Source organism: Microchirus variegatus (genome assembly GCF_963457635.1).
Source record: "Microchirus variegatus genome assembly, chromosome: 8".
Classification (NCBI taxonomy): Eukaryota; Metazoa; Chordata; class Actinopteri; order Pleuronectiformes; family Soleidae; genus Microchirus; species Microchirus variegatus.
The window spans coordinates 28,285,188-28,357,276 of NC_139809.1; the positions used below are offsets into that span (position 1 = coordinate 28,285,188).

At 40.2% G+C, this 72,089-nt stretch overlaps 2 protein-coding genes across 2 annotated transcripts in view; one reads left to right on the forward strand and one right to left on the reverse strand.

The window, feature by feature from the left end:
* ces2b (carboxylesterase 2b) overlaps positions 1–5,875 on the reverse strand; it is a gene marked incomplete at its 3' end in the record, with an annotated part of 7,087 nt that extends 1,212 nt beyond the window's left edge. The window contains exons 1-9 of the mRNA XM_083893483.1: positions 5,743–5,875; positions 3,481–3,673; positions 3,244–3,385; positions 2,294–2,427; positions 1,994–2,147; positions 1,802–1,906; positions 431–529; positions 170–313; positions 23–97 (exon numbers count right to left, since the gene is read on the reverse strand). Of these exons, the coding sequence (XP_083749609.1) occupies positions 23–97; positions 170–313; positions 431–529; positions 1,802–1,906; positions 1,994–2,147; positions 2,294–2,427; positions 3,244–3,385; positions 3,481–3,673; positions 5,743–5,827 (1,131 nt within the window). The 5' untranslated portion in view covers positions 5,828–5,875. The remainder of the gene's footprint in view (positions 1–22; positions 98–169; positions 314–430; positions 530–1,801; positions 1,907–1,993; positions 2,148–2,293; positions 2,428–3,243; positions 3,386–3,480; positions 3,674–5,742) is intronic.
* Positions 5,876–11,604: 5,729 nt separating this feature from the next.
* Positions 11,605–48,035, forward strand: banp (BTG3 associated nuclear protein). Its single transcript, XM_083894067.1, has 13 exons — positions 11,605–11,832; positions 11,975–12,053; positions 12,304–12,416; positions 12,525–12,724; positions 13,163–13,252; positions 13,420–13,592; positions 13,942–14,181; positions 16,320–16,478; positions 18,912–19,033; positions 20,661–20,732; positions 24,772–24,816; positions 40,135–40,275; positions 47,901–48,035. Exons 2-13 carry the CDS (start codon positions 11,984–11,986, stop codon positions 48,015–48,017), a joined length of 1,542 nt encoding a protein of 513 aa, XP_083750193.1. The 5' UTR covers positions 11,605–11,832; positions 11,975–11,983; the 3' UTR covers positions 48,018–48,035.
* The last annotated feature ends 24,054 nt before the right edge of the window (positions 48,036–72,089 follow it).

Sequence of the window (72,089 nt, forward strand, 5' to 3'; positions counted from 1 at the left end):
TGTCAGGCGGTTTCTGTCTTACATCATAAACCCTGGACATCACGTTGATGAAATGCTCTTGATCAATCCCCTCTGTCCAGTTTGCTGGAGCAAAATACTGAGAAATAAAATGCAGCGATGATTAGGCTCTTCAGTGCAAATGTTTTAATAAAAATCAAGTTTCACTAACCTGAGCGAGCATCCAGCCTCCTTCATCGTTATTAACACCAGTCATGAAGGGCACAGTGTGAAGTTCACGTCGAGCGAAATAGTCATCCACACTTTTGGTCAGGAAGTGTCGATCAATAGTTAGGGTAAATCTCATTGTTACATCCTAAGAGTAAAGACATGAAATACAGACATTTCACGGAAATCTTGCCGCGTCATCGTAATCTTCAGTTCTTAAGCACGTCTTGAGTCAGACTTCATCAGATGAATAAAAGTATTTCACCTCCAACAAAGGCAAAATAGAATCCAAATCAAGGTTCCTCATGCAGTTGGCCATCTTCTCTGTGCTCTCCAGGCTACAGCCAGAAGCATTCGCCGCAATCTGAGAAAAAAAAAAAAAATACAATTTACCAATTGGATTGTGAAAAGTAATTGTGATGTGAAAGTAATTTGTGTCAGCAACTTTCTGTTCTCTTTTCCCTGAAAAACCCTCCAGCAGACTATTTTCACCTTCATAACGGTTAGAGTTCAATCCTTCATTAAAGGGATACTTCACCGATTTGAATGTGGCTTTGTATTGCTAGAATAGCAGTAGTATTTTTTAGAAAATGTGCTTCCCTCCCTCAGTTTTTCACTGAGTTGTAAAAAAAAACCTGTTTTCCATTTTCAAAACGCATCATTTGACTCACAGTAGGGCACATTTGGATAAGGGAAAACAGATTTTTTTACAAGTCAGGGAAAAACTGAGGGAGGGAAGCACATTTTCTAAAAAAAATACTACTGCTATTCTAGCAATACAAAGCCACATTCAAATCGGTGAAGTATCCCTTTAAGAGTAAAATTAAATACAGACTGTAATGTATTCATGATACATTACATGATACAAGTCTAGGCTATGTTGACAAATAATATTTTCTATACAAAAATCATTTTCCATTTTAGATGCTGGTGAAAAACTAAAATTATGACTGTGGTAAAAAAAAAATACAATTGTGAAGTTCTACTGTACGTCCAGGTCGTGCTTTATGTCAACTGAGGATAAAGCTGTTAATGCGTCCCGAGAACAGATTTGTATTCACTTAAAGGTGAAGTAAGTAGTTTATAGTGCCATCTAGAGGAGAGGCTGAAATTTACAACAAAGAACTGCTCCTCTGCTCACCCCCTCCCTTCCCTGAGTGCTACGGTATCCTCAGCCGGTCAAATGTCGTCCTCGTCGTCTTTCTCCGTGTCAGCAGATGAGGTTCGTGAGGAGAGGGAGAGGGCGAGCTACCGCGGCCGTAGCAGACGAAGCGGAGAGAGAGGAGGCGGGACTTCCGCTACAAGTAAAGCGACGCTTGATTTGTTCTCTCGCGTTTGTCCTTACAGGCTCCCGTAGAAACATGGCGTCTCGCTGCTAACAGTGGCAATGCAACTGTGGCCCGCGACCGTGTTATTTTACATGACTTTTTGAAACACTACGAAAATGAAACAAAAACTATTATACAGCAACTAGACAATGCAGGAGCACATAATATGTATAAAAAAGTGGATTTTGGGTCATATAAACCCATAAATACTACACAGTGTCCCTTTAAGCGAAATAATGTGACCAGATGTTTTACAAAACCACCTCTGAATGTGTTCTTTTTGTTTAACCAGGTCATTGAGCACTAACCTGCATTAGTGGCAGAGGGTCTTTTGTAATAAGTACATCCATTGCAGCAGTGCCACTCTCAGCAATGGCACGGTGGAACAGACCATCACTCAATGGTGAGAGAAGCTGTTGATGAGAGCAACAGAACAAATGAGGTCCTCGGAGAAAAAAAAAAAAAGCAAAGCTGCAGTGACACTGCAGATGGATGCTTACCAGGAGCGACACGCTCACTCCACCAGCAGACTCCCCAAATATGGTCACCAAATCTGGGTCTCCACCAAAGTTTTGAACGTGCTCCTGAATCCACTTCAGAGCTTGGACTTGGTCCAGCATCCCATAGTTTCCAGGCATGTGCTCATCTCCAGTGCTGGTGATCAGGAACACACAGGGACAATCACACAGACATACCTTCACACCAGAATGTTCATTCATGTGTAGCACACATAAGCAGCAGAAAGTAAATTCCTGCATGTTTGTTGTGACTGTGGCTTATTGTTATTAACCGTTTTTTACCTGAGGAAGCCCATGACTCCCAACCTGTACTGTAATAAAACCACAACGACATCCTGGTAAGCAGCCAGGGCAGAGCCGTCATACATTGAGGCTGATCCCAGACCAAAACCTCCACCGTGGATCCAGACCATGACCTGAGAAGGGAAAGAAATAGTCTTGTTTTTTCTAAAAAAAAAGCAACTAACTGTGGTCAACTCATCTGAAATTCAATCAAACACAGATTAACCTGACTCAGGGCGCTTTCACACCCCTAGTTGGATTTTTTGATCCGCACCAGGCAATACAATTGTTATTATGTAACATATGACTCCAGTGTGGTCCGCTTTCACACCAGCAAACGAACCAAAATTGGCCCGATTGACGTTTCGGAGCAACACGTTCGCACATTGCTACTTGCTCTGATCTTCGTTTATTACATTCTCTGTATTGGCCATTTTTGGCAAAATGTCCAATTTGAGAATGAGTCGCGGCTGCGTCTGGAGAACAATCTGCTGATGCGCTGGAGTCGGCGAAGACGTATAAGCGCGTCATTTCAGGCAGAGGAGACGCGCTATTTTCATGAATGTGGTCGTGCTAACTATGAGACGAAGATTGCTCCAAAGACCTACAAGGTAGGCTATGTCCATGGCATTTACTGCAGAATATGGTTTGGACCCGAGTTCGCGTTCTCACCAGAGGGACCACACCAGAGTCTGACATTTGGTGCGGAGTCAAGCGGACCGAGACCACCTCTTTTTGGCGGTCTCGGTCCGCTTGATTTGGTGCGGACCCGAGTGCGATTGATGCTTTCACACCAACGAAAACGAAACGAACTAGAGTTTTTGGTTCGAATGGATGGTTTGGTGCGCACCAACTGCTGTTGGTGTGAAAGCGCCCTAAATCCTAAATAGTCGGTTGGTCTGCTACCAAAAGACGGTATGACTCCAAATCTGTAACAATGAGTTACTTACTGGAAGCTTAGCACCTGGAGCTCTGTTTGCAGGAGTGTAGATGTTGAGGTAAAGGCAGTCTTCTGAAACATCTGGTATATCTTCGACAAACTCACCAAGAATTTTAACCAGCTCCACAGCAAACGTTCTGTTCTGAATACACCTGAAAAACAAGTTTGTTTTTTTTAATAACTGAGTCAAGACACGATAACTACATGTGTGGTATGCGAAAGCTTCAGCATATGGATCTGCTCGTACATGAGGGGTTGCTTAGTGGCATCTCTCACGCCTTCCCAAGCCTCCACAGGCTGAGGGGCAGCCAGTCTCAGAGCAGGGCCCAGCGGTGGCTTGGCAAATGGGACACCCAGGTAGGCATGGACTCCAGCTTCTTTCCCCCTCACACTCACATACCGACCTCGCAGACTTCCGAGCTTCGTGTGGACTTCAGCTGCTGTCGTGATATCAGGAACAAGTGAGAACCGTAATGAAAGTTCTCTATAGACATAACAAAATACATTTTGTGGAACTGACTATTACTGGTGCAATATTTATATTTGAGTGTATGGGCCAATTCCAATTCCTATCTTAACCCTCAATCTTAACCCTCAATCTTAACTGGCCCTCAAAACCAAATGTTGAGGGTTATTTTGTCACTTAGAAATGGGACACCACTTCAATGCAGATACGTCTTCAGACTGTAGGGGGCAGAATAACGCGAGGGCTGTGTCCAGTCTGTCAACTCCAAAAAAGAAGATGAAGAAGAAGAACACATTTACGTCAGGATTATTTATTACGATCCGTTTGTCAGTCAAGTTATTAGGTTGTCAGTTAGTTATAAGATGATAATCATACAAATACCACAACCACGGACATATTCAGCTGACAGTTACCACACACCACGGCTTATTGAAAAGTAAACGCTAGCAAATGATCACTCGTCCGCACTAGCCAGCAAAAGATCGTAAAATAAAGATAAATATTACGTAACAATGACGTCAGTAATCTATAATATGGGCCTAAACTAAGATAATACAATGGTTTTCATCATTTTTATATCTCTATTAACAAAGAAAATACTTAATTTGTAGCGTACTCGTTTCGCTGCTTTCGGCGCCATCTTTGTCATGTCAAAACCCGCAATGCATTCTGGGTAGCCCTTGCTCCCAAGGGTGGTCTCGGAAAATCTCAATACTGAGGGCGATACAGCCCTTAAACTCGCCCCTCAACTTGATTTTTCTGAGAATCGGGACAGCACTTGCACTAGAGGGAGCGCGCATTTTTGAGATTGAGGGTTAAGGAAGGAATTGGAATTCACCCTAAAGAGTAGTGCATTCATCTAAATACATTCTGGTTCTTTCAGTCTTGGACCTTCAGGTTACATTTTTTCCTCTTCTTTATACAACTTTTCTGGCTAATGATAGATTATCCTTATCAGGCCGTTTCTAAATCTCTTTAAATCTTCCTCCATCGTGGTCTTACAATAGATCCAATAGGCCAAAAACATGCAGATGTTAACTGGACACTAATATGACCGTAGATGTGAGCGTGAGAGTACATTTTTGTCTCTGTATGTTGGAGGGTGTGCCCTGCCTTTCACCCCTTTTAGCTGGGAGTGGCTCCAGCCATCCACAGCCCTGTTATGTGACAGATAAAGCGGTTGACGGTGAGTCAGTGAGTGTTCCTAGATGACCTCTCTTGACACCCTGTGATTGTCTCTGTGTGGCCCTGTGACAGGGTCAATATATAATTAAAGGCTAATAAAATAAAGTGATAGAAAATGAACGAATGATTAAACTAAAAAAAAGAAAGAAAAAAATCTGTGGTTGGCACTGTTGCCCCACAGCAAGAAGGTCACCAGTTAGAAAAATAAACAAAGACAAACATAAATCACGGGAGAAAAAGACAGACATACAAACTGCAGGCAATTAAATTCAGTTTAACAATGTCATATACTCATATTTAACAATCATTTGCACTCGGTATTAAAGATTAATGTGGTAAAAGAACATGACTATAAATAACAATAAAAATGACAAAAAGTAAAGACAAAATATGGGGCGGAGACGTCTTGATGCCACGTTGTTGATGCAATAAAAAATGACAAATGCGAAACAATAAAAGATAATAAGGAACTGTCTTGAAACAATAAGTTAAAAATAAAAACAAAACTAATAGTACATGGGTAAAACAATAAAAAAAAAACAGTTCAAGCCCAAACCTCAAACTCAACTTTGACTTATTTGTTTGTGTTTGTTTACATTTCCTACATCACTGCATGCATACTGCAGAGTATTTACAGGTCTGTCAGCTCCTGTAATCTCTGCAGATTAAAGTGTCATTACAATGGGAAATGTTACCTGAAACTGGAAGAACAGGTGTATGGTGAAAGAAGAAGAAGCTCACTGTTATTTATTTTTAAAACTTAGCACAGTGCATGGAAAAAAACCGACTGTGGCAGGTAGTTTTTACAACTAAAAAAATCATATCTCACTAATGAATTTCAAGCAGTTTCTCACTTACCTTGTTGTTCTGCAGCAGCAGCAACAACACACAGGCAAAACACGGACACCAGAAAGAGAGCAGCTTGTTTTGCACCAGACTCCATCTTCCCTCTGATCTCTGCACAGGCAACAGGAAGCGCGCAGGCTGTGCGGATTCTCTTTGTAACTTGGACCCGGAGCGCAGGTTGAACTTATAATGACGCTTGAGCGGCTGTAGGTATTAGGTCAACACCGCGGACACGGATGACACTGCACTTCTCAGTGAATACCGCCGCGCTGAGCCGTAGATGGTCACGCAGCAACAACAACGGAAACAGAAACATGTCCCGCACCCAGAGGCGCAGCTATGGCAGGCAACTGCCTGAGGGCTGTTTTTAACATCCCAGTCCCCCTTAAACAACAATAGGCGATTTGCAATGACATCTCAGTAGGAAAACCCCCCTAAAGGGGCCCCACCTCACTTTAACCTGTGTGAAGTTAACGTTCTGCAAGTTGGAAAATTAAGATTATTTACAGTGTAATGCATATCTTTTTACTTGTTTTTTTTGTTTCAGTTATTTACTACGGAAGTATTGCATTCACTTGAAAAAAACAAACAAAAAACTATTTTTTCTCAGTAATTAATTTTCGGTTTGATTTTTGGAATATTTTTTTTTCTGTTTTTCTGACTAATATTTTTTCCCTGTTTTTCTGTCTAATTTTTTTCTGTTTTTCTGAGTAATTTTATTTTTCTGTTTTTCTGGGTAATTTTTTGCAAATGTTTATTTTATTTTATTTATATAAAAAATTACTCCGAAAAACAGGGGGGGAAAAATGTGCACGAAAAACAGAAAAATAGTTACTCTGAAAAACAGAAAAATAAAATTAAACAGAAAAACAGGGAAAAAATATTAGTCAGAAAAACTGAAAAAAAATTATTGAAAAAATCAAACCGAAAATTAATTACTGAGAAAAACAGGAGTTTTTTTGTTTTTCAAGTGAATGCAATATGCTTCCGTAATTTACAGTATTTTATTGTTCTATATATGTATATTGTTTTATAATGTGAGATTATTACAATGTAATATTATTTTTTACTAAGTTTATATAGTTTTTTAAAAGCTATTTACAGTATTTTATTGTTCTTTACATTTATATTTTCCCATACTTTTTAATTACAAGGTTTTTCCATGTTATTTCATTCATTTTGAAAAAAAAATAAAAATATGTTGAGCTCATACATTTTTCGTTGGTGTCAGATTATTTATAACATAATGGTGATGAGCACTGGTTGGAAGGAAGGGCCCCCTGGGAGTTTTTGCCTAGGGCCCGTACAGACTCTACTGTTTCCTTCTTCTCACCACAACAAGTTAGAGCTGACACTTGTGGCCGTTGGCTGATTTCCTTTTTTCCTCCATCTGTTAAAGTACAACTACATTACATTACAACACATTATACACACATTTGACTCCCCCTGGCGGTGCTTTTGTGTCTGCAGTGACATGCAGTGTGTAACTTCTGGTTATTTTGTTTCTTTAAAAAAAAAGGTCTTAAACTTATGGCCCATGTGCCACATGCGGCCCCACGATTGATTTCATGTGGCCCGCCACTACTACTGGCGCTTTTCCATTATACAGTGATAGCAGTATCTGCCTGACACTCGGTTTGGTATCAGACATGTTATAAATGTCTCCTCGTTCTTTTGTCTCCGTCCTCTTTCTGTCTTCCCAAATCCCCCCTTCCAATTGTCCTTTACCGTTCACAGTGTAGAGACTGTAATGGACTCTTCACTGCGAACGAAGACCAAAACTGTCCGGCGCTGTCAGACTCCACTTGTCTCAGCTGCGGGACAGGACATATCATCATAAACAAAAGTCCTGGAGGCACACTCTGTTCATGTTTGTGAGACGAGGAGAGGAAAGAGGAGAGGAAAGAGGAGAGGAGGAAAGGATGCTTGGAAAGCATCAGTCTTTGCAGGACAGAGACGTTAAAGTCAAGTTGTTCAAGTCAAAAAACCAGCAGCAAAACGCATGGACTGGATTTCACCGACAGACTGGACTGGATTTGGTTTACCTGGGTGAGTAGTTTTTTGTCCATTCCTTCTTTCATTTCTTTTGAGTTTTTGATGGTTCTATCTCTTCTTCTTCTTTCATCCCCTTTCTCTGTCCTTTATTTCTTTCCAGTCCCTTCTTTCTGTGCCTTCTCTCCTTACTTTTTTCAGTCCCTTCTTCCTTTAATTTTTAACTGCACGTCTGTCTGTCTGTCTGTCTGTCTGTCAAAAGAGATAAATGAAAATAATAACATAAAAGTTTAAATACAAACAGTGATCCAAAGAAGAAAGACATTGTCACAGAGCAGATTCATGAAAGACATATTTATTTATTCTGCCAAGAAAACCTCCAGAATGTTTTTTCATTTTTTCCATTTGAATTTGTAGTGAATTATTCAGCATATTCATAATGTTCAGCACGTCACATCTATGTTTTAGTTTAATTTCTACTGAAACTTTCTTCTCATCAGTTTCCGTCAAATTTGGGAAGGCCTTTCCTCACAATGAAGTGCTAGTGTTTTAGTGCAACCAGCAGGGGGCGACACAGCCACTTCACTCCACCAGGCTCAGTAACAGTGTGTGACATTCACCACCATGAATTTAGAAGTTTGTAGACCCCCCCCCCCTTAAATTAATAGAAAACAGGACTTTTTTTCAAATTATTTTTCATTTAAATATTGTATTGGGAGTCATTCCTTCTTTAAAAGACAAGGATTTGTGAACAGTGTTCATTCTTATTATTGTTATGTGCGGTAGACCCTGATGTGCAAATCACTAACACTCAATGGGAAAACACAACAACATTAAGTTAAGTAAACTCATTACTTAAACAATAGCAATAGCAGTGAACTGAAATAGCAAACTGCACTGGATATATAAGAATGACATTTGCAAAAGTATTATATAAAACAGTAAAGGCTTCACAGTGGCCAATACTAGACAACATATGCAGATGATCTGATATAATTATGCATCTAATCATATAGCATCACTACATTGTAGTTGGGAATAATGTGATGGCATGTGAAAGTGTTTATTTGATATTCAAATATAGTTTATTGATTGTTTGGTTTTATTAAAATATGTATTGTATTTTTCTGCTCATATAGTGGTCACTGGTAGATGATTTACTGGCCTTGTAATCCCCCTGTGTCCATGATTACAGGAAAGTAACAGCATGGTAATGGTAATTAAAGTGGTGAAGTGCCATTATGGTAATACATCATATTTCTATAATAATCAAAAACGAATAGCCTGGTAATAACAACAACAAAAAACGTATGCAAAGGACATAACTTTGTTATTGATATCAAAGTTATAATAATATAAGTTTATAAAATGGAAATTATTGATGTTAACTTTTACTAGTCATATAACTGCAGCTAATATTCCTCATCCCTTTTTTATTTCCTCCTATTTTTACTATTTAACTTGCCTTTTTAACCAAATAAATGAATAAATTCAGTTCAACTTCATCAGCAAAAACACTGCAATGTGAAAAAGACAAGTTTTGCTTTGGGTAAACAACAACAACAACAATGTTTGTAAGGTCCTTTGTTCTCATATAAACCTCCTCATCTTGGCTCTAGAATAAGCCTTCTTCATAAATCTGTTAGTTGAGGTGTTTACATTATCACAAAGTTATTGGGCAGAGCGGGATTCGTACCAGCGATCTCTGGATGTATCATGCGGAGCTGGCGCACTGGCCTCGTTCCCCCCTGAATGTGCGAGGAACACACGAAGGCTCATCTCTCGCGAGGAACGGCGTCGTTATCGGAATCTCTACAAACAACACGAGAATTCATCATTCACACGGTAATATAACCCAATCTTACACGGTACATGCGTTGTGCAGCAGTGCAGGAGGAAATGAGCGGATTACACGTCAAATTGTTTCGATACTTGTTACAACATCTTATGGTTTTTGCATTACATTTCAACGGCCTTTGGGCCCTGCTTAGCATTGCTAAGCACGACGCTAGCTCACACAGTTAGTCATTAGCCGTTCTCCAGCTTGAACGTAACTAAGCATGGAAACGAGACTTTGTAGCGCCAGCTAATTTTAGCTTGGCTGTGTTCGTACTCGTCAGCAATTCAGCAATACTCACGTTTTGGCTGACTGGGACATACTTATTTAAGCTGCACAACAACCAACAAAGAACAGCTTTTCTTTTCTTTTCTTTCTTACGTTTATATTTGTAAGAGTTAAGACCCCCGCCCAGTTAGCTAGCCGGCTATCTAGCTAGCTAGCTAGGGTAGCACGGCTACTAGCACTGTATAACCCAGCTAAGAAGGCATCACCAATAGAAGCATGGTTTGGCCACAACAGCTATATTCTGGTTGCATAATAATACTACAACGAACTGATGCAGATAACATGCACATTAACGTTTTTAAGGACACACTTTCTTTAAAATCTGGAAGTTTTGTTCGTTGGACCCACATTTTCAGATTACTATAAAATTATATTAAACATGGCTGACATGATGTATCTGGATACTTGTTCAGTCCAAACATCTTGCTTGAGCTTTCTGCTATATGTGTCAGCTGAGGAGACATTTATTTTAAGGCTGGGCAATAATGTTAAAATAATATATATATGGTTATATCATTGTTTTCACAAATAAAGTGACACATTGTAGGATTTTCCCTCGGGTCCCTGTTGAGTTGGCAAACAGTATTGTTTGTCACAAGTGTCATAAAATATATGTCACAGTAATGTAAGTTTGTTGACAAGCCAACCATAGCTGTTAACTGTGAAGCAGGACTTCTGTGTAAACAACTGTTTAGACCAGGTACAGTGGCCTATATTAAAGCATTTTACACAAAAAAACGACATCAGACCAATAGTGCTTTAGATTTGTTTAGTTTGCATCACTTGCACGTACCATAAAGTAGAGTGTTGTTCCAATTTCCACAGTGCCATAGATGCAGACCTGCTCAGACTTTGACAGCTGATGGAGACATTATTTGAAAATTGAAATCCTACATTGTGTCACTTTAATGTAAAAAGGTGAAATGTATTTTGAAATACTTATGCACTCTACAAACATACTTTAAAACACAACAATGAATTGCTATTAAAGGGACAGTGTGTTAAGTGTAACAACATTTATTGGTTTAAGTTATTCCTCACCTAACTCTTCTCTTCCAAGGGTGTTGGAGAACCTATGTAGCCTTCAGTTAGCATCATAACTAGTTTGTCCATTGTGGGCTACTGTAAAATGATGGTGGTCCAAAGTGGTGGCCTCTGTCGAACTGACCCAGTTCCTGCTATAAATATAAAAAGAGTTATTAAAACAACAATTAATAGTCAGGCAATTGTACACAAAAAGTGTAATTATTTTTATTTTCAATTTTAATTGTTGTCAAATCTGACCTTTGACCTTTTACATTTGTTGTTAATGTTGGCCAAACAAGTGTTTGTTGGATTAACTTACAGAAATATCAACAGCATTCTTTTAAAACCTTATACAGAAATACACATTTGCCAAACAGTTGCAGGATTAGCATGATACAACATTTTTTTAAATTGCAGAAAAATGACCTAATTTAGAAAACACAATTTCAACGATTGAAACTACCATGCAGCAAAAATATGTAAAAATGGTATGCAAAATCAAAAGAAAGTGGGCCCACCCAAGCAAGACATTTGCTTCGGGACAAACATCACACAAGCTTAAAAACATCTTGATATTTTCAGTGTTAAACCATGTATCTATGAAGACAGATGTGATGTTGTGGTTAACAGAAACACACTTGGCAGCAGTTGCACTGTATGAAGAAGGTGTGCAAAGGAGAGAGAAGAAGGAGGCAACAGTGCAACACAATGGATGCCAAGTGCCAGAAAACATCAGAGAGGAAGAACAACAAGAAGAATTGTCTTAAAAAGCAGTGTGTGTGTGTGTGTGGCAGTCATACCTCTACAATAACAGATGAAAATTACAAAAATATGAAAGGAAAGTGTGTGACACCTAAATGGATAAGTTGTTTTCTTCTTCTTTAGAAGTAACTTAATGTTGTGAGAAACACTTTGGTTAACATCGCCCGGGCACACAAACAAGTGAAATGCACTATAAGGTATTTTGTTTGTGATTACTTGATGTGCATTAAGTCAAAAATTCAGTACAACACATGCCCAACAGACAGTCAATTAGGACTTTTGATAGCTTAAAAATAACTTTTCTGTCCTGTTCTTTTTTGATTTTCTTTTTTTTTATAGCTGTGAATAATGTCAGAGCAAGAATTGGATGAAATTGTGCAAATAACCGTGGAGGACTTTGACCAGGATGGCCGTACAGGTGAGAGTCCTGTAAAACACTGCCAGCTTTTCACAGTGTATTGTGTTGTAAATTGCCAAATGTTGACTCTTCACTGAATAGTTCTTAGTCTAGCAAGTGCAGTATTGTTTAACCTTTCTTACAAACAATATATCCAACTTGGATTAAGTATCTGCAAATATTCGAGAATGTAACGGATTCAGTCTTGTCATTTCGTAGTTACGCTAAGCTGTCAATGTTGTGTATTTATGATACTTATGATTCTTACCAGCACAAGACTTGCTGGAGAACAAAGAAAACGATGAAGACAAGCCTCTGAAGAAAAAGAGGAAATTGAGCAACAGCCAAGAGAACAACAACAATCAAGACATACATTTTATTAAGGTAATTACTTTGTATAATAGACGGTGTATTTTTAACAAATACTGGAAGAATGAAAGACAATTGTGTATAAATTACGCAAGCTTTTATTCTCTGTTTCTTTCCCCCCAGAATCTGTTGGTTTCATTCACTGCATCAATCAGCCAGCGACTGGAGGGAATTGAGTCAAAGTTAGAGGCTCTGGATGCCACATGCAAAGCCCTTGGACGCAAACTGGACAGCATGGTGTCCTGTGCTAAGAGTCCTGTCCAGGTTCCTATGATTGCAGGTTCACCTCAGGGGGCCACTCAAACGTGGAACAAAGTGCGATGGTGAGCTCGATGCAGGGAAAATGTCCTTTAATCAATTTGCAAAACTGCTCTATGATTACAGGGATTAGCAGCACCACATGGGGCACGCAGGGAGCGTGTCAGCTGCATCTTGCACCGCGCACACATCTGTTGTTTACACAGGGAGCATGTCAGCCGTGTGACTGCTCTGTACCTGCTAATGTTTTAAATGGGGTTTGCCTTTGAACATCGATTGATAAATAATATACTTTTAAATACATCGTCTTCCTTCCTTTTCTTCAGTATGAATGAGAGTGCAATTACGTTGAAAGTGTCACAGGACGTGCTGTGTTTGTGAAATATGCAGCAGATGTCGACATTTAAACTGTGGTGATGAAACATTTTGCTGCGAACAATGTGTGGGTCAAGTTGAACATAGACAAGAGCGTTTAACCAATGTGTTTTCAATCCCTACTGCAGTTTTGTGCCACAAACGAATGTGATAGTAAGCAGTGAAAACCTGAAGGATTCTAGCCAAGAGGACACACCACTGGAGAATCTGCTTAGCAAGTGAGATATGCTTATGTTTACGTTTGTTGTGTTTATCTACTTTTGTTGTTATCACTGTTGGAAGAGAGTACAGGGATGTACAGAATCTTACATCCTCATACACACTGGCGACTGCCATGATGTCCAGGCTCAAATGATCTTCTGATTGTATTTGTGTTTCCTTGCAGCACTGTGAACAGACGGCGGCAGAACACAATCCTGGTAAAAGTCCCATGCCCTGAGGGGAGCCAGGATGACCAGGACAGCGGTTCAGAGGCCAGTGACACCATCTCCAATGGTGGTCATTCCAGCAACGCACAAAACGGCCAAAACGTCACACTCATTACACTTAATTCAGAAGGTTTGAATCCGAGCTTTTGTTCTAAAAATGTGTGTATGTGCTATGTTTCATGCACTCTTTTAGTCTTTTAGCCAAACCACATTTTCTGATTTTAAAATAATTCATTATAACATGTTTGTTATTTAATGTAGTTCACCTTTCCTGCCACATGGGTGTGCTATTGTATTACATGGTAAGAGAACAGTTTCTCTGACTGCCTATGTATTATTTGTCAGCCTGTGAATCAATATGTTTTAACAGAATTCATATTTTTGGAAAAAGAAGTACAGGTTAGTAAAATGTACTGGCGGCTGTTGCTGTAAGAATGCTGTGAAGCTGTGTTTTGTAAAGAAATGTTTCTGTTCTCCAGAGGATTTCCCAGACGGCGCCTGGTTGGGTGACGAGAACAACTCGGAGTTGAGAGTGCGTTGTCCAGTGTCTCCAGCCGACATGCTCCACATCAGCACAAACTGCCGTACACCAGAGAAAATGGCACTGACTCTGTTGGACTACCTTTTCCACCGGGAGGTCCAGGCCCTGTCAAATCTATCTGGACAAGGCAAACATGGCAAAAAACAGCTGGACCCACTCATGATCTATGGCATTCGCTGTGAGTCCTGACGTCATCGTCATTGACTTTTGACAAATGTATCGGGTTCAAGAGCCAGTTCTCGATTGGCTTTGTGTTTGGGTTTAGGCGAAGCATTTATGTCCTCTCCTCTGCAGTTTAAGTGAGAAAATTAAGATCAAGAGTTCCTCATCTGAGTCCAACAATGAGCTGAAACTGAGTGTAAACAAAGCTTTTCATTCATGGCTGATATTCAAGTTGTGGCTGAAAAGAACTAATCAGGAGGTCAATTTGCGTGCTATAACTGCATCACTCTTTGAAAAGATCTAATTGTGTATCAGTTCAGGCTATAACTCAAAGCTCTGGACTTTCCAGGCAACAATGAAGCCGTCACAGTTTTCAAACTTTCTCAAACACCAGGGTAATGTGGACAGCAGGCCTTTCTGAAACAAATTATATGCATTTTTAAATTTATAAACTGAGCCAACTACCAGAATTAACAGATCTTCTCAAGCCTCACTGCTGTTTTCAAATTTCTATTTTCAGTACTCTAAAACGCTGGGTTAATATGTGCAGCAGAGACTGTCAGAGCAGGATTTTAAACTCAAACAGAGCCAGCTGCTAGTATTAATAGATCCTCTCAAGCTCCAGAGGTAAATCCATATGACATATATTGTTATAAGTACAGCATGCATGTGATCTAGTAAAAGCAGTGTCTAGAAACTGATGTTAATCACATGATTATTACTTTCATTTTTTCTTAATTAAATGATGCTAATAAATACCACTCAGCTGGAGTTTAAAGCCTTGCCCCCTTGTGGCAATAAATGAACTCTCTGAGACCTTCCCACATTTCATCCCCATTCCATTAGAAAGCGGCACTGAATTGAACACAGAAATAGACTGCAGTCTGTATTCCAAAGGCGGGTTACAACAACATGCATTCATCACTGCACACACGCATTAATGTGCAACACATTTTATAACATACCAGACTCTAAATGACAAGCACATGTCGGGTAGAAAGATCCTAATGGAGTCGCACTCGTTTCAGTGAGCTCTTTGATTCCTGTTGAAGCAGACTTAAAGGATATGATGGCAGACAGATGGACATTTATGATGCCCTGTGATTATATACTATGTGAAATGGTTCGTATTGCATTGTAAAGACAAGCGCTGTCAGTTGATCCCTAAGATCAGCTCATGGCTTTTGCAGGGGGCTTTCAGCAGATATCCCTCGTGGTTGTATTTATTGTTATCTGTATTTCCTCTCTGCAGCGTGGGTGTGTGTAGTTAAATGCAGACTTGACCCTGACATTGAAGTATGCAGAGCCTGGAGCTTTGCCAAATGACTTTTGGGTGACTTGCCCCGCCTAAGAAAAAGGGAAAAGGAATTAAAGAGCACCTGCCCTACCTGCCTGTACAGGACCTATCACATGTGAAAGGTGCTGCCATACACTGCCACCCCACTGTCTGCTCATACACATCAGCTTTCCCCCTACCTTCTCATTTTCTAACCTCAGGCTGTTGTTGGCGTTGTTAATTTATGTAGAAATGAGCTGTCAAGCGGCTCACACCCTTCAAACAGTTCGTAACACTGAGGGAGACAGCCACTAAATTCAGCTGCATGCAGTCTCACACCACTTGTCAAAAGGTGTGAACTGGGGAGAAAAGGTACACAGATTTTTTCAGTTGTCTTGCATGTATACATGGATTACAGAGGGACACAGTGAGTCACTGGGGAAAAAAAAGTTATGGTTATAAGGTACTTGCTGTAACGTGTCTGATGCGAGGCTGCGCGTGCCAGAAATTATGTCATCACTGCTGGTACGGTAGGCCCGTGGACTCCTGAAATTGTCCCAGCTTTATGCTGGGCATCATGTTAAAACAAGCCAAGAAAATCAACACGGGGAAGAAGTATCAAAGACACAAAAATTTCCCACATCTATCTCACACGCCTTAATGTATCTTATTAGATGTGGAAGTTGTGAAGTGACACTTCAATGTGTAAGTCACATTTTGCCTGCCGACCATAAACGCCTCTGGCGTGTAAATAAGGCTTTAGCCTCGAGGTGGATATTTGCATTTGGACATATGAAACATCCATTCATAACCATGTTACAGTATTTGATTGATGATGGTGCATAAGCTGACCTTTTGATCTCTCCTCGGACCCACAGGTCACTTGTTCCACAAATTCTCCATTAGCGAATCAGACTGGTACCGAATTAAACAGAGCATTGACTCCAAGTGTCGCACAGCCTGGAGACGCAAGCAGCGCGGCCAGAGTCTGGCTGTCAAGAGCTTCTCCAAACGCACACCTCGAAGTTCAGTCACAGGTAAAGATTATTTCAGATTATTTTCGGGAAACTGTTTGAAAAAAGTTTGAATTTGGTCAAATTTGTCTGTGCTGGTGCTGATGTGTTTCAGTGGAGGAGGAGGAATGTACGACTTGGAAGGATTACTCAAAACCATGGAATATGCTATATAAGATGCGGTGGTGTTTGTGGCGAGATAAATTGTCGTGAACACAACAATTTAAGGAAAATGCATAATAGCATCTTCATGTTTACATCCCTGAACAGAGAAGGCTGGAGTTAATTATTTGCGCCTATGATTTATTACAAACAGACTAAGGATGACAGATTTATTTTCTTAAACTACTGTATACGAGTTAAGATTCAGTCTTCATATTTATTCCATCTACTGATAGAAAGAGATGCAAAAAGACCGTAGCAGACACATTATTTTTCCTCTATCTGTTGTTTACAGGCCACATAATAAATGGAAGTATTTACTCTTCACCAGCGATATGAAAATGTCCTTGTATTTTAAAATGCCACTTTCTTTTAGTTGAGAGTGAACTTCTAGGCTGTCTGCTCGAGGTCAAAACATAGCATTGCCATCTCATAGAGCTAGGTGTTCCTGATCATATTAATTTTACGTTAAGGCTGTATTTTGAATAGGAACGTGCCCTTAAGCCCTATCACTTGGTAGCACATGCAGGTTGGATGGCTTTAAAACTCAAATAGGCCAAAACTGTGGGAACTCTGACAGTGTGCATGGCTGCAGATGGTTGTAATCTGCACACAATGCTCGCTGTCCCTCCCTCCCTGTGAGCCATCACCTCTCACCTCTGACCAGGGAAAGTAAGACTGCAGGGGAAACCCAAATATCCTGTGAGCACATACTGGGGCTGGAGTGTCAGCCCCTTCCTATTCAGGTCACACACACCCCAGAGTGTACTACGCAAATACCAGTTGATATAGTGCATGCATAAACATGCAGAATGCATACTAAACATCCTTTCAATCCTTAATGAGATTAAATATTAATGGGCCCAGGCAAATCTTTGGCTTTTAAAGGCATTCATATCCAGTGAACTAGCTGGCAGTATTGTAGTTAATAGTAGTGCTCAAGGCACCTGTATCGTGCTTCCTCATATGGCAAAAAAGAGCCGAGTATTATTTTCATAATAATGAAAGATGGGAGACGGTCTCAGTTTTCAAAGCATTAAAATAACACAAAGCAGAAGTTTTCGCGTGTAAGCGATATGTGTTGTATGTCAATTCATATCAACATTTTGTTTTCCTTTTCATGCTCAAGAATTTGACATATTTTTTTTGTCAACACTGTTAATGGCTACTTGGTCTGTTGTAAGAAATGATGTCAAATCCTATCAGTGCTCACCTCTCACAAAGGCTCCTTTTAGTGCTGTATGTTTTGATGCTTGAGAAGTGAAGGCCTGATTTGAAGGCCTGTGGTGTAGATGACGGAGTGCTCTGCTGCTCTTTGACTGGTGATAATGTATCCAAGGGGCAGTTCCTTTGTGTTGTATTTTGTGCACATGGTTATATTATTTTCAATGAAGACACACGTTCATTGTGACACTCACCAGTTACAATTTTGCCTGTTTGCACATTTAAGTCACACTGAGGCCCAAGCAGTAGGTCAAAATGTGCCCACTCTGAAATAAGCTTTGAACCTCCATCATCCTGACAAAAATCCTGTGAGTGATGAGATGAAGGATAGGATGAACCCAGACACAGTGATTTTTTTTCTCTCGCACATATTCAACAACGTGTGATCTATTATTTTTGTTTTGAATTATTTTCTCAATGTGTTAATTAATTTAGTGAAACTGCAGCAACTTCAGTCATCTCAGTGACTCCCAGGTTTGGTTTGCTTAGTAACACAAGATTAAAACACAGCTCTGGAGTTTTCAAACACAAAAGGAGACACCATTGTTGTTAAGTGTATCCACTTTTGGGGTAGTGTGTGAACGATAGGGGTATCTGGAGCAGATTTTATGCATGATTGAAGGTTAATGTAGTAGTAAAGATGTGGCCCAAAGGTGTTCTTGCTATTGCAGGGTTATATCAGATGATGCAATGCACCAATGAATGAATTTCAACCTGCTTGTGTTTTCACGAGTGTATAGAGTTGGTGTTTTTCATCTACACCCTCAGTGTTTTTAAATGGTGTGATGAAGTGTCTTTGTTGAGTGTTTAGGCGTAGCATGAAGAATAAACACGCATCATTCAGCAGATGGCCTTGGAATCAGCCAGTTTTTTTTATATATATTTTTTTTTGATGATATGAGGTCAAGGCCTCTTGTGTGATCATGTGTGGGTGTGTGTGGGATTGTGTGTGTGTGTGAACCTTGGAGACCTCATCCTGATTTCTAGAGTATCAGTTGCACTGTATTCCTGACCTACCTCCACTATACACATGGGCGTACCAGTAACCATATTGCTTGTAATCCTAACCAGAGGACGGCATGACAGAAGAAGCCGCCCAAATTGAGACGGCCACCCCACAAACCTTGCACTACACGCTGGCTAATCAGCAGGTCCAGTTCCACCGAATTGGTGAAGATGGACAAGTTCAGGTGGTGAGTGTCTGACATTTTATCTCTGAATCTTTCTCTCACTCAAGAAGCAAACAGTTCATCCAGAGGCAAACACTGAGTATTCTCTTAAAGAGTTTTTTTTTTTCTATGGCTGAAATCAAAGCAGTCAATGGCCTTTACATTGTATGATCCCAGTATAATGCTGAATAGATGAAAACAGGTCATCAAAAAAAATAAAGGTTTAGTGCATTTAGAAGTATTTGTCAAGTTTTTGATAATAATTAAGTAATAATCAGCTGATTCTTAAGAAAAAAGAAAAGAAAATCAGCCCACCTACGTTCCCATTCAACTGAAAGGCAAAGTGATGCTCTGCACCTCCCTCTGCATATGTTACATGTGACAGACATTATTCAGCTGCTGTGTTCAAAGGTCAAAGTCAAGCCCACGAAGAGGAAGTGACTGGACATCTACAAATGGTTCAATTGTAAACCTCGGTTGTTTTTTTTAATGTGCTCCAGAAATACAATTTGAGTAGAGTTGAGTTAAAGGACAAGCATGAAACTTACCATGTAAACTCTGTGACCTGATACAGAACTTCACATATTAGAGCGTATCTGATATCAAAGTGTGTGTACTTGTATTTATATCTTTGTGAGGTCCAAAAAACGTACAAACCTATCTTTGTAGGGACATTTTGACCTTGTCAACACAATTTTAAAGGGCTTTTGCAGAGCTTGTTCTAGGGTTAGGGATAGAATTGGGTTAAGGTTAGGATAAAGGTTAGGCACTTAGTTGTGATGGTAAAGGTTAGGATAAGAGGCTAGAGATTATTTCTATAATATGTCCTCAATAAGATATTAAAGCAAGTTTGTGTGTGTGTGTGTGGAACAAATTGGTTTAATTAAACATGTCAAGTTTTGTTTGGGTCACTGGGGTTGCAGTCATTAATTTGATTTAATTTATGGCTCAGCCTATGCCACTTGTTGTGTTCTCCAACAATCAGTGACAGATACACACAAAAGTCTGGGACATTGTTTTTCATGAGGGATTTTATTTATGAGGGAGATTAAATTAGATTGTTTTGTCCAAGTGCTACAACTGGATGCGTCTCAGTTACAAAGTCACTGTTGCAGAGTAAAAACGGAGTAATCGTTATCAGACACAGTTTTGTTATACAAAGGGAACATCGGAGAAGTACTTTCTGTTCTGCGTCCACCTCATAACAAACAGTGTTGAGTTTTTGACATTGTATGGGATTGAAGGTAATGATGATGAGTAGAAAGGAGGGAACAGGCATGAAAAACAGAGAGTTTGGGAGAAGGTTGAAGGGTGGGAGAGAGACAGATGCTTTCCAGAGCTCACTGTGCACTAACTACACTCCTGACCTGAGTAATAAAGGGTGTGGCTGAGGATGAAATTTATGAGTATTGTTAATACAACAGGGGAAATAAAGCATACACATCGGTGGTGACTCACTCCTGCACCCCTAATTATATAACTGCATCATTTATCCACGTAATTGAATTTATACATTTCTCTGAGGTACACACTGAGGTATTTCCCTATTTATCTGTCTGTCATGTGGTCAAAAATAGCACAAATGATAAAGGGGAAAATGTGTCAGTTATTTATTTTGTTTTGTAACGGTTTCTTCTCCTGCTTCTTTCAGATTCCACAGGGTCAGTTGCACATTGCCCAGGTGCCACAAGGAGAGGAGGTGCAGATCACACAGGACAGTGAGGCAAGTCGTGTGTGTGTGTGTATACGTACAAATGTTTGTGTGTGAGAGTGAGAACGAAAAAAAAGGTGAAGCAAACGACTTCAAACTACAGTCTGAAAGTGGAGGGCGGTTTTGCTCTGGAGAGATGATTATTGTCTACATTTGTGTCAGTACTGCAAATTCATCCTTGATTTCCTTCCTTCCTTATCTATTTTCATTCAATTCATTCTACCCATGAATCACGCCATGTATTTTGTGTATGGTCTGACTGTCAGAAGTAACTTTAATATCGACGATAGTGGAAGTGTGCTATAGTGTTGTAATGTGAGCGAGCAGGAGGTAAATAGTGCAGCACAGGAATGTACAATGCACCAATGGAGGAAATCACTCGGTGAGTGATCTTTTATGTAATGAAAAGAGAAAATGGAAAATAGATTAAGTTCAATTGAATTAAAGTAATTATAACTTAATTTATTTGTGCGCTGGGTTCAGTAAGTTTTTCAGGTTATTAATAATCAACACTTGTATACACAACAAACTTTGATAACACTTGGATCAAGGTCATAGTAATGTGCACTTTTTACTTGTGCTGTTTATCACACAGTGTTTAATAAGACTCAACACTCCTCCTTGGTAATGGCCTGCGCTCCACTGAGCACCTCTTCTACTAATAGAAATAAGCACTGACATATATTTGAGGGCATGAGAACGTAATTATGTTATCTGTCACAGTCGCTAACCTTTCTTTGTTGGCACGACTGACGGCAACATTCTTTGCTAAATTATACTTGTTGGCTGTGTTGCCCTCTAGGTTTCAAATGTCTATTATAAACAGACATTAGTGGTGATTGTGGGTCTGATCTGACTGTCGGCTATGTCAATGAAATAACACCAGATTAAGCTTTAGGTGTCTGTTTCGCTTTGTCAGAGGGAGCTGGCCTGTTGAAAGCCAGGGACTTTCAGAGTTAGCACCTGTACAGTAGTAGTAGAAATGTCTCATGACACACACACACACACACATACACTCTCACATGAAATGTGACATTTATCAAAGCATGAATCAGAGGAGCATTGGAATGTTTTCACACCAGCTCACATGAGTTTGACTCTGAACTAGTCTACTTTGCCAAGAAAGTCGAGGCAGATCAAATAATTGATTTGCTGAATAATCAGGCTGATTTTTAAATGTAGTTGTTTGGCTGTTTGTTGCTTACTTAGTTACATTTACACATTTTTATTCTCAGAAATTTCTAAAACCTTATTTTTTCACCTAAAAGGTCATTTTAGTTTTGTCGAAGACCTATGTCATGTACTTAAAGCGGACCTAGACCAGAAGTTCCAATTAACGCTGTTTTTTGGTGTGTATCTGCGTCATTACCTTATTTATGAAGCCCTGAAGGTTCTAAACAAACAGTTGAGCCACTGCTGAGAACGCTGTGTTTATTGTAATCTCGGGGCTCAGCGAGATCTCTGAAAACCGCAGAAGAAGAATAACGTCCGTTGTGGAGGTGTTTCACGAGCGACAGTGTCTTCTGACTCTGGGTCTGACTCCGGGTAAAAGTCATAAAAGGGATTGCGGTGGGGAGTCGTGACGAAGCTATTTTTAAACACTGTTTGAACAATGTTTTGATAATGAGGAACAGTGCATCCACCGTTCCAGAAGGGGGAGCTGCGCTTCTGAGAGCGGGTGTGCCGAATAGTACTGGCCAATCACAAGACTCTGTCTTCTGGGGGTGAAAGTTCACTCTGAAATATCGCAGCTGAAGAACAGCGTCAGAAAAGAGTACCCATAACTAATAATATATGTTAGTTATGGAGGTCTCTTTATTATGTGCAACAGGACCACTCTATGTGACCTTTAATATTTAGTCGATGCATAATCTTTATTTAAAAACAATATAGATTGGAGAGAAAAACCACAACTTTATAACTTAATTAATTTTTCTTCATCAAAGAGAAGAAGAAAAAAGAAAATCAGCCCAACGAATCGGCCATCGGGGGGGGGGGGGGGGGTAAAAAACCTACACCAGTCTTCCTCTTAAAGAAAGTCAAATTGATCACACTGTTCTAATCTATAAAATGAGTCGGCTTAAAAATCATTCAACATTTATGTACCTGATTCGCCCTGTGTGTTTATGTTGGCCTTTGCCAGCAGCTGTCCCAGTGAGAGCAATACCTAACAATATTAAAGTCATTAGATAATTTTAGCAGCTGTTCCGTGTAGAGCATCTTAATGTTTATACGATCGTCCGCTTACGCATGAGGTTATGACTTATGTCTTTACGCAGAGGCCAGATGTGTCATGTCCCCCAGCAGACATCTTTGCCTGCACACTCCGTGTTGACGGTTGGCCTGCCAGCTGAAATCAAAATCTAACTCCTAACCAAACCAACTGCTGAAGAGGAATTTCCGCATCAGCGTCATTGATAATGATTTTTCGAGGGATGTGGGAGAGGGTTTATTTCAAGGCGCCAGTCTGTGTACACACTAACACGTAATCATCACATACTGTATTTGATTCATGCCACACATGCATGACCACTTGAGCACTTTTTTTTTCTTTTTTTGCGGAGGCAATTGACACCTTGACCAAGTGTTTTTCTCATTTCCTCCTCAGTTGTGCTAAAGGACGCGCAGAGGAAGAAATGCACATTTGAGCGAGTGAATTGGAGGCAGAAAGCCTTTAAAGCCTTTCCTGCTCTTTGTGGCTGGGCCCAGATTTTTCTCCTCTCTCCTTCCCGTTGCATGATATTGTTTGTTTTCTCGAAAACTCAAAGCTTAGCAACGAAATCCCACATCTCCAACTGCCACTCACAGAATATGTTTTCATTAGGAAGCGGGCCCTTTCATCACAGACATTGGTTTTAGCTTGCTAGAAAAGGAAATGAGCTGTTTGGGAGATTGCACAGCTCTCTGACCATATGGCAGTGCAGACAGTGCTGCATATATACATGAAATACAATTAGCAAGAGAGAGCGGTTGACTCAGGGGTTGTCTGAATATGGCCGTGCACGGCCATGTGGTCTTGTTAATACTGCTGTGGATGTTCAGAGGTTTTATGTTGGTCATTGTAGCTTGTGCAGCTCACTGATGAGCCTGTGGTGGGCTTGTGCCTTTTGTAAATGTGTTTCTGGTTTTGTTTAGAGGAGTTGCTCTTTAACCAGCAATGACAGAACAGATGTAAAAACAAGGACAATGGAGCCACTTCTCAGTCTTACGTCATCGTATGCACACACTCTTCTGCCAAAACCTGCGCACTGCAGAATCCAGTCAAAATAATTCAGACACTTCACAGATATTGCCACTGTCATGTAGCACATGATGCATGACCGTAAAGGGGGAAGTGGTTCACTTAAACAATTTTAATGGTTTGAATATTGAAGGGTCTAACTTAGTAATCTGTTGTCCAATAGTAATAGTTAAGTAATTAGTTGAGGTGATTATGAAAATACGGAGTAGGCGAGGTATCTTTTTTTTTTTTTTACACTTTTACCTTTGTCCAGATAAAATAGCTAAAGCACATTTTTCACTGATCAAAAAACCCAGTCACATCTGGTCTTTTCCTGCAGTCGGAATGGATTGAATCAGTATTCACTTCTGGATCGAAGTGTATCCAGTGTATGCAGTGAATCGAGATATTTAATCGGTGTCAGCTCCATTAATAAAAACATGACACCCAGGGGAACGGGCCATTTTTTTCTTGTTCATCTAGATGTTGGCACTCAAGATGCTGACGCTCCATTTTCCAGGTGCGGCATTGCGACATGTTCCTTTCAAGCAACAATTTTAAACGGTTCAGTCAAGCTGAATTTGACAGAGGACGTGAAGTGAAAGATACAAAACTGTAACATTGTCACTGGTCTCCATGGTATTTTGGCACATGGGTTTACAGCTTGTTCGTAATGTCAAACATGACTCGCATGACTGACCAAGTAAAAATCAGAGAGACGAACTCCTCTAACTGGCAATGGAAACGCAGTCAACCATGTTTAAAATCTGATATATATACAGTACTTGCTGCAGCATTATGATGCCATGTCTTCTCATTTCTCTATTTCAGGGAAACCTCCAGATCCACCAGGTACATGTTGGCCAGGATGGACAGGTAAGAACACATTTATACAAAATTCAAGAAGTGATAATATATTAAGGTCACAAACTACTTCTTTGTATCATTTCATACTTTTGTTCAAATCCATCAATAGCAAGGCCTGGATAGTGATTAGTGTCATTTTGTGTTAGAAAAATGGCTGTTCAGGAGTAAAGCTGGGTATCTGCTACTGATTTCCTGAATCGATTTGATGCAAATTGCACATTTTTATTTAATATGACTCTCCAGCACAGTCTTAGGTGATAAAACTCCTAGCCCAGAAGTACATCAGACGGTTTGAAATAATTACAAAGTTGTCCAGCAGAGGGCACTGTGAGCACAGCTTAACCTGTATCCATGCCCCCCTTTGCCAAACAGAAGAAAACAGTGATGTTATGTTGTTGAGTGAAACCAAACCATTTTGAAAAGCAGTATTTCACCATAGATGGAAAAGTAATTGGACAAAAATCTGAGCTGTAAGCAGTGGTCACATGAGACTATCATGGTCACATGAGATTTGTGCAGAGGATCAAGGAAAAGGCAGATATTAAAAGATTGATCTAAGGATTTTATGAATAATTTTTTTGATAACCCAGCAATAATCAGGAGATTCTGTAGTGGCTCTCAAAGCTTTCTGACTTGGACTGCAACTTAGCTTGGGCAAAGTTTCTTATATACAATGCATCCGTTGCATTTTTAATAAGAAGGGATGAATCTTATTTGTATCATCCCTGTCAAATAAATCAATAAGAAAGCTCCCAGAAAGTGCAATCCCCCCACCAAGGCCACTTAGTTTCCCACAGTGTCAGCAATTTTGATATTAAAAAGTCCTGAGTCCGTATTTGGATCACCACCAAAATGTTGTCATTTCTTCCCTAAAACCGACATCCCCAGAAAATTTCATTCAAATCTGAGATTTCTTACATTGATTAAGATGAAGAAGAAAGTTTTGACTTGACTAAGAATATATTTGGTTTCCGAGTAACAGTCTGCGGTGCTTTGTTCCGTTGCATTAAGTAGTGATGTGATTACAATAACATTGCTTTGTTGGGAATTACGGGACCTATAAAACTGCGAAATTCAAGGCAATCACCGTATGTGCTGAATATCTCAAAACGTGGGGTGAAGTAAGCGTTACAAGCCACCCACCAACTGGAACCATGTGCGTTCAGCTGCTTATTTCTTCATTTTATTGTGTTGATTAAGTTCCCTATCATCCAATTCACTGATAGATTCAAGACGTTATTGGTTATCTGTGTGCATGTTCACTGGTGATGTGTGAATGGACTGAGATTTTTTTTTGTTGTTGTTTGATGGCCATTTGTTTTGTGTGCTTTCAGTTAATCTAGGTACACGCACGCACACGCGCACACACACACGCCTATGCCCGTGTCCTTATGTGACCTACTTAATGATCCTGACTGCAGCATTCCTCTTCCTCTCTCTAGGATCTTGGAGCAAGTTTTCTCCAAAGTTTGGTTTAGATTTAACACAACAGACGTTTCCCTTTGCAGTTCGGTATATGGCTGTCATTATGTGTCCCTGCAGATTTTGATCAGCTTTATCCGGTTAAGTTCTTTGACGCGCTGTGAGTTATACCTCATTCAACATACTGTACGTTAAACATGCATACATTTGAAACTGCTGTGTGGAGTACAGCATGCATGTAGGTATTAGTCCTTTGAAATTGGACACCAAAGTGTCCCAGGATGTGAGCACTAAAAACTGCGCAAAGACCTCTATTCCCCTGGCGGTGTCTGGGAGCTTAGTCCAATAAAAAGCTTGTTTTATTATTCCTTATTTTTCCACTCATACTTTGATTGAGTCTGTAAAATGGTACGAGCTCAGAGCCAAAACAAGCACACAGTGACTTATTCTTTAAACCTTGTGTTGCAGGTCGAGCTGTTCACACACACACATGCAGTAGTACACTGTACGGTTCTTCTTCATTCTTATATTCTCATGGAGAAGAGGGCAGGCAAATTTTAGGTCAGCTCCCAAATCTGCTGAATCCCAGAAAGACCATAAACACTGAAGAGAAACAGGGCCCAAAGAAGTATGACATTAGCGATAGCATTACATTGCGATGAATCCGTTTGACCAGATATGGTTGTGCACAAATGACATATTGCGTCTTTATCTTGATTGCTGTTGTTGATCTTGGACCAGGCGTCTGTTGAGGACCTCGGACAAAGACAATACACTTCAGAATCTTTTGCTGGTGTGTGCTTATGTGCACGTCTTAATTTGTGTGTTTACAGAGAGGCCTAGATCAAATAGACAATGTATGATGTCACTGTTTTTGTAATGTGGTAAAACTGTGCTGAGGCTATGTTAGTGTAACCTAGACCAAGCAATTCATCACACAAGAAAGCTTTCTCTCCACTTCCTTTCTCTGGGGCAGTTTTCCCTCTCATCTCCGTCTCGCTCTTGCTGCTTTTTTATGTCGCCTGCACTGTGTTGCTGTGGCTACACCTGTCTTTTAAGGGCCACCTGCCGCATCCAAACACTACGGGTCACATAAACTGTCGGTTGTTTACACTCTCTGGTTGACTCTTGTCTGCGTTTAGATACATCACATAAATGGAAAGGAAAGAGTTGTGGTACTCTCATGGCTTTAAGCTTTAACTGCTCCACACAGATGTTTTTACACTCTCTGTCTCCAACAGGGTCTCTTTTAATTGATGCACATGTTTTCCTTGTTTGTCTGCAACTTAGTTTGTGTCTATCTGCGGTATTTGTCTCATTGAAAGCTGTTTCCAAAATCCACATGCTGAGGTGGCCTGGCTCGCACTCGACTGTCATATCTCAGCTATGTGTGAAACTGTCATGTCCGTCGCGTGTAGCCACAAGAAGCAACATACTGGACATATTGTTATTAGAGCCTTGTTCGGCCTCTATTCTGGAAGCAGTTTAGTAACTCCCTCTGCTGATTCCTTTCCTTCACTTGGCACTGACATGGGTAATAGATCTTTGACTCATTCTACTAACTTATTACTTGTGTGCATGCCTAATCAATCTTTTTGTTTGTTTGCTTTTAATAAGTAACACATATCGAAAGTCTCCCCTCCCTCCAAACAGTCCTTTTGTTGTCAGCAGACCTTGCTGACTGTCTTTAGAAGTAATAGGCATGCCAGTTTTCTTTAAAAAAAACACATTTATAACATGGAAAGTAAAAATTGGTATGGCATTCTACTTTGGCTAGTTGTTTTACTCTTCTTTCTGTTTATGAGGCTGCTACTCATGGCACATAATGTTCTCCACTGGCCAGTTTCGTACCGACTTTGTTGTCCGAGGTTTTTCATGAATCACATTTCTGACTTGGGAATAAAGTTCTTAATGTATTTTGGCTGCATTATGATGGCAAAAAAACACTTTTGGTGTTGATTTGTATTGTGGTGGCATTTCAGAATGAGGTCTGTGTTGTAGGGAGGGAAAAGAGAGGTTCTCTAGCTCTGTTAATGGGTTTAGGGGTCAAACCCCAGGTCCAGCTTTACAGAGATAATAAAGTGAGGAGACTGGCAGCTTTAATATGGTAAGAGGTCTGGAGCCTGACCCTTCTTTCTGCCCTATCTTCACCCAATACCCTCCTTGAGCCAGAGTATTTGCATGCAGTGAGCAGATCAGTGTTGGGCTAGAATAATACTGATTGCCAGTGTTGATTATGTGAACACGGTGAGATGGATTGCATGAATTTATTACTCTTTTTTTGACATTTGTCTTCCACTCCCAGGCTGTCTCAAAATATCTTTAAAGATCCCTAGGCCAATTGTGGAATTTTTTAGAGACATAATAAAATGGTTCTCTGCACTGCTGTTGGGCAGTCACACTCTCTCTCTCTCTCCCTCTCTCCACCAATGACTGGTTGGAAATGGGCCTACATTTTGTATTTACCATCATGAAAAATAAAAAAAAAAGCAAGCAGACTGTGAAACTGACTTGTTCTGTCTGTTGCCTCTGCTCAGATTCAGTATTAGCGGGCTAACCAACGCACAACAACCAGATTATGTCAGTTGTAGAGTGTGAAGATGAAACTATAGAAGCATGACTCCTTTTTTTTTTAGAATGAAGTAGTTTCTTGTGAAGTTGTATAATGAAACAGTCTGAATTCCCCTCACTCTGCCCTTCCACGGCTGTCGAAGAACATATGTTCACCCTTTTGTTAGTGAAAATGGCAGAAGGAGGAAGGAGAGGACCCACTCACTCTTGTAACAACATGTGGACATGAGCTGTGCAAAGTCTGATGCTGCTGAAATAAAGCAGAGTGAAATTACAGAGGTTTTAGTAAAGAGATGTCTGGGCCTTTCACTTTTGGCTCAGCTTGGCACCATCTGTGCCATTTGAGATTTCTTAGGGACCAAATTATTAAAAACCAATTTAATTTTATTTATATGTCAATATTGGTCAAAAAAAAGTTTGATAACTCGCCGTAAATCGATGCTATCTGTGCGGTGCGTAATAACAACTCTGTTACTCTGCAGCGTCTTCAGTTACGCAGCGCCATAGCTCTGGCTTACCTTGGTCAATTAGGGTGATTGACAGCTTGTTTTAAACGTCTAAACCGGTAGAATCAGACCCCGGTCTCCAAATGCACGTCAATCACTTCATTAGCGAGTCAAAAGGACATAAATGCATATGACGCATTTGGGCGGACATTCGCCCTTCTCTAATCAGAATGATCTAATGTCGCTCTGTAATAATCAATCAGACCGGGATTTGTTCCCCAAGCATGCTGGGAAGTGTAGTTCTATATTAGAAGTGGTTTTGTTCCGGTGGAAATAACTTGTTTTGATAAACAGCAAAGGTAAGACAACATTTTTGTGAAGTTGCATAATGAAACAGTCTGAATTCCCCTCACTCTGCCCTTCCAAGGCTGTCGAAGAACATATGTCCACCCTTTTGTTAGTGAAAATGGCAGAAGGAGGAAGGAGAGGACCTACTCACTCTTAGGTGAAAAAAACAAACATTTTTTAGTAGTGTTAAATGTTTACATGGATGAACACACACACACACACAATTCCATCGTTCATGTTACAATATGTCACTGTAACAATTTTATTTTGTGTAATTTTGTGAAGTTCTTAACGACCGAATTGAGGAAAAAAATTTTTTTTATAGTCATTAATAAAAAAAACTCGCAAGTTGTCACAGTGTTTAAACAGTGAGCTACGCAAATCAAATTTATTTGTTTGACTAGCGCATGTACACAGTGAATTTGTGTAGTTTTTGGCTGTATCCACTTTCGTGCTGGCTGATGCCAACTGTGCCCTGAAATTGGTGCAGCAGAGCCAACTCTGAATCCAAACAAATTTATCTGGCTGCCTATAAAAACCCTGTAGTGCAGACGGCAGAGAGGGAAAACCCATCAAACGGCTGGGGGGGGGGGGGAACATTACACTTTTTACTTCTCTCCCTGTCCGTCATATCCTCTTATCAAGTGCCCTTCTCTCTGGGCTGTGATCTTGCCATGCACTGATGGAGACCAAATGGAGTATTGGAAGAAGAAATGAGTGACTGGTGAGGAGGAGGAGGGGAGAAAGAAAAAAAAAACATGAGGAGAGGAATGCCAAAAGCGAGACTGTCTGGAAGAGATGTTTTGCCACATTCATGATTGGAAACTGACACAGGCTGAGCTGTGAATCAAACAAAAACACACACCGTTGAACAAATGCATGTTACCAGATGCCACATAAAAAATCATGTGAGGGGTTTATTGTTGTGAGAAAGTCAGACTTTTTAACTTCTAGAGGAAAGCCTCAGCAAATTTACTTATCCTGTCATTCACTAATAGTGCATGTGTCATCCCTTCCTCTCAGTATATTAATGTGCATCTGGTGGATCCTCCCCAGCGTCACTATTAATGTTCAGTGTGGGAAATGGGTCACAGAACAGAGTCAAGCTCAGCACACTGGTCCTTCTGCCAGGACCTGAAAATACAGAACCAGTCCAGAACTGGGGAAAAAACATTCATATTGGAGTCATGATTTACAGATTTAACTGATGAAGGACAGATTGAGGGAAAACAGGTGAAAAGTAACCTAATAAAGTAGACATGAAGAAGGATATTAATGAATGAGAGTTTTGCCCTCTGAACTTGTGCTATGCTGCAAGTGTTGACATTATTACAGTTGTGTGAGTGTTTGTTGCCCGAGACGTCACCGCCTTTGATGTCTGCTGTCAGGCATTTCTTACACACAAAGCAGATGTGTGAAAGATGTGTGTTGCTAACCTCACAGAATTGGGGCATGATGTGCGCTGGAATCAATCTGCTGGCCTGTGGCCGGAGTTATCCAGTCGTCCACTTCTTTCTCCTCTCTGCTCAAGGATGTTGTTTCTAGAGTGCTGGGGTTGGATGTTCAGGTACCTCTGATTCACAGCACTCATAAATGAGTGAGATGAGATGAAAAGATATACAATTAAATGTTTTGATGCGGAGTGTATATAAGCAGTCAAGGATGTGGTGGTCGAGTGATGGATCCTGTTTCAAAGGAGCAGTGGTCTGTTTTGTGTCCCTGTGGCATCATTGTCGGGAGATAAATGGCCACAGATCGGGGAAATCCTTCCTTCTGAATGAAGGTGTGGGTGTGAGTGTTTGTTACTCAGCATTTTGAAATGGTGAACACAGTGGCGTTCCCATTTTTTTTTTTGTCATGGGCAGAATCTGGGGTCAGTGTTGTCTGTGTGAGTAAAAGGAACCAGATGTTTAGATGCACTTGTGCATGACTCACCATCAGCACAGGTCTGCTGCAGATCAGTCCCAGGCCTGCAACTCTCCATCATCCATCATATTCAACTCCAGCAGGCTCTTAATAGGGACAATACAGCAATAATGACTTTAGCTTGATTGACTTTGGCCTGATTATAACCAAGCCAAGGCAGCACTCGTGTTACATGAACATCTTAGTCAAGGTCATTAACGCACATGAAAGTCATAATCATAGAGAGCATAGAGTAAGTTGATAAACAGATCTGGATTACTCATCAGTCTTTCGAATGACTCTTGGCTTGCATAGCATAGGCTGATTTCTGTCTCCACACACCACAAACATGAAGTGAACTGGATGCAAAGTAGTGTGTTTGGGGAAGAAGCAGCATAACTTTGCAGTGGGGGGGGAACAATTAAACTTGTTTTTCATGGAAATGTTGGCAAAGGGCTTCCATGACTTACACTGCAACTAAAAGATGTTGAGTGAAATTCACCACTGAACAAAATTTAAAATGACGATTTACTATGATATTTTCGGACCACCCATTCTGCTTGACCTCAGCGTGACCATTGCACAAATAACAATGACGGAAAGAGGACACGGCAGATGCTTGAGATCGATGTTGTGTGAGTTATCAATGATGTCAAGCGCACAGGCCCAGAGGAGGTGATTGCATGTGATAGATTTGACGCCTGAAAAGTGAGTGAAAATACAGGGTGACATGACATCAGAAATCAAAGTATGATAGTCTGACTGAAACCAGACTTTTAAAATACATACAGATAATGTGGTAAATGCGATTTACTAGTTCAACTGGACCCAAACCTAGGGACTCTGGACGCGTATGTTCCACAGTTTCTGCCCCAAGGCTTTGACCCGTAAATTAAAGAAACCCCAAAAACAATTGACCCGTGAATAATAGAAGAAGCCAAGACAACAGCAACAAAACACGGCACAATGCCGACAGTTGCAATTTCCTACCAACTACGAGACTGAGTGTATTCTCCGTCAGCCTAAGAAATTAAATATTATATTTCATACAATATTTGGCAGAGTAGAAGATGGATGGATGGATATAATATAATATTTAACAATGTAAAATAATAATAATAATGGAACGTAATAGGTCAACTGGAAAATGCCTAATGTTATCAAGCTGAAACGGGGCATAATCACCAGCTAACAGTAGAGGCAGACACACGTCATTCATTAAACTTAACGGATAACAATGGAGGACATCCAGCAACTCTTTGTTTCTCCTGCTTGGTTTGTGGCTGTTTGTCTCAACAGCATTTCAGGCTTTGTGCAAGAATAGACTGCGGGTGCCGTGATTGTCGCCCAATCAGCTGTAACTCACGGGAAGGGTGCCAAAAAATTGAATGGTTAGGGGCTGATTATGTTGGTACTTTTCCTAATGGAAAAGCAAAAATAATACTTACCGTACTGCACCAAACCGAACCGATCCTCTCGATGGAAACACAGCTTAACTGGTTTGATGGGTCTGAATACGATGTGGATCATTTTGCTATGACCTTCAGAGTCATCCAATCTCAATCCAACTGGACAGATTTATAGAGCGCTCTCCACTACCATCATTAAAACACCAAATGACAGAATGTGTTTTTGGATGAATGGTGGTCTGTCACTCCGGCGCAGATACAGAGCCTTGCAGAGAAGATGCCAATGCACATGACGTTTTTCTGGCAGCACAAGGTGGCCCGCACCTTCCTGAGACGCAGATGTTTTAGTTTTTAATTTACCCTTAATATGCGATTTCTAATGCGTTCTTATTTGTTTTGGGTATTTAAAGACAAGCCCCTCTAACTGAAAACAGAGTGTGTCAGGAATATGACACATTCCTGCTATGTGCTGTAATATGCTTTTGTAGATTCTGACTCGGTTCTAGATTACATGACTTGTTAAGAGTTTTGTTTTTTTTTTGTGCAGTGTGATGTGCTGGTTGAGTTTTACAACCTGTGTATATCATCTCTGGCTCCACTGAATTAAATAGGATAATTATAAACATGATTAAGTCATCATCCTAAATTTACAGACATTAAAAAAAAAATGCCTTCATCAATTAGGCCTTCCAATTTCACACTTGGATTATAGAACAGAGGGGGAAAAAACCTTGGTATAATTTTCTTCCTTTTGATTTTTTAAGGGCCTGACTTTTAATTACACTTTTGTCTACAGCTTCTTACTGATTTGTAGGTTCTGGATCGAATCAGAATTCTTATTCAGCTTGGAGTTGTCATAAAACAAAACAGAACAAAGGATAGGGGTTTGATTCAATGCAGGTGCCAAGCTCTTGTGAGTGTATCTAACAGTGACAAGGTGAACGGGTGCATGTATTTAAAGGTCCAGTCAGTATGTAACCTTTAGGAGGGTTTATTAGAAGAAAACTTCTTCTGAAAGTTATTAGTTTTAATATATAAGTGCATCAAAAGATAAATTGTGTTTGGTTTTTGTAGCTTTAAGGCCACATTATACTTCTCCGACTGCTTAATGCGTTATCCGACTGCGTCACCACGGAGACGCCTCGAGCCTTTATACTTCTCCGTCGTGGTGACGGACACGCGCTGCAATTTCCCGCCCGATCAGTAGGGGTCGCTGCGCAAGGTAGTTGTGCTTCTGGCTACCGTGAGCAATGGTGTCCGAGAGAGAAAGACTGTTGTTGTTGAAACAGTGGCCGTTTCTCACTTTTCTGTGTGACGGAACACAGTTTTAAGATCATTTGAGGCGAGAAATTGGCCATTTAGAGTCCAAACATGTGCCATATGTGTAAAGATATGACGTATTTATAGTTTGGCAGCGGCGTTATCGGCGGGGATCAGCCCCGCCTCTGTGGACGCTCGGTGCTCACTGTGAGCCGGCACAGTGCAGCTTCGCTCGGCCTGTCCTGAGGACCAATCGCAACTCTTGCCGTCTCCGTTGTCTGACAGGCTCTGTGTCGACGCAGAGGACTCTGCGTAACCTACGCAGAGCACTTTACGTAGAAGTATAAATTGGGCTTCAGAATCATCTCTTTGCATGTCCTTTCCACAAGGGCCTTGCTTTAAAGAGGCTACCATTTTGCTTTTGTGCATGCTTCACAGTTTGAAGTGCAAATCACTACTGTGCAAATGAAGAGGAATGGTTCCACCCATATAAAATCTATGCATAAGTTAATGAAGAGGAAGAAGGAAATGGCAGAGAAGATAGGAAGAGCTGTTAGAACAGTGGACCGTTGAGAGAGTGCGTTTGTGTCCTTTCTAGAATGCGAAGGCCACCGTAGTTCCGGGGAAAAGGAGGGGACAGTGAAATGGTCACTAATCCATACACACTTGACCATTAAAAGAATAACGTCTAGACAGACAACTGACATATCAGCAACGTATGGTAACACCATCTGTTAAAAGTCTGCACATTTAACTGAAAATACGTCGGAGAATTCCCAAATCATTGAGGAACAAAGAATGATACTCTTTGGCTTCTATTTCAACTTCTGACACATTTTGATTTGTATCGCAACTCCTCTGTTGTCTATTCAATCACATAGCGAGCCGAGGCCCAGCTGAAATCATAAAACTCTTCAGACTCTGAGGTAAAATAAAAGGCATATGTAACCAACACAGATAATGACTGCAGTGAGACATGTTTTCTAGGCCAGTGTTTTCACTTTCCTAGTCTACACCAAACAAGCAAGTCTGTGCACTGCTGTGCTGGGCACCTTTACAGCAATGTCACAGCCAGCCCTTTGCCCCACCCCTCCACCCCCACTGCGACCTCCTCCTCTCCCCCTCACACCCACACATCCTCACCCAGAGCTTGTGTTTCTGCTTGGACATCTGTCCGGGGTTGGCAGTTGCAGATGTTGTTGACGGCTGTGAAGCGTAGAGGAGCGACTCCAAAGTCCAAATGTGTCTTCCCCCCCCCCCCCATTTCCCTGTCTTGGTTCAGTTTTTTCCAGATTCAAAAGAAGGAGGAGGGGGTATTCCTCTTAGAGTGAAAGGAACCAGATTTGTATAGACCTGTACAGAAAAGGTTTTTTCGGAGAAGGGTCTTGTGTTTTTGGAGATTCCAGTTGACTTTGATTTTAGGGTGCAACATACTCAGACACAAGCACACACATGGACACAAAGTGGGTGACTCATAGCATCTTTCGATTCACAGCTGAGTGTAAGTGAGACCTCCGGAGAGCCTGGGAATTGATGCCAGCTTCCACCAAGTATGCACATTTGAAGTTTTTTTTTTTTTTTTTTTTTTAATTGATGCATTTTTTCTGAAATGGTTAAAAACAATAGAGATTCAGAAGCATTGTTGTGTTTCTGAACAACCCATATTTTCTCAAAGCTTCCACTGTTTCAAGCTTTCATGTAGCTCATTTCGTAGGAAGTAAAAGGAGAAAACTGTATTTTAAGAGATACATTACAGAAGTCCAGAGATGGTGGCTGGTTTTGAACATATATATACACACATTGACTCTTGTTTATCCAGTTGGTTATTGTCTTTCAGTCTTGAAATCATGAATGCTTTTTGCATCAAGTCGCTGCTGTTTTTTTGTGTTTCCTCTCCCATGACTGTATTTCTTTAGTGTCCTGGATCCATTACTGAAAACATTACAGCATCAGCAAAAGATTTATTACTTTTCCCCTTTTTTTCACAAGGCCATTGCAGCTTGCAAAGCCTGCAGAAAATTTAAGATGTTCTTGATTGTGCAGTGCTTCTCTGTCCATTACCGCGCTGCAGTATCATATCACACTTGTCTGTTTTTCTCCTGGGCCTTCCAACACGGGGGTGGCCGGCCAACCAGCGTTATTTAAGGTACCCATTTCCTGAAACCTTGAGGTCAGCAGTAACTAATGTTCTTAATATCTGCTGACTGGCCGTGTTTCTGACAGACTTAGTCAAATCAAATACATTGGCCTGTATTTTAAATAAGTCAGCCATGCTCCTAAGTGCAAACTGATGCAGTTATGCAATCAAGGCAAGACTGCAAAGTTTCCCCAATGTCAAGAGACTTGCTTGGCCCATGATAGCTCCCTGAAATAGTTGTCACCTTGTTAATGTATCAGTGTTTTCTTATAGTAAGCATAAAACAATGTTTCATCACATTCACATTTTTATGTGAATGATTTAGATGTTATTTTTATTTTTCTATCATTGCCAACCAACCTAATGTTGGAGTCCTACCAGCTGAATCGTCATTACTCAAAGATTCAGTTTAATAGTGTTCAAAGCAGTGTCCAATGCCGATTTCCAACCTTGACATAATTATAGACAGAGTTCACACTCTACACCACCTCTGTGAAGTAGGCTAACATTTCTTGAGCACAGATTTAATTTTCATTTATTCTGAACTGACACATACTTTAGAGCCACGTGTGACAGTGTTTTGCCAAAAATAGTGAAGACAAGTTGTTCTGACAAAGCAAGTCGTGGGACAGGATGTGAGCCCCGAGAAGTTCCTGTGTAATCGCTGCAGAGATCTCACACACTGGTCCAACTTTGTAAATGCTTTTGTGAGCCTCTGTGTGCTTCTGCTCACAGCTGAGAATGCAACGTTTTCTCAAAAGGAGGTTGAGAATCTAATTGTGTGAGACAATTGTTTACAAACTCAAGTCTAAACCACAGCATCCCTTCAACCCTTGTAATTGTACATTTAGATAGGTTAGTTGGACAGCACAGACTAAGCAGCATGCTGATGTTCACACGCATGCACACACACGCACCGTGGGCACGCGACTGCAGAGGGAAAAGCATTACGCAGAAAGGACTGTGGTGGAAGATGGAGATAAGAAAACATCTATGGATGCTTACCATGAAGAAACACTTTAGTTTTTCCGTCTTCTCTATAACATGTCTGACCTGGCACTGCAATGACCTGGATGTTAATAATTCTGATATGTTCATACTCAAAACAGACTGAGCAACCTTAGCTTAGCGTTTTTAAATGATATGCCATGTTTGTAGTAGAGCTGTGAAAAGCAAACTGTTGCTTGCAAACTTTGTGTTCCACTTTTTTTTTTACCGTCATCTACTTTTGAAAAATGCTGCCACACTGCTGATGTCTTTGACATGGATGTGACAGGAGGACTGACTGTAGCCTCAAATGAAAAGCTCAAAATTCACGTATCTAATTAATGGCAACGCTAATCTGTCTGAGCCCCACTGGGCTGGACTAAACCAAAATAGTGGAAAACAAGGGGGGTGTTCTCTGAAAACGCTGTTACCTGTGAAACACGGGTGCTCTAAACCATTCCTATTAGCACGTGGTACTTTCCTCCTAATGAAATTCACCATAAAAAAAAATAAAAATAATAATAAAAAAAATACGTCGACCAATCACAATTTTGGTCGAGCCAGAACGTGTCGACTTTGACTTTGCAGCCCTACTGTGGACTGATCGAGCCGAACAATGTTGAATTGTAGATCAGTTTAAAAGACAACAATCCTAAAAATGTTGGTTAATCTCCAGCAATTACCAGGGAAATATCTAAAATCTCAATATTTAACAGTTTGGTGTATTAAGGGACAGTAGTGCTGATTGCGACCGCCGACGAGCTTCACAAACTCAGGCAGAGTCTGTGCTCCAGTCCTGGAGGAAGTACTGGTCACATACTCTGATATATACAGTAGCACAGTATTTCTGATTTACCTCCAAGTACCACCAGAGGAAGTTTGCTTACCACTGGAGATACACGTACCACAGTCTGAGAACCATGGCTGTAGAGAAGTTAGGTGTTCTTATTTTTACCAGTCAAGCTACTCCTTGCACCTGCTTTCAAGTTTTATGCTTGACTAAACTAACTGGCCGCTACCTCAGACTTCAATTTCAGCTTTCAGGCACTGATGTGTCATCGATCTCTGGTTCTAATGCTCTGTCGGAAAGCAATTGCACACATTTCCCACAATTTTAAAATGTTTCTCGTAACTGTCTCATTACTGCTTTCACAAACCCTCCAGGCTAATCGTCTTATTGATGAGTAATGTTTGATTGGTCATCAGACACTGATTCATTTGACCCACCCCTCATAGTCTTCTGGATTATTAAGAGTCTAACTCACTCACCCTTGCTCCAGGTCTTTGAAGTGTCCTGGTTGTCTGATAGGGTGAGTCAGACAGACCTGTAATTAGTGTGCTAATAGCTTCCATCGGGCCAGTCGGGCCCAGTGCATTATGGTGAAGATGTGGCAACTTTTGTGGTGAAAATGATTAAGTCTGGTAGATGACGAGGCAAGCCAGTGGATACCATGGGAGTTAACTGAACCTTTTGGACCCATCACTTAACTCTGAACATCAAAGCAAAGGTTGGACTCAGGGTTTTTGAGGGACTCTGCGGGACTTTTGGATTGGTAGGGTTAGGGGGCAACAAACAACATCTGTAATTGAGGTTTTTGCGAGGTTTAGGTTTTTCTGTGGGCTTGCACATTCTCCCTTAAATTTTTTAATGTGTGTTCACCATGTCCCAGCCAGTCTCAACACCAAGTGCAGCTGGAGGAAGTCTGCACGCCGGAGATCTCGCACAACATTGCGGAGAAATTATACAGGGACAAACGTACAAATGAAACGCGCCAGCCAAAAACGCTGACGAGGCCTGTGTTCATTTCTAGACCATGAAAAAAATCATAAATGAGACCATGCTCTTGGCTCACGTGGGAATGCCCTTTATTTCAAACCAGTGATTCCCCCCCCCCCCCCCCTCTGAGAAACTTGACGTTTGAAAGCTTTGGGCCACACTAGAGGGTAGTGTGTGGTCTCTGACCCTTGTCTGATTAAAATGAATATTCACAGGCACAAAGCTGAAAGAACGTTCCACTTCATCCATCTTTCTCTGTGTTTTTGTTGACAGGATGATTGTATGCTAATTTGTACGTCTGTTGTCACATGGGAGTTACGCTGTCCAAATTAACAGCAGTGCTCTGCTAATCCCAGAGCGTGTGTGTTTGAGTGACCTTACAAAGTGCACATACAGGACATGGAATCCTCTTTGAGTTTGTGGTTATTGTCTATATATAGGAATAGGCTCAACAAACTATAGGAATACCCAGCAACACTCCAGCTGCACTGCACTGCTCTGTAATTATATAATTATATTGCCTGGCTGACTTTCAACACTGTGGGAGATTACGATACCCCTGCAATGTCTCACTAACCATTCTCTGCCAGTTCCTTTCTTTTTTTTCCCCCTACATAATGAAGTGAAACCAAATAATAACACATGCTATCTAACATATCAAGTTATGAAATCCAGGGAAAAACACTCTTGTAAAAAGATAATTGAATAGAATGGACCATAAAGTTTCTCCACAGCGCAATGCATAAACAGAGGGGATGAAGTGGCGGTAATCTATATATGTAATCTATAAAAGAACATAAAAAACATTACAGAGCACACGAATGAGGCTCTCTGCTGTTTTTGTTTAGTTCTTATGTTGAGTGGTTTGTGCTGTAGATCATCACAGAGTCAACAAGAGTGTTGTTTTTTTCTAAACTGGACAGAGCTGATGATGGTGGCGTCTTTCAGATCTATTTAATTTGAATAAAAATGAGAGCAGGATGATTTACTTATCATGATATTAAAACTGGATGGAAAATCCTAATAATGGTAAGTAACAATTGTCTTCCTCCTTGTGTGTTCTAGGTGCTACGTGGAGCTCAGCTGATAGCGGTGGCATCAGCTGATGGAGGGGCCACGGCAGTAGAGGGCTCCACTCTTCCCCCTGACATCCAAGTGCAGTATGTCCAACTAGCCCCGGTCACAGATCACACCGCTGCAGTACAGGTAAAACACGCAGGCACACACATCTTTACAATTTAGTTTTTTTTTACCCGTCTATATACAGTATGCGACGCTGTTCTCAGCTTCCGTAGTCTAATGCACATTGCCTCGTTCATGTGCAATGCCAATAATGTGTGCAGATTGCTCAGCCAAGTACCATGATTTTGTGTATTTTGCTTTGTGCTCTGATGTTGGGGCGTCTTGTCTGTCAAACGTCTTCTGGATGATTTTTTGCTTTTGGTTTAATTTCCATCAGTTACCAATATTCTGGTTTGATTCCTGACTAATTGCGTCTTTTGTTCATCTGGAATGTAATCTGTCACTAATGAGCCTCAGTTGCTGTTCCTGCTGAAGATACCAGTCAAAGCCACAAAATTACCTTTGCAGCTAATGTAAAACACCGTCACTTCAAACAAACAACCAGCAACCACATCATTTCAAGTCATTAGCAAACTGACAGGCAATCCAAAAAGGATTTTATTAAACTTGGCAAGACTTTTCAACAAGACTCTGCCTCTCAGCCAGTAGCTGAGAAGGGATGTTTCTTGTTGTTGTGTCCCATGGAGCTTGTTGTAATCACCTAAAATTAAGTACCCAACCTTGTTCTTTTTAAACGTATTTAATGAACCAGATTTTTTTTTTTTTAACACATTTGCTACTTGTTAGGCCCAATGACTCGACAAGTCCAATTTCATGCTCATATAAGCGCTGAAATGCTTCCACAGCGAGTCACCTCATTGACTGTCTGCCTATTTTTCAACACCATCGAGCTATCCAGTCAGAACAGTGGTTCATTGTGTTTGTGTCAAACCCCGTTAAAAACAGATTTTGAATCTAAAACATGCCACGCAAGTAAAAATCTTTCTGAAAAATGCATGTTCTTTAAAAGACATGGCCAACAATTGAAATTATACTGAATATTTCAGCTCCATCCACTTAAGTTATTACACATAATCCATGTTTTCTGTGGTGACTTCAGTCTTAGGTATTCATACTTACCTTTTTATCGTCTTGTACTAGTTTTTCTCTTTGAAGAATTCAGAAGCTGACTAGGAGCCAACGAGTCTGGTTGTTGGTGTTGACACCTGCTTTCCTTTGTACTATAATTGTTTGATTAGCTTGAGTTGGAATAAATCTTGAAATATTCAATTCATAATTACTATAATGTTGAAGTAGAAACAATGTAATTTCGGCAATTGAGGCAAACTACTTACGGTAACAATGAGCCTGCCTTTTCCCCCTGCTGTCATAATTGTTTCTTGAATAAAAAGCACTTAGCTTTCAGTCATTATGACAGGTGTTTGGACAAACAGTAATTTAACCTAGTTGAGTGAAATGGATGGAGTGCTAAAAGGAGAAGAGTAGTCATTAGTAGATATGCCTAAAATCTCTTGATGAATGAGTGCGTTGAGCCCGAGCCACATGTGGAAACAGGATGGTGCATATGGCACAACAGCCTTTGAAGTGGTCACTTTAACTCTGCGAGGAAAATAAAAGAACAGCACTTTTTCTTTGGTCTCGCTGCCTTTGTTTTTCCTCAAATATGTTGAATAACATTTTCTCTTTATGGCGTCTTTCCCTCAAATCACATGTTAAAAAATGGGAACCCGCTAGACCTGATGTGAGGCAAGTCTTTTGTTGTGTTGTTATGATGTAAACGGGGAGAACTTAAAACGGTGTATGACTGTAAAATGCCAGTCTTATGGAGATATGATCTTCTTCCAGACGTTGTTCATGTGATTGGTTATATTCGTCTCCCCGTAAGACATGCGGAGAACAAATGTTCTGACAAGACACACGTAAGGTTTTGGGATTTCCTTGAGAGTTTGTCTTCTCGGTAAGATTGTGTCTTGTTGTTCATTTGTTGTCTTTAGTCGTCTAGGTAATTGGATCCTGGCCCAGCTGAGCATGGGGGTTGTTAAAGCAAACTATTTTAATTATGCCTTTTGGGTGTAGATCATACACAAACTGATAAACCCTGTAACCTTATTTATTTGTGCATTCATGTGCATGAACAATTATTGCCACCCCGTGCACTGTATTCTTCGGTCACGTTACTTGGATTGCTCAAACTCAAACTCGGCAATCAAACTGTTTGTTTACTCAACTGATTTAAGTTGATTTTCATGCCTAAAATGAGCTCGCTTTTCCACACAGATCTTGACAAAAATCAACAAAGTTGACAGAGGTCGGATCAGTCATCAGCTTTTTTTTTTTGCTTGATGGAGTTTGGGTTCAGTAAGAGTGTTTGGATAAAGTCTGGGACAGGATGAAACCGTCTGTTCACAATGTGGTGTCTGTTCATCAAGCGCAATATAAAGAGATAGTCCAGGCTTTTTGAAATGTGGTTGTATGAGGTATTAACACCTGATGAGCACAGGTTTCTCTGTACCTGGACACTCACTGTGGGTGATAACATGGCTGTCAGGAAAAATAGATTTCAGGCACATAAAACATAATGCCTACTTAATTCTAGGTTATCCTAAGAATATGTTCAACGCTTTTTCCCACCTTCAGAGAACCTTTTCAAACAGGAAATTAACGTTTGTAAATAGCTTTCTCCCTGCACCAAAGTCCATAGAGAAAATCAGCGGTTTTTGCATTACAGCATACCAGAATTGTTGATTCACTGCTGCCTCCATCAGTATGTTAAAGTGTGTCTTCTTGTGATTTCTGTGTTTGAAATCCTAGTTGGGTTAACCAACCATATCCAACATTGCTGCAGTAGACGACTGTTGCAGTAGCCAATCCTGTGTCCTTGCGGACCAAAAACACAGATTATCTGCTATTATGGACTTTGAATCAAGACAGCGAGCAGTTTACAAACTTCAGTTTTCAGCCAGAAAAGCCTGTAAAATTATGAGATAAAGCTGCAAACATATTTTGAAGATATTGCAGACATAAGCAAGAGTAAATTTTAGTGGGAGAGCCGTGTGTTAAGTGGCTAAAATCCATTATTCCTCCCTTTTTCCTTGCTGGCAGCTATGTTATCAGTGAGAGCGAGCACCCTCGGCTGGCTCATGGAAATGGCAGCATGCTTGGCAAAATATATCATTCACACTTCAAAAAAACCTGAATTATTTCTTTAAACTGGCAAATCTCAGACCCAGAGTAACGTAAGGTGTTCATATGCCAAGAAAGTAGGCTGGTGTATGTATACACTCTCAAGATAACAATTAATATTCATTCATTTATTCATCATGTACTGCTTTAGTCCTCCACATGAAGGTCCCAGGGCTGCTGGTGCTAATCCCAGCTGACATGGGGAGAAAGGCGGGTACACCCTGAACAGGTTTCATGTAGACATTTAATTTCATGTTTTGAAGGCCTTACAACATTAGAAGGAGAAGGCAGTATATTTTTGGCATTATTGACAGGGTTCGTACGGTCATGAAAAACCTGGAAAAGTTTTGGAAATTGAAAATGCATTTTCTAGGTCCATTAAAAAAGTTAATGAAAAACAAAATTTCCTGTAAAGTTTTGGAAAAGTCATGGAAATATTGCACGGATAATATTTTGTATGCGTAAAACATAAATAAAATGATGTAATGTGCGATTTAAAATTTAAATTGACACGGAAGTGTCAAACGGAAACAGGCAGATCACTGGCGCCGTGCTTAGCGACCCTCCAGTCCTCACATGGGTTTTGAGCTCTATTCAATGACAAAATGCCAAGAAAGTGTAGTTTCAAGTGTGATTTAACTGCGTCAATGCAAATAAGGCGTACGGAGACGATCATTCGCCGGCTAACACACAAAAGCTAACAGAGAAGCTAAAAACACAAGGCAACACACTTCCGGGGGCGTTCTTACTCGGAGGTAAAAAAAAAAAAAAAAAGGAGACGCTATAGGGGACAACAATTCACATGCCACACAGTGGTTGCAAGTGTATACTGCAGGCGTGAACCAAAACGTGAACAACAAAAAAAGCCCTTACAGAATACAACCACTTCCTCCTCTCTTTTGACCATTACTTACTAAAAGTTACAACAGAGTGGCTTTTTAAGGAGAGCTTTAAACTTTGGCTACTGAAAGACGCAGACCACGGACGGGCAAAAGGCTGATAATGAAAGACGTGTCGCAACAAACTGCATGTGTTTTTTCATTTGTCGAAAGTCGTAACAAAGATTCACAGTCAAAACAAATGGACGTTCATGTAGGACTGTGGGATGGCACCGATTTTCGGTCTTGGAAAGTCAACGAAAGGTTATGGAAAAGTCATGGAAAACTATTGCTAAAAAAGTGTACGAACCTTGTATTGAGCACTAATTCCATAATAAGTGATCTGAAAGAAGATGAGACAAATAACTATATACAAAATGAATCAATATCAGTGAAGAGTTTCAGAGATGGAGAGATGGCCCTAGATCAAGGAGCAGGAGTGTATCTTCTGGTGACCATCTGGTGGGAGCGGCTCAGGACGGAGATTCGCAATCACATAACGTTTGTACTTAATGACCTTGGGACGAGACTCACCGATCAATTACTTTTCTAATGACCCTACTACCTATTGTAAATTTAACCGACAAAGTCAACGTCCACTTGACTTTATACAAACTACGTAAAAGATTGCACGACAGAATGCTGAGTGTGTTATGTATTAAAAGACGAGTACAGAAAGGAATAGCATTGACCAGCAGTATAGAAACACCATCATTGGGTCAACTGGCCAGTGTTGGAACAAACGTGGATTTTCTGACCTGGCACACAGTGAAATATGGTCACAGTTAGTTTTTGATGTTCCAGAGTGTAAACATTACTGTATATTCAAAGTTCAGAGGAAGGTCAGTGCTGTCGCCACCCCCCTCCAAAAGTGTTGAATCAAGGGAACTGCTCTCATCTGTTTCCAGACACATGGAAGTGTTCACTGAAGTTCTTGAAAAATTACTTAAAGCTTTTGTATTTATTTATCTGTTCATTCCCTCCCCCCCCCCCCTCTCATTTAAGTTTCCATTACACAAAGGAGATGATGTTGAGAGCAATGCACTGCAATATTTTTGCAAGCTGGTAAAAATATGTGATTGAATTTTGACTCCGCTCGGGGCTAATGTGTGTTACTGTAGGTTGCCAACAGCCATGTTTAAGCACACTTCTCTGAGAAATGCCTGAATGTTATGACAGTTGAACATGTTCGGTGAGTGTGTTGGCCTGTTGCTCCATTGTGTGTGTGATGCAGCTGTGCTCCAGGCCAGGCTGTTGTCAAGTGACAGCATGCTGGACTTGCAGCGAGGATTAAATGCTGCAGGTGTGTTTAAAGGAACTTTTGGCGTCCATATTGAGGAAGGAATGAGTCACTCTTCATGGTCATCATCCAGGACTGAGTCATGAACCTCTCTTGGTTTTAAGAGGTTTTTATGCGCACAATACCTCGCTCTGTCTGACACCGGCTATAGAGATAGTCGAAGAGCATTAACATACAAATAGCTCATGTCTCGTCATCCGACTATCACTCTGCTGCTTTTCTCATTCCTTTCACCACCTTCATCATTCTTTTTCCGATATATCTCCTCTCTGATCTCTCCTGTCATTCCTCTGATCCTCTTGTCTTTGGTCCATTCATGGGGCCTCATTCACAAACGGGTTGTTCATACAACACACGCATGGCTTTGCAAAAGCCTGTGCTTAAAACGTGTATACAGTACGAATGTTTGAGGAAAACCTGGGATTAATCAATGTGTTTTAGTGCTGCGCAAAAAGAAAAGATATCATACCCCAGTCTTGGTATTAATACCTCCCATTCCTGCAGGTGTTTGTCCTTTTTTTAAAATAAAGGGAAGAAAATCAGTGGTGTCTTCAGTGTGCAGGTGCTTTTACACACACCTGTCAGCCGGTGCTTGACTTTCAGTACAAGCAGCAAACCATAACGTGTGTAAAAACATTTTGTTTAGTGTAAAAGAAAATAACTTGACCTGAGGACTCCACTTGGAGCTGTCAGAGTGCTGCTGCTCCTCAGCATTTTGCTCCCACTCCACTCTCCACTCACCCTAGAATAGACTCTCCTCTCCAAACTCCATGGTAGAATTGGTATGACCTAATCCTAATCCTTTACCGCATTTGAAAATACATCAGTCTAATTTAAAGGTCCCATATAGTGCAAAATCAACTTTTTAATTATTTAAACCCTTATATTTGGGATTCTGGAGGTCCTATGAGTCGGGAAAATGTGAAAAAAGATGATGCAAGGCCACAGTATACTTCGTAATGTGTTATCTGACTGCGTAATCAGGAAGACCACTCGAGCCTTCATATTTCTCCTTTGTGTTGCCGGATACGCACTGCAATTTCCCACCCGATCAGTAGGGGTCACTACGCAAGGTTATGCTACTTGCTACGGTGAGCAATGGCGTCCGAGAGAGAAAGACTGTTGTTGTTGCAGCTGAATAACATTGAAACGGTGGCCGTTTCTCACTTTTCTGTGTCCCAGAACGCAGTTAATAAAGATAATTTGAGTCGGGAAATTCGCCATTTAGTCTAAACATGTGGTTTGTGTATCAAGATATGACGTATTTATAGTTTGGCAGCGACCTTGTCGGAGGTGATCAGCTCCGCTTCTGTGGACGCTCTGTGCGCACAGTGGCCGGCACAGAGCAGCGTTATCTCGGCCTGTCCTGAGGACCAATCGCAGCCCTTGCCGTTTCCGTTGTCCCTTGACAGAGTGACGGACACTTCAAAAAATATTTTGTGCAGCCGAAGACAATGGAGAGACTCAACTAAATTCCTAGAATTGTTGTCTCACGGAGCTCCAGCATCCGAAAACCGGAAGTCCACGAAAAGTCCTATTCTTGGCTCCACAGTGCAGCACAGAGTCCTACACAAACTTCCAGCCTCAGAGGATTTATCTGTCCAGTGGATACACCGGCTAGAGCCTGAAAATGATCACTTTTCCACATGCTAATGCTTTTTTAAGGTGGACCTAAAGAGATACTACTATATATACTATACTTGCATTTTTACACTTTTCTTTTGTAATCTTAAATTGCTCCTAATAAGCGTATGGCACTCTAAAACATAAGATAAACCCAGGGAGGTGGAGGTTTTCATGTCAAAGTGCTGTGAGACATGAAAGAAATTGATATTATTTATTTATTTCAAGTGTTTTTTTGTAAGACTCTATAGTTGGTGTAAAACTATTGTTAATAAATGTCTTACAATAACACATACTAGTAATAATTAAACATTTCCTGTGAACTTTTTTTTTCACTGTTTGGTCTGTTTGCTTTATGATTTTCTTTCTTTATTCCACTTTCTTTCCCTTGACTTAGGTCATCCTGTCTCCATTTCTGTGCTTATATACATTGTAATGTGTGCAGAGTCGTCTTCTTCTCCATTGTTAGTATAGCGTTACAGCGCCGTGTACAGGCCTGGCATATGTACTACAGTGTGTTGAGTCATTTTTGGGGGGATTCTATGTGGGTGGAGACATTAACTGAAGCAATGTTGTGATCACGGCAAAGAAAAAGGTTGTTTACATTTCCGTGTGGATATGGCCTTATTCTCTAACTATCACATTTCACCTGGGAATATATATTATAGATTATTGGTTATAGATTATTGGATTAGCACTTAAAACAAAGCATTTTGTGTGTTTTGAGTGAGATCTCATTGTCTTCTCTTTTTCATGTTTCCCAGGCTGCTGAGCTGGCTCCAGCCCTGCATTCGGACATAGAGGTGAAAGAGGCCATCCAGGGCACCATCCAGGGCGAGAACGGTGAGGTGGTCCAGATTGTCACCTCCGTGGCCACCTGAGAGACCACAGCTCAGACCCAGAACTCCCCCCCCCCTTCCAGCATGGTGAGGCTGACGCCAACATCAGAGGTCAACAACTTTCAACAGTCTGAGAAGTCACGTCAGAACTTTTTTTCCCCAAGCAAACACTGAAGGTCATTGCTAAATTGTCTGGAAGAAGCACTTTTTTTTTTTTTTGCAGTTTTGTTTTTTTGTTTGGTTTTCATCTGCAATTGCTCAGCTCATTGCCAAACAGATGTTGCAACATGGAGATATTCACAAAGAAAAGACTTGAAAAGACTACAATACTCCAAAAATCCACTTTGTTCTTTTTGGTGCTTTCATCACCAGAATGGACTTGGAACACAACAGTACACACCATGGGATTATGGTCTATCCAGGCAGGAGATCGTCAGCCCCGTTACTTAATCAGCACACGTTTGTTTACGTCAACTATAGAAAATCGTGGAGTTGGGTTATTTGGACTTAAGCTACTTGGCTAACACTGAAAGCCTCTGAATCTCTAGTCAAACAACCAGTGCTGTGCTTCTTTTCTCATCATTTTTGTTGCCGCAGGTGTCTGCAGTGGAACACGTATTAACTACTGAGGACAGCTACTATTGTTTGTGATTAATCTGGTTCCCTGTCGCTCTCCATAAATTAGCACACGATCTGTCTCCTGGCCGTGAACCTCTCCTCCTTTAACTTTGTTCAGCTTGTTTTCATGTTACTTCGACCACACAGCTTTGTTCCATTTACCTAATTGTAATATGCTATAATTTTGGGGGAGCTTTCATTTCAGAGGTAGAAAACCATGACACAGAACAGAGAAATGGTGCCAGTGGTGGAACCTTGAAGTTGTTTATCCCCCCCCCCCTCCCCTCCCTTTTGTCTCTGTGAAAGATACATTCAAGTGAATAAAATATGTGTGTGGTTGCCATAAAAGTGTGTTTTTCTTTCTGTATTTCTCTTCATGTCCATCAGCCATGCTCATCAAAGTGGCTTCAAAGATTTCTTAGAAAGGATTTTTTTGCTTTCATCTGCTACAAATAGACAGTTGAGGAAAGCATGGAATAATTGTTTGGTTTTGAGGTCTTGTTTCATGTTGAGCAAATTGACTATTTCTCAAGTAAATATGTATCATGTCAAATTCGACGACCATAAGATTAGGCTACTGTGCTGACGGCAATCTCGACAAGCTAGAGGACAACAATAGGCTGTGGTCTTGGGATTTGTTGTCATAAAATCATAATTAATATATCGGCTGCATTTGAACAGTTTCTGAACTGTAATTAGCTTTTCAGAGAATGTTTAGTTATGTTACGCTGGAGCGATGATCCTCCGATGATGAATATTTCTGCACTTATGGAGAAAAGAGATAAGCGAGACACTCCATGTCGGTTTTTGGGGAAGTTTCCCATGCTCGCTGTGATGTAATGGTGTATTTTAGAAGTTCTGGACAGAACCAGGCGACACAATGAACTTGATAAAACAACATCCACGGACTTGGCTGCTTCTTCGTGTTTCCTTTCGGTCTGATATTGCTGTCTGTGACCCCCACTTAAACTGCCTCTTCATCTTGTCCGTTCCCCCTCTCTGACTCTCTCTCAGCTTTTGTTTTCCTCTCTCTGGAAGCTGTGCTAAAGTCCATTTACTCCCCTTTAAAATTGTATGCTAAGCCAGGCTACAATTTCATGGGATAGACCAGTGGGTTCATCCCTTTGAAATAATCCTGATGTAGTTCAGCAACCAGTGACTGCTCTATTAAATCATGGTCTTGGAAGGAAACAGACCCAGCTCATAACTGTCTTGCTTTTCACTTTTACAACCCTGGGCTCCATCCAGGGGCTGGACTGGTAACCATAACGACAGGCTGCCTCTATAGATAACCTGCTGAAAACAGAAATGCGTGATAGATGGAGAACTCCGATTGTTTGGAAGTACACCGTGTGTTTGAGCAAGGGGGGGAGTAGAGTGATGGCCAGAGACCAGGCAGTGAATCTTTGGCTCCCTGTGTTCTCCCTCAGTGACGTTCAGCTCCACTGGCATCTGATTTGACATGCAAACACCAACCTCTGTTATGTACCTGGCTTTGACGCCAGCGGCAGATACTCCCCCCCCCTGCAGCTCCAAACATTTCACAAGATTGGAGGAGTCATCTTGGGGGTGTTTAAAAGATGAATTAATACATATTTGTTGAAGCTAAATCATCCAAACCGTCTTTCTCCGTGAACGTAAATCAGCTTTTCTTGATCATTGGAGAACAAAACTCCCGACAACCAGTGGACACATGAAAAGCACAAACACCACACGTCACACTTTACAGATAAAAAATACACCCCCAACTGAATATGAATGTTGTGTCCATGTTCAGCTGCATGGGAACACGTCTTAAAAAGTCTTAAATCCAATAACTTGAATTTAAGGCCTTAAAATGTCTTAAATTCTCCCTAAAATTTCATAAAAGGTCTTAAATATAATTTTGAAAAGGTCTTAAAAATCTATTAACGTTACCTATATTTAAAACCGTGCATAAACTTCAGTCTCGCGTTGAAATGTTTCTATTTTTGAGGATGCGATAACAACAATAACTACAACGCGGAACTAAAGTAGGCCATCCCTGTGCTGCCCGGCGACAATTTATTGAGCACCGCTAGCTAGCGTGCTGTGCGCGGTCTGTTAAAGGGTCACTGTGTAGTATTTATGGGTTTATATGACCCAAAATCCAATGGTCGCGGGCCGCTACTGCATTGCCACGACGCCATGTTTCTACGGGAGCCTGTAAGGACAAACGCGAGAGAACAAATCAAGCGTCTCTTTACTTGTAGCGGAAGTCCCGCCTCCACTCTCTCCACTTTGTCTGCTACGGCCGCAGTAGCTCGCCCTCTCCCTCGCCTCACGAACCTCATCTGCCGACACGGAGAAAGACGACGAGGACGACATTTGACCGGCTGAGGATACCGTAGCGCTCAGGGAAGGGAGGGGGTGAGCAGAGGAGCAGTTCTTTGTTGTAAGTTTCAGCCTCTCCTCTAGATGGCACTATAAACTACTTACTTCACCTTTAAAGCTTAGCATAGCAGCGGATAAAACTTAATGAAAGCCCACAGCTAAGCCGAACGATTTATGTCTTTTGTACTTCTTAAATTTGGTCTTAAATTTTATTCATTATGGTCTTAAAAACGTGCCAAAAAGTCTTAAAAAGTCTTAAATTTGACTTGTTGAAACCTGCAGAGACCCTGAACAGCAAGTCGGTAGTCGGCAATTTGATGTATGATGCAGCTTAACATCTTTGTCACAGTATATTTATTATTATTATATGTTATATCATTTATTAGTAGACTGTATCAAAAGGTCACCCGCGTTTTTGTTACGAGAATATATAAATCTATCTAAAGGAGCACAAGACGATGGAATTTTTCATTCTGAAACAGTACAATAAAATGAGACTATGCTGTTCCGAGAAGATTGACTGTCTTTATGTAGAAATCGGGGAGTGAAGACGGAGCTTTGTGATTTGTGCGATTTTGTTCCTCTTACACCTGTTTTTATTTGTGATTTGGAAATGTACTTCAGAGTATAAGAACACAGTTTCCATGTGTATGAAGAAATCAGGCGTTTATAGAGCTGTACATGTGTGCTTTCATCCCCAGTTACATTTTCAACAAACTGTTTTTTTTTATTTTTTTTTTATTTTAATTCCCTGATAAAGTGTCAGTCATCGTCATCTTCAGAGCCTTTTAACTAGAGTCGAGCAAGCACAACAAATCCTTCACTGATGCTGGGTTTAATCAACTTATTAGATATAAAATGCAATAATAAGCATATTTATTTATTGATTCTTTCATTCTTCTGGACGTCAGTAATGAGGCTTCACTTTTCCCTTCTTGAGTCAAGTATTCTGTGTTAAACAAAGCTGCAGAAGTACCATTACACTAATATAGGGCCTGCAATGACGTATTCATATACACACACAGGACTTTAATAATATGAGTCGATAGATTTGTTGTTGACATGTTGTTTTGTTTTTAATGCAAACGTTTTGACCTGACAGTGTGAACTTTTGTATAATATTAATGTTCAATTTATTGTAACTTTGAATTTTAGATTTATATTAAAGTCCCACTGTCATTGTATATGTATTTACATTTAATGGACACTATTTTATAGTGTATACAATATTTAAAATGTGAAAATAACAACAATATATGTATTTATTAAAAGTATTTTATATGTTCATTCATCAACACTGTAGGTGGCGGTAATGAGGCTTAAGTGCTTCGCGCCACCCGCCATTCAAACAGTAGAACAAGGAAGTACGCTGCTGTTCCAATTGAAGAATCGTGCTCGTGTACTCCCGTGCTTGGCAAGTATGTACTTCAGTCGTACTTCTCAAGTATGTACTTTCCAAGTAAGCAAGTACATACTGGCATACTTGGGTATTGAGAAACGGCCCTTGCTTTGTGCACTGTGGCACAGTCATGTTGGAAGCACAGCATAGTCCAAAATGTCTTGGTATGTTGAAGCGTTAAGATTGTCCTAGATGAGATTGATACACCTGAATTCAAAACTTGACATGTGCAACGATATACTTTTGTCCATATTGTGTACATGATACACAAGTCCACTAACCTCTTCTTGCTAAGTTTACCAACACTGATGTTGTACCTTCTCCAAATACAGGAATGGAATCTCCCATTTTGTTATCATAATATGATTGTGAAATATCAAATGGGAGACAGACTTGGAATCTTAAGTTTTAGTATCTGAAAAATCAATCCAAAATGTTTTTATTGGAAGAAAACTGAACATCCTAATGCTTCCCTTAAAATATTTTCGGCTACTCAAAAACATCCCATAGTCATAGTCGGTTTTTCGCTGCTTTTATATATATATATCTATATATATATATATATAGATATATATATATATCTATGTATATAGACATGAATATATATATATATGTATAAAAGCAGCGATGTCAGAGGTATATGAACAGAAATATATATATATATATATATATATATATATATATATATATATTTTACATATATTTGTACAAATTGGTAGAAAATAATATTCAATATCGAATACGACTCAAAGATAGAATGTACGGAAAGTACATGCCTCTTGTCCCATTGCGCATGCTAACTGCAGATCGGGCAGTGACAGACCCCACAGACCCCCCATGAAGCGTTGGACCGGCATTGAGGTCAGCCATTTTTAATTTGATTACATACACCTGGCATTTCCTGTTTTGACCCGTCAAAATAAATGGATGCTGCGCAGCAAATGCTAGCTATGACGCGGTGCATGATGGGTGTTAGCCCACCTGGAAACTATAGTCACGCTGTGAGGTATAAAGATGGATGGACACTAGTGAAGTGTGAGTGGACGGAGGGAGGTTCTCCTTGGTGTGTGTGTGTGTTTAAGAGAGAGGAGGGGGACACACTCCATAAGACAAACTTCACGTGCTTCCTGGTCAACGAGCGTCCTAAAAACAAAGTGTCGTCGGGTCGGACACTTGACTTCCGTGCTCCTCATTTCAGCGCCCCAGGTAAGTCGCAGTTTGACTGTTTGCCATTTGTTTTTGCTCGTTAGAAAGTGCGTCACGTCGCTGTCGTGGAAGAAGAAAGTCTTTGACAAGTGATGACGTGAGTGCGTGACTACGTCTGTTAGACTCACTTTCACTTAATACTGTAACACGCTTTCTTTGACTAGTTTACTGTAAGAATGTCGACATTAACTGTCGGTTTTGCGTGTCACAGCTGACGCCATGGCAACGGTCTCTGAACGTTCAGTATGAAGCAGGAGCGTCACCAAGCACCTGCAATCAATTAAACACGCACATGGGGAATATTTGAAGATGTAAAAAACATGGTTTTAGTTAATGCATTGCATTTAAAAGTGCATAGGGCAGGATTTATGTGTTTATTTATTGATTTATTCATGTCATTATTGATTTATAGTATCCTTTCAGCATACACTCACTTAATTAAATGGCTGCTAGAGTGGCACCTGGTGTGATGTGATGTGCTCTGTGCATAGATTGTTTTATAAAAAGGAGAAAAGACAGTTTTCTGATTTGTCAATAAGGAAGAATCAATACATCAAATAAATAAACTACTCTAAAGACTCCATTGGTTGCAGAAGTTATGTTGAATAGAAGTCTACGTCTTACTTGGTTTTAGAGCTGCAACTAACGATTATTTTCGTAATCGATTAATCTGTCGATTATTTTCCCGATGCATCGCTTGGTCCAGAAAATGTTAAAAAACGTTGATCAGTGTTTGTCAAAGCTGGAAATGACGATGTACTCGAATGGCTTGTTCTTGTCCACAAACAAAAAATGATTCAATTTTAATGATTTCTTTGTTATGTGGAGCAAAGCAACCAAGAAAATATTCACATTTAAGAAGCTAAAACGATCACAAATCTCGTTTTAATCATGAAAAAAACTTCAAATCGATTATCAAAATATTTGGCGATGAATTTAATAATCGATTAATCGTTTCAGCTCTACTTGGTTTCTACTTGGTTTTTGTCACATTTTCCTGAAGATGGTCTCAATCACTATTTTTTAGGAATTTAATAGAACATGATGTCAGTTAAGTCAGTAAACTCTTTTTCTATTAAGATGGAAATGGACAATAAAACATGGTGCATGATGTGATTGGACACCAGTGCGATTGACGGCTAACATTAACCATTAGGTTGCTTGGTTTCCGCTTTTGTCTGTGAATTTCCAGTCGTAAATTCATGTTGGCCAAATCCCGATAGTCGAGGAGTTCATTACGATTTTATGGCTGTGATGTCACAACTGATTGCTACTTAGTTGTGTGATTGTGATGGTACTTGAGTTACTGTTGCCTGTCTATTGTTTTGAACCTGTCTGGTTCTCTTGACATCAACAAGACCCAGAGAACTGTCGCTCACTGGATATTTTCAGCTTTTTTGGACCATTTTCTCTTTATCCCAGATATGGTTGTGCTTGAAAAAAACCCACTAGAATCTAGATTAGCTGAAATAATGTCCAACTAACAGCCACGATGCCTTCTTTCCTCAGTCTGATGCTCATTTTGGAGTTCAGCAGGTCATCTTGAACATGTCTACTTGCCTAAATGCAAGGGATTTGTTTCCAAGTCATTGGCTGATTTAGATATTTGTGTTATTGAGCAGCTGAATTATGTTTCCATCATCCCATGCTTAGGTGCATTTTTTTGTGTACTAAAAATATATATATATATATATCTCTCTATATATATGAATATATATAGAGAGATATATATATATATAAATATAAAAGGAAATGTGAATAAGTGCAGTGTAAAACATTTCAATTAATAACAGATAACATTTACAAATGATTTGATGAAGTGCCACTCCAGCTTCTGCATTTCGCTGCACTGGAAAAATGGAGAAACCACAACATTCCTCGACCTCAAGAACCAAATGTTACTACAGTAATAGATGAGAAGCAGTAATCAAAAGCAACCGTGCATCAACAGCTACTGGCGCGCCACAGTTACATCATCGGGTTACACCTCGTCCTTCTTCTGTGGCGACCAAAGCTTTAACTTTTTGCACCATCGACTCCAGCTCTGGCAACAACTTTGTCCTAATGAACATGTCTGTGACATGCTTTGGTCAAAATACCATAAGGATGAAGCACCACAGCAGTTCAATCACCCTGTCTAAACAGCCCCGTTCAGAATGCTCTGTTTAGTAGTATCTCTTTAAGAAAAGTAGCAGCCACAGAGGCTACTGGGAGCTAACAGCAGTTAGCATTTGGAAAATTGATCATTTGCAGGCTCTAGCAGGCACATTGCCGTCATATATAACATGTATCCACTGGACAGATAAATCCTCTGAGGCTGGAAGTTTGTGTAGAACTCTGTGCTGCACTGTGGAGCCAAGAATATAACATTTCGCAGACCTCCGGTTTTCAGATACCATTGTCCTCGCCAGCACTCTGGCATGTATTACGGACAAAACGGAGCTCTGCGAGACAACAATTCCAGGAATTTAGTGCATTGTGACGTCCCAATGAGCGCAGAAGTCAACATAACGTGTTTTATTTCCTGAACTTGGACTGAGGAGGACCACAAAAACATGAGTGAGTCATACTTTATCACACTTTGCCGACTGATAGAGCCTCAAGAGTCCCAAATATAAGGATTTAAATGATTAAAAAGTTGATTTGCATAATATGGATGAATGCAATGAAAAGCATGTCGGTATTCAGACCGTTTCAGTGATGGATAGATTTAGGGCTCCAACAATTATTTGATTAATTTATTATTGATCAGCGACTAAATTAATTGAGTGTTTTCAATAATTAAAACAAGCTTTCTGAATTGTCAGCTTCTTAAATATAAATATTTTCTGTTTTCTTTGCCCCATATAACGGAGAAATCAATAACTATGGTCTGTGCAGGCAATGAGACATTTGAGAGCATCACCATTTCCAGGTTTGAGAAACACCGATCAACGTTTTCTGACAATTTGACGTTTTCTTTACAGATTTAGTGTATAACTGATAACATTATAACATAACTCAACAATGTTCAGTTCAAATGTGTCAAGACTGTGTGCCAGTGAGCCATCATACACACTGAAACTGAGGGAGATAAAAGTCACTCAGCCATCTTTTAATGGAATGATTTACACCAGTGTTTTATCCTCTGTGACCTGACAAAACGTCTGCCAAGGTCCGTGTACCCTCACTTTAGGAATCACCGCTGATGTAAAAGACTAATTCACAAACTAGACATGACATTAATCACTTAATTACGGCTGATATCAGTGTTTGCATGTGTGTTGTGTTAATAATATTAATAGTATTAACACATAATATGTGTGAGTGGATTGGGAGATGACACGGAGGTCAATATTTTTTACGAGCCAAGTCATAAACGCTCACATTTGCCTGTTATGTATTAAGTGTGAGAACCAGACGAGTGTAGTCAATGAGCTCTGTGGTCTGTTTAAGTGACTTTGTGCTTTTATTAGCAATGAATGTTTTGTTTTGGTTGTGTTGTGTTGTCTTTATTAGGGGATTTCAGTATTTCTGATAGACCTTGTCAGGGAGAGCAGATGCTACAGAGCCGATAGTAATATCACATACTCTGGGGTGTCTTCTGATTCGTCAGGTCTAGATTCTGCAATGTTATGTGCTCAAAAAGGAGGTCAGCTGACTACCTAAAGGTATCGAATAACCATGTTGCTTCCATTATATTCCAAAATGCCAGTGCATTAACATGCCTTGTTTATTTTACATGCTGTTATTGCAATATGTCATCATTTTCTGTAGTAGGAGGAAGGAAAAGTTTATCAGAGAGTTGAAGAGTTCAGGTTACTATGGCTGTTTCCATACTCACCATGGGGGCATTAGAAGGGTCAGATACATTACATTCAGTCTGTCTGCTTGTGTAATATGTTGCTCACTCTCTGTGGATTTAAAGTGCTTGGTGAGCTTGAAACTGGCACGGTTCATTTTTCTGGAAGCATTTTTATTTTATTTTTTGCCATCGTGGTGGTGTAAACAAACTGAGTCAAGCATATCTGGAGCTCTGAAATCTTGGTGGACATTGAATGCAGTCCCTGAAGGAAATAAACGTTGTGACATTTTGTAAGCTTATCAAAACCAAGACGCCAAGGCCAATGCGTGCCGTAATCGAGCTAAAGGCGGATCCAACTAAATATTCAAGCCTCGACATGGATCAGTATGAGATTCTTAGAGAATGATGACAAAATAACGATGGAAAAGTCTGAACACACAGCTGACTGACTCTAGCACCAACCTGGAGGGGCAGGGTGTCTGTTTTATAACCTGAATGATTCTTCCCTCAGGTTGGAAATAACTCATATTTTAGCTAAGGTATGATAGGAAAGTTTAGTGGTTTGAATATCGTGGTATATTTGAAAACAGGTTGTCAGTCCATGCCTATTTGAGGGCGTGACCTTTTAGAAAGTATTTATGAGCGGTAGATGCAGATGACCTGCTTTGTTTAAGCGTGTTTTTTTATGGTTATATAAATTTCTGTGTGACATGTTTTTGAAATTTTGAAAATGATTACAACATACATTGAAGTAGGCCTGGTTTTTGCGTCCCTCTTCATCCTAGCCCATGGCCAAGGCCGCTTTAATGCACGGGCTTACCTGGGCTGAAACCTAGGGGCCTCCCATTTTCAGGTTCATGATGCGCTGAAAATTGTTTTGTAACAGGTCAGGTTTTCTGTCAATCACTCTAATCACACGTTACGTGACTGCTGATTGATCCAAGTGACACACATGACCCCATTGGCCCATCAGAATGTCTAGTTTTGGGGGTGTGTGTCCTGCTATCGTCGGGGAAAACGTTCTAGAGTGGTGCCCAGAAAAGAAAAGGAAAGAATTAAGAAAGAGTCTTGTCAAAATAAAAGCTTAAAATAAAAAAAACTCAATAACGGAGAGCGTGTGTCCAGAAAACGGCTCTGTTATTTCGCCATCAGCAGGTACTGCGTTTTGCTTTGCAGGCACATTTTTGGTGATAATAAAAAGTCACCATTCGTTAGTATGGGGTTATTTTGACTGGAAACATGCAAATGATGGTATAACGGAACATGAAAGCTGTGACATGCACAGAAAAGCCATGATTGCTTTCATCAAGCAGCTGACAGTGGGACAGTGGACTCGGAACTCAAATAAACAGTTAAATGAGGAGTGTGAATATTCGGCTGTAGATTACCTATATATTACAATTTTTAAAAATGAGACTCTATAAATCGAGGGGATGGGAGGGCCTCCAAAACCTCTCAGCCCCGGGGCCTAACATTAGGTTAAGGCGGCCCTGCCCATGGCCTAGTAGCAGTCCTGCTGCTCTATAGAATGTCTGTGTAAATATGAATGAGGGTTAGGATAACTTCACTGAGGGAGACATGTATTTTTCTTCCAGTATAGGTCAGAGACGGAAATGACAGCATCTTGCTGTGTGTTTGTGTTCACAGTTTGTAAGTTCTTGCGTGCCAGAATGGCCCTTTGTTTTCAGAGACATTAGGGACTGAGAGAGGTCGCCCACATTGGACGGAGGCCGACTCCGATTCCATGGGAGAACGGCTGCTTTATTTGTTAACACCAGAAATCTCTTGCGTGATGAAAGGAAACTTTTCCAATTAGCTTTTCATTGAGCAGACGTGTAAGTGGTCTGAGTGGGAGGCTGTGTTTTGATTTACCTCTCTTATCTATGGTTATAAATATGATCTTGCCAAATGTGGCATGTGGTACAAGGCTTTGTCTGGAGCCATAAACGATTGATATCTCAAAGCATGTTTTCTTCTGCTGTCACCGTACCAGGAGGTCGGCCCAGGAAAACAGGAACTGTTGAACACCAGTGTCTGACACGGCATCCCACCAGTTCTGGTTATGTTAACACATTAACCTATCAACATTCTTTGCATCACTCTGTGTGCCGGCTAGCACGCATAACTCTACAATGTTTGTGTGTGTGCAGGAGAGACAGACGTGTTTTATTATCTTTCTTGAGTGTTTATGAATTTCCATAAAGTGAAACATGACTCCTATTTGTGTATACGCCTGGAGCATAGGTTTACGGTTGTATTTCATACTACAAGCACAATGTCTAAGGCTACATCCATAATGCTGCTATAATTCTATTATACATTGTGATATAACTTATTACAAAGATTGATTTTCATCCACATGCCACACAGCTATTTAATTATTCTGCGTCCATACTTGCAACACATTACATGGCCATTCAGATACACTGTGCATGCATGTTTTCTTAGTTTCAGAGAGAACTTCTAATGAAAAACAACAACTGTGAAAAGTGCATGGATTTCTTTTTTAGACCGAGAAATGGGGTGCAGGCTTTTAGCTAGGATTTTTTAAAAGGGTGTCCCAATCTTTGTGTAGAAGACGCTTTAGCGCTGTAATTAAGGGAATAACAGATGCCACATGCCAAAACATGATTTGCAGTCTGCAAAATATTTTTTTTTATGCAAATATTTTGCCTCTACTGTTGTTGTTGGTGAGTTCAATATGTTATATGAACATTATTCCTGAGTCTCTGTGACATGTTAGGAGGATTTTATGGTCCGTTGCTTTAGATTTATTACATAACGCACCTTTAATAGGTGCTGTTCCACCGTGTGCTCGCATTTTGTTGGAATCATTTTATTGGCGTGGAAACGGGAGATGAAAATAGGGCTTCTTTGGGGTGTCCTGTCTAAAAGTAAGATGGGGTGTAACTGAAAGAATGTGTTCATGGAGCATTATGGGTAACAGCTGATGGTTCAGTCTGAGCCGATAAGAATCGGGAAGCGAATGAGGGTAACTGCGTCATTGTTGTAAATGGTCTCTCCAGACTAAATTGCAGTATCCAAATCAAATAAATCTTTAAAATTCCCAGTGTTCAGGGCTTGAGAATGCTGGGGGAATTGCGGAGAGCGGACATATCTGGAGCAGAATAAATGTGATTTAATACCAAAATCGAGAGGTGTTTGATGAAGCTTAAAGCTAAGCCATTCACTGGCTGAGCCTCACCTAATACCCGTGTGCCTGAGAAAGCCTGCCACCAAAGACACTGGAGGACAAGAGTAAGGCCTTATTCAGTCTTTTGAAAATGAGCTTTTACGTTCACTAAGAACGGAGACAGAAAGGGATCAGGAGGCCTGGACTTATTGAGTGCATATGACTCATGCTGTCTTTTTTTTTTTTGAAATACTGCAATAAGTTATGGAAAGAACAAGATCATTGGATGGAAGGATGTATTAAGATTAATACAGCTGTTTTAGCGATGTCATCTTTTGGCTAATTTCCGTCTGTTGTTGTTAACCTCTTCCTCTGTCCGACGTCACTTTATAAACATGTTTGTTGGGAAGGGGATGACAAACAGCCTAAGCTTACGACCGTCTCGCTGGAGAGTTCTAGCTCTGATTGGACAAAGTGTTATATATAGTTGACGTTTGTCCTACATTTACTTGCAGAGCTTTCAAACAGAGAACCCATTCCACTGACTAAACATGAGATAAGGAATATTCATCAAGACATTGAGCTGTTTAACATTTATTTCACTAACGGCCTCGTTAGGACATGGTGAAATAATTATATATATATATATATATATATATATATATATATATATATATATATATATATATATATATATATATATATATATATATATATATATATATATATATATAGATAACGGGAGAGGAAGAGGGCTAAACTACATCATGATTTCCAATTTCTCTTATCATCTGGCTTTATTAAATTAATTTTTTACTCTTTGTTTGGACTCGATGGCCCGATCCCAATGTCCACCCTCGTACACTCGCATACTTTGAGGCGCTGTTGCGGTCTGTGAAGATTTAAGGCTGTCCCCCTGTGAAATCTTCAAGTGTGCGAGGACATTTTGAGCACTTTATGGCCACTTGTACGTAAGGGGCCATTTCTGCAGTATTTTTCTGAGGGAATTACCAACGGTGCATAGCGTGCTTATGAGGAACAAACCTAGCATAACCTGAAAAGAACAAGAAAAATATAGCCCCAGAAGGATAAACCAACTCTGTTGGTAACACAGACCACAAAATGTTCATATAATCAGGATAATGAGAGAAATTTAAGAATATGCTATTTAGTTAATTAATCAACCATTTATTTTATATTTGTCTTTGCACAATGATGTCATTAATTTTGCCCAAAAGAGTAAAGTAATTATTGATTTACAATCCCTCTCAAGTAAAAAACCCATCAGTTTAAAGAGTTCACAACTAGGCCAATTTGTAACATGTCCAGGGTAACATAATATGGCGCATAGTGCTATTTCTATAATGTTGAGCCTTTGCACCCTCACACACCCTGGCACTTAGCAGGCAAAGTCATCAAAGGCCCAGTTCAGACAGACGTTCATACCTTCATACGTATAGGTATGAACGTCTGTCCTCAGTGATCCAATCACATATGGACGACTGTTTGTACGTGATGAAATGCATCCTGTCTTCTCCCACCCTGTGTTCAAATACACCCTTAACAAAATGTTATTTTGAATCTGACAGATTATACAGAAACAACTGAGGGAATCAAAGCACTACTCAAGCTGCTGCAACATGAAATAAAATTTAACATTTAAAAAATAATAATACGGCGAACAATGATATAGATGTGGCAGCTGCAGAAAATCAAATTATGGGAACTGATCAGTGTAGAGAAAACTGCAGGTGATATGGTCAGGTGAGGTAGTAATCTAGGAGACCTGAGGACAAATATTGTTCATGCATGCTATGGATGGTGGCCACGTGTGTCTGAATGTGGTGTTTATGCATCATCTCAGGGAGGTAATACCAGGTCTGAACAAGGTCCAAGTTCATGATGGTTTGGGGCTTTAGGGTTTTCTTTGTTCTACTCTATCCTGTAGAGCTGCAACTAACGATTATTTTCGCAATTGATTAATCTGTCTATTATTTTCTCGATTAATCGATGAATCGTTTGGCCCATAAAATGTCAGGAAATGTTAAAAAACGTTGATCAGTGTTTGTCAAACCTGGAAATTATGATGTTCTCGAAAGTCTTGTTTTGTTCACAAACCAAAATGATTCAGTTTTAATGATTTCTTTGTCACGTGGAGCAAAGAAACCAAGAAAATATTCACATTTAAGAAGCTAAAACAATCAGAAATCTTGTTTTAATCATGAAAAAAGCTTCAAACAGATTATCGATTATCAAAATAGTTGTCGATTAATTTAATAATCGATTAATCGTTTCAGCTCTACTATCCTGTTTTACTTTGAAATGTCTTTCCTTGTTTGTCAATCTTTTGTGTCTTTTAAAGATGTTTAGCACATAACAGCCAACAGCTTGAACATTACACGTTAATGTACGTCGTCTGTAATCATTTGTAATACAAGCTGGAGAGTGGTTTATTCCATTTAGGGGAGTTTCCCTTCATCTATCATAAACATTTGATATTGTATTTGTTAGTGTGTTTTTACAAATCACATGATAGACATCACCTTAGGAGGTAGTTACAAGTCTAATACTATGTTGAAGCTTGTTGGTCCTGAGATTGCACAATTGATTGTTTATTCCTCTCGTATGTTGCTTTTTGTTTACCTTGAATCACTTTTGCCTGAGAATTTCCCTGTGGGGATAATACAGTAAATTTGATTTGAACTGATGTTTGTCATCTAATAAACAAGCACTTCTCAGTCAAATTCCCAACTTCCTCGGGCCAATGGCCCTGAGATTTATCACCATTCATCTGTAGGGACAATGCTTTTGTGTTTAGTCTACATACAAGTTTCGTCCTTTGTCTAAAGCATGTTCAAGTACTTGGCTGGAGCTTGTGAATGTAGACGGATGACATGTGGACAAAAACAGTTGGATATCGACTCCATTATCGTGCTTAAAAAAGGGTGTTTGTTTGCAGCTTCAACTAAATGAAGGATAGAGAGCATGACGTCAATATCTATGAAAGGAGGATACTTTCGAGAGTAAAGTACGGCGAGCAATGGGAGGGAGAGCAGGAGTGACAGCTGAAGATAAGCTGGAAGAAGGAAGTCTGGTTCTGTATTTCATTTATTTACTCCACCAATTTTGCTCCAAAACATAGTCCAACTGGAGAGTTTCACTTTTCACATTAGCAGATGTTCACTTTTAATGGTGTGAGCAATGGCTCACAAACAAATGATCTTGTTTAAATTTTGAACTTCATCTGTAATTTTAATAATTGCTGGGTTATGATATCTGACGTTTGTTGCTACAACAGAAGGAACACAATGCTTAAAAATAGGAGACTCTTTATCACAGAAAAACAAATTTCTCCTCAATGTCATAAATTTCATCTGCACTTTTCTTGCTGTCAAATGCCAAAATCTCTAAAAAGTTACCAACTGTCTACACATTTTTTAAAAGTTAGTTTGCCCTGTGACCACAGCAACCACAAATCGCACATTGTTGGGAGCAGAGATAACCAGGATGTAGTTCACTGTATGATGCATCTCTTCACCAGTGAACAAGCATCAATTTTAGGGCCCTATGAAATCCGTTTTATTTTTTTCCAAATTCCGTTTTATTTTTTCCCAAATTCCGTTTTTACCGTTTTAATTTTTTAGAATTCATTTTTTTCCGTTTTATTTTTTTTTATTCTGTTTTTTTTACCTTTTATACTTACTTTACCACCATATAATGTGTGCTTTTTGTGTCAGTGAATAAAATGTCCACTGAAATGCAACTTTCTTCTTGAATCCACTGACTTCTCAATTGTTCAATTGTTTTGACTTAAGTTAAATCCTAATTAAGTAAATGCCAGTGAATCTTAAAACAAGCCATGCAATGCTGGTCACATTTAAAAGTAAAATAATTAACATAAAAAAAAAAGTGGTAGTGCCCCCTCATCTGGTGCAGACGGATTTCTGAGCACCGCCTCTGCGCTGTACTGTTCTCTCTCTCCTGCGCCGTGCGCTTCTCCATATCCGAGTGGATCATTTCTCTACACGCAATATTACACCTACAACTCTGCAATTAAGGGAATAACAGATGCATTAGATGAGCTGATGTCTTTAGTTAACTGTTCAAAGAGAGAGAATGTTCTCTGCTGTGAAGTGAAAGTCGCGGGGAGTTCGTAAGTTTCACTTTTGCGCAGAGACTTTCCAGCATTTAACAGGCGATGTTCCACAGTTTACTCGCCGTGTTTCGGCCGCCGAATTATCGGTGCATTCCTTAATAAAACATCTTTATTGACAATAACAATATAACCGTAATAATCGCGTATTTGATGGTGTGACTTGAGTTTCAATCGGCACCTGGACAAGGGGACGCTCGCCGGTTACATGCGTGCGCAGCGCATTTGTTCCGCGGTTTAGAAAAAAAAAAGTGTATATAGCAACACGCACTGGGGGAGACCCTGGCCGGGTGAGTGTTTGTGAGGAGATGCACGGGTGGTGCCACGAATGAGCGTTCCCCGGAACATTTCTCCAGACAAACGTTCCTTCTCCTCACGATGACAGCATTTCAGTCACATTATGTCAATTTCCGCGATATTCCGCGTTTAACATTAGATTCCGTTTTTATTGGCCAATTCCGCGATTCCGTCCGCGATTCCGTTAACACGGAAATCATAGGGCCCTACAATTTAAATGCTGCCTTGAGCCACATATTGTTAATATAAGCTAAGTATGTTATATTATTTGTCACCTTGCCAATAGTTTTATAACGAGTCATAGTGTAGGGTCCCATTGGATGTAACAGACAGCTGCACTGTAGCATTGGAGTCTAAAATACAGAATACGTTTTTGTTTATAGTGTTGAAGAATGGCATATTCAATAAGAATAAGAGTTTGATTATAGTTTGAGTTTAAGCAGAGTCACTCACACAGTCTGTTATGAGTGAATAATCGTGTCACAATAATACAATTCCAGAGGCAGCTCGAGAGCTTCATGATTGCTGATAAAACTCAATGCCAAAGCAAAGAGCACCAGAAAGACGGGCTCTTCTGTTGTTCGAGGCCACTGCTAAATACGGCCAGGCCGTATACTACATTCAAATTCGGTTACTACATTCAAATTCAAAACACAGAGGTCTTTTAGGGTGCATGGCTAGTCTTTAAACACTGCAAAGCAACACAATAATACATAATCTTCTATAAATATATTAATTTGTATGCTTTTATAGATGTAAACATTGGAATAGTACTCTTCTATCAACATTTGTACTCATCAGAATTAAACAAGTTAGATTTGAACACCATGACTGTGAAATGTATAGAATTTGCTGGGTATGTATAACACATGGTTCTACAGCACTGTTATCTGTAAGCCCATACAACCCTATGGCATGATCCTGATGATGCGTGACAAGGCAGAGCTGCACTTGTGTCAGTAAACGGTTAAATAGTGAAGGGGCAGTGACAAAAGTGTACAGTTGCCTTGGTGTGGTCATGTAAATAAGTCTGTGAAATAACCATAAAATTGAATGCATTTTTTTTCAGAGCTTGTGCTTCCTCATATTGGAGTTCCGAGTTCAAAGTTTGGTTTCAATTTCGTCTTGCTGTGACGGGCAAATGCTTCCGAACATCAAAAATCCTTCTGGTAACTTTTGTGAGGCTTGATCCAAGGATCATGGACATCCAGTTTCGTGAAGATCGGACAAAATGTGTGACCAGTGAAAGTTTAGTTTCGCTTTCTATTCAATCCAATATGGCAGAAGAACGACAAGGGTCAGTAACACTATCTTCAATTTCCACACTACACCGGTTCCGGCCGGACTTTCCAGAGTTGAACCGGTGGAGATACCTCAAAAGGTCTAGGAGCTGGAGCTGACCCAAAATCTGACTGACGGGAATAAGAAAACTTAAGGACAATAGTGTGCTGCCTTTCAGCAAGCACACTTATTAGAACCAATCAGGAGAAGTTAATAGTCGGATGGTTTATTATGTGATATATGAAAAGAGAGTTAACCCAATTTATACTCCTGCGTAAAGTGCTCTGCGTCAACACAGAGCTTGTCAGAGAGTCTCTGCGTCGTCTCCGACTGCACAAAATATTTTTTAAGTGTCCGTCACTCCGTCAAGGGACAACGGAGACGGCAAGGGCTGCGATTGGTCCTCAGGACAGGCCGAGCGAAGCTGCTCTGTGCCGGCTCACAATGCGCACCGAGTGTCCACAGAGGCGGAGCTGATCACCGCCGACATCGTCGCTGCCAAACTATAAATACGTCATATCTTAATACACAAACCACATGTTCATAAATACCTGTTTGATGTGAAGACAATGGCCTAAACTCCTTGTTATTTTTCCAGAAGTGACTTCTTGTATTTTGTTATAGCTGATGTACCAAGATGGACAACTTTGTTGATTTTCTAAAGTCTACCACGACAATAGCAGGCTTTTTAGCTGGTTGCAGTTGTGGATTGATGAAAATTATGGTCTAAGTATTGAAAGCACTTCCCAAAGCCCCACAGTAGGAATGATATGTTGTGATTTCAAACCCTGTTTCAACAATTTTTTTTTTTTGAAGAATTCACATCAGACGGCAGTGTTTTCCTTTGATTGGTGGTTGAAAAATGTCTTGATGGGCTCAGCTGTGGTGACTGTCAGTGCTCATAGTAATTACCATGTTTTTCCTGTATGTGAATTTAAAAAAAAATCCACACCCAAGCGACTTCTCCTGGGAAAGTACTTGATTTAAGAATTATTGAAAATCTAATTTAACAGCCTGTTCAAAATTCACAGTAATTACTGGGCTTTCAATCTTTAGGGAAGTCTATAAATTATAAATTCAAAATAAAATCATCTGAATCCCCACTTTGTCAATGTCAAGGGTCATGATATGGAACACTGGTTGTTCCTTTGTTTTATGCACACACTCTACCTCCACCAACTATGGGACTGTTTGCAATAATCCTCAGCAAAAATGTGATATTTCTTATTTTCTTTTATCCATCTATCTATTTATTTAATGTATTTATGTATTATATACAGGCATATTTGCCAATACAGTTTATTATTGTCCCTGTCAATCACAAGAATGGGTTTATTGACTCCGCCCATTTCTGAGCACCTTTATGCCTTTTCTGCTGCCTATCATGCCATGTCATTATCTCCATTTCATCTTAATGACCTCCAGAAAATGTGTGGGAAACATGAGGGAGAAGAAAACTAGAAGCAGAACCTCGCAAATCTCTCACAGTGAAATAAATCATTACTTTAGCTGGATATAGCCCCCCCCCCCCCAAGGAGGGTTGGGAAAAAGAATAGGACATGGGGCTCTGTCGCTTTCCAGCTTTTACAATTATTCATGTAATCAGTTTTGAACAAGAACCTTTTCATTTTGAGGATGTGGGCTGCCGGCTCCATTCAACGTAGTCATACTCGAGCCTGGAAAATGAGGTGAACGTGGCTGTACCCAGCTGTGTCTTGGCTCAGTGATCATTTAGTGCAATTAGAGAGTGAGAGACAAGATCAGGAAACACCCAAAGGCTGTGTTGACGCTGCTGAGTCCGTGGCCGTTTAGTAGGTCTCGGGGAGAAACTCTGAGATTGTGTTATGTATGAGGTTCAGTGTGGATAGTTGCTTAATGGTCACAGACTCTTGTTGTCTGTATCATTGGAGGCATTTATGTGGACTATATTATTGAACAATAGAGAGCAGTCTTATCAAACGTGTGCAGTAATATATGATAGTGTTCATATTTAATTCAGTTCCAAAATACTTTATTCATCTCCCGAGGGCCAATTCAAAGGCAAGCAGGTCTGCAAACAAACATGCAAAGTCATCCACAAACAAACAGCAGACAACCAAACTCATTCATAAACAAACAAACAGCAGACTGCCAAACTCATCCATAAACAAACAAACTAATCCACATAAAAGTCTTCCTTTTCTGAAACGCAAAATCACAAGAATAAACAATTCTAAAAACAGATATCAAAGTGAAATTTGTAGGGCTGTAAAGTCAAAGTCGACTGGTCGACTAATTGGTCGACACGCTCTGGCTCGACCAAAATTGTGATTGGTCGACTAAATTTCTATGGTGTATTTAATTTTATGGTGAATTTCATTAGGAGGAAAGTACCACATGCTAATAGGGGTGTTTTACAGCACCTGTGCTTCACAGGTAACAACCATATAACCAACATATCAGGATTATTAGCATATTTCAATGTTTTAGTCTAATAATGGTTGATTGGTTTTATAACTGCAGGCGCACCTGCAGACGCTGTTGAACTCCAGCCGCGGGTCTTTTCAAAATAAAAGAGCCGCACCCGCAAGTACCCCCCGTCGATTAGTCGATTTTTCTGGTCGAAATTTTAGGGCTTTAGTCGACCAAGAGTTTCTTTGGTTGATTACAGCCCTAGAAATGTGTACTGAAGGATGGGTAAGGCTTCTGTGCGAGTGCATTCACCAAGTGAAGTGACCATTTCGTGAGCTGTTGCTGTTCATCACTCTGGTTGCTTCTGGAATTAATACAAACCACTTCTTGTTTGTCTAAAGCACTTTGCTGATGGCAACAGCCGAAACTTGTCATGTTTGAGATCAACATTTTTTTCTGTAATTTTCTAACAAAGCTTGAGAGAAAACCCAACTTATTTTATTGTAGAAATACTTTCTACAAAATATCCATCCATACTTATTTATTGGAAGAAATAACTTTGTTATGCAATGCACAGAATTCATCTCACAACACGGTATCAACTCAGTCAACTCTGAGTCATCATGTCACTGATATTTAACCTTGGAGAAGCATCAAGATTCTTACAGTTGATCCTCATGGCATGCAGTATAGAGACTTTGAATGAGAGATAAAGAGTGAGAACTACTGAGCAGCTTCAGAAACATTCTTAGTTCTTCTGTGGAGAGTGTGACCTGAAGATATATTGACAGAAACATGACACTGGATTCTTGAGAATGTGTGTTTGTGCACACTGTTTCCTCTGTGAGTGTTTGAGATATTCACTTTACATAATATTTTCACCTGATTTACATTTTTGACAATTTGTAGCACTGGCAGTTTGGTAAAAGACCTTTATGTACTTGTAGGCCTGGGCGATATATCGATTTTAATTTGAGTGTTTTGTTCTGGACGATTTAAAAAATGATAACATCGATTATTTTCTCCTATTACTACGGCGCACCTTTTTCCCTCCGGAGCTTCCGTGCGGAACCACCCCTACTTGTTTCCCCTCCGGACATGCACACGGATGCACACATAACATGGCTACCGCAAACAAGTGCAAGACTTTTGTTCCCAAGAAAGGACGTATCTTTAGTGATTTGGAACTGGTTTGGGTTTGCGGCGACAGAAGTGAAAAAAGTGACTGCACGCTGCAAACTTAGTTTTAAAGCCCATTTCAACAAAAGGCAGTAGCACAAGTAGAGTGAGCGGCGAGCTACCGCTGTCTGTGACTGTATCGGAGTCTTTGCTCCGGAGACCTCCGACACAACAATCAAGCCGGTCAGTGCCGAACTGTAGATCATTTAAACACATGTAACAGTCCCACAAACGTGGGTTAATCTCCAGCAATTACAAGGGAAATCTCAAAGTTGGTAATCTAAAAGTAGTCTGGTCCGCGACTGGCATCACGCTCTCGCTGCGGGCACCGCAAAAAAAGCAGGTCTTTTCCCTCGCAGCCATATCAGTTTGAAAACTACATTCTGTCATTCTCAGTCTTCTCTATTTACAAGGCCAAATTAAAGAGGGCGAGAGTTACCGGTGGTAACTTTTAGCAAAGATGGCAGACACTGTGTTTACATTCTGGGAATGAAGTCTCGTCCATTCTGGGAAGTCTCGTCCCCCTATGGGTGAGTCCATAAAGTGCAGAACTAGTGTTGCAGTTCTCATCTTGACGTTGTGCGCGTCATATTGTGCGTCGGAGGTGAGCAAAAATAAAAAAAAATTTTTTAGAAATCAGGGGAAAAATAAGGGAGGGAAGCACACTTTCTAAAAAATAATAATGCTATTCTAGCAATACAAAGCCACATGCTAATCAGTGAAGTATTCCTTTAAGTCCACAGACACGGGAGTGTGTGCTACGGTCATGGAGGACGCTTTTTTAAAATATTTTAATTAACTGACAGTGAAAAACTGTGTATATAAAATCGATTTAAATTGAATTTTTTATGAATATATTGGGGATTTTATTTTTAGGCCATATCGCCCAGCCCTAAGTACTAGTCAAACTTACTTTTAGCACTTAAATCCGTAGCAATGTGCACCCACTTCACTCCCATTATCCTTATAACACAAGTAGTTTAAAGAAAGCAATGAAATCTGCCTAATCACTGCTCATTGTAACATTGTTTACTGTGCCACTGCCTTTATGGCAATCTGAATTCATTCCCCTCTGTGCTAACTAGCTATCCATTGAGCCTCTCATGCTCACTGAGACTTGGATCGGAACCTTTTTCTTAATTCCTGTCAGTCTGCTTGAGGAGGTTGGACTGTCGGCCATGTCTAACAAATGGAAATTCACTCAACTCTTGCCTCCAAACAAATACCTCTTTTGTGTACCACCAGACTGTTATGTAATTTGCTTTGGTTAAAGTTTCTGTGGTTGTCTTTTTACTGTCAAATGGACATTGTCTACTGTTCCTTAACCGATCTGTCCAGCATTCGTCCTTTGTGTTACGCACAATCTGAGCCCTGCAGACATCCTGTCCTGAAAACTCATTTGACTAAAAATGGGTTTGCAGCCCTGCAACTCAAGACCTTCTAAAAAGCTTGACCTAATTCTCACCTGAAGTTTTACAATGACTCTTCACATTATTTTATTCAGCACGAGCCACCACCTTGGGCATCATCCTCCATGGTCTGTCTGACTGCTGTGTGTTCAACTTCAACAACTGCCTCCAAGCCATTATCTTCCACCATTGTGCCAATAATCACTCATGATTACAGCCTTCAATGGCTTTACCAACATTTCCAACCACATTCAAAGCCTTTGATAGACTTAAGTATTGCATCCTAGTTTTAGCGTTTTCATGCACTGGCACAGTTCCCATTTGTTCCATTCAAATCCTTGGTGCTCTTTGTGAACCAGCTAGCGTAAGCAGAACCAAAGTAAGCCTAAATAAGATCTGAGGGCTTGAAAAAATATTTGTTTTGTTGTTGAGTCGAGTGCACGATTATCAATGATGAGGAGGGAGGTTCAGCATTTTCAAAGATGTAATCTGATGAAATGTTTATTAAATGTGTCACAAATACTTTTCCTGGATCTGATAGTGATGGTGGTGCAGCCTTGAACAATAGCAGATAGCTGAGAGGGGTTTTACAGGGGGTTTCCATTGCTTTTAGTCAGTGCTGAGATAAACAATGATAATACAGAAATTTTAATATTAGTAAAACTGTTATGTAAATGACAGTGCTGTGCGTGTGTGTGTGTGTGCGTGATTTTAGTTTTGTGTGCTTTACACCAGACAGTGTTGCCTTCATGTAGCATATTTCTAAGCTCCAGCTTTTTCTTCAGTTTCTTTAGAGGTTAGTGCTTGTCAGCAATGAAGTTAAAAGTTTAATGAAAAAGTGTAAGCCTAATGTCATTGTGGTATAAATCTGTTAAAAAACAAAACAAAACCCAAAGAAAAATCGTCAGAGAA

What these genes read in the sequence shown, in the direction of transcription:
- banp (XM_083894067.1), top strand. Translation starts at nt 11,984, where the DNA reads ATGTCAGAGCAAGAATTGGATGAAATTGTGCAAATAACCGTGGAGGAC. An exon ending in CATGATCTATGGCATTCGCT is followed by an intron (nt 14,182 to 16,319) that starts GTGAGTCCTGAC and finishes TCGGACCCACAG; the next exon opens with GTCACTTGTTCCACAAATTC. An exon ending in ACCTCGAAGTTCAGTCACAG is followed by an intron (nt 16,479 to 18,911) that starts GTAAAGATTATT and finishes AATCCTAACCAG; the next exon opens with AGGACGGCATGACAGAAGAA.